We start from the raw sequence: 72,089 nt of genomic DNA on the forward strand, positions 1-72,089 counted from the left end.
AAATAACACAACGAAGTCCATGACTGCCAAAATAGTAAAAGTATAATTTGTAAAATTAAAAGTGAGGAGTAGTAATGTACCAGATTAATGCGCGTATGCTATTTTATAATGTTCCCATTTGCAGGGGATGCCTGAAACAAAAGTTCACCTGAACCAGTTAATTGTAGGGGTACATATTGTTAAAGTAGGAAGTAACCGTGGCTGTTATTGCGAATATCGCCCGTGTTTCAATTAATTGTATATTTTTAATTAATAGCATAAATATGTTATAACTTATAAGCAAATGAAGGACACTATATAATTAATTGGTTAGAGAGAGTGATGATGAACCTTTAAGTAGTAGGATGTAGGTTTGTGAATGTTTCCTTGTAGACGACATTTCGTGTATGGTTCTGTAACCCGTCGTATAGTTCATTGACCATCACTATATTCAGGCCATCGGGGTGAGTGACTCGTGACATTGCCATGTATAGCTGCCCATGGCTGAAGACCGGTTTTGGTAAGTATAGGCCCACTAATTCTAGGGATTGTCCCTGGCTCTTGTTAATCGTCATCGCATAGCATGGTTTAACTAGAAACTGGATGCGCTGCAGAACAAATGGCCATTTGGACTGTGTAGCGGTTAAGACTATTCTAGGTATTATGACCGTATTCCCTATATGCGAGCCAGTAATTATGCGGGCATGAATCACGAATTTCTGAAAGTCGGTAATTAAAAGCCGAGTTCCGTTACACATGCCTGCGCTGGGGTATAAATTCCGTAACAACATTATAGGTTGACCGATCTTCAGTTTTAGCTTGTGCGGTGGGACGCCGGGGAAATTCAGTTTATTTAAAAACTCGACCGGATATGCCTGGTGTTGCTCCAGTGCATCTGTTGATCCCTTGCATATTTCATCTGAGCTTTGGTATGTCATACTTTGAGATTGTAGTTTCTTGAACATGCTTTTATTAATCTGGTCTGCATCGTCATTTCGTGGAGTTAAAATTGCCCTTTCGCGTAAGTAGTCTTCATCTTGATGGTTTGCTATGAAATCTGGGAATATGGTGTCCACAATAGTGTCAATTGGGGAGGTATCTGATTCAACAATATATTCGTCGGGAATTTTTATCCATGTAGCCTCATCTTCCCCGTCTCGGGTAGACGCTGGGACGTTACCATCTCCAATATCGAGCACCCACTTATTGAATAACCTTTTTCTTGTATCAATGGCACCGTCGGGAGCGTATTCGTTGACCCGCATAATTCGTGTTAGTGTATGTAGCTGACAATGATTCCACAGGTTAGAACGGTTAATGCACGCATGCACCACCTATTGTCTTTTGCCCTTGGGGATGACCGGTAAGATCTGTCTAAAATCACCTCCCAATAGAATCGACATCCCGCCAAAGAGCCTGGTTCTGTTTGTTTCATCTTGAGCGCCTAAAATATCCCGCAAGGTTTTATCCAATGCTTCAAATGCATATTTTTGTGTCATGGGAGCTTCGTCCCAAATTATTAACCGTGCTTGCTGAATGAGATCAGCCAGGTGTGTTTTTTGTTTTATACCGCAAGTGCTATTCTCCATGAGTTCTAATGGGATGACAAATCTACTGTGAGCAGTCCTGCCTCCTGGTAAAAGCAACGATGCGATTCCTGCGAATGTAAATTGTTAAAGTATGTGTTTTCATATAAAAGGGTAAACATGTATTCGACAATACAATGGTAACTGCATGGTTTAACGTTATCTGTATAATTATACATGGCTAATATATTACATAAGGGGGTAACAAATGTCTAATGTGATAGTAAATAAACGGCTAAGTGTAAACACAAACAGGGAGAAAGATTAGTTATGGGTAAAACCTTATAATTATAAACCGGGGGTAAACAGTACCAAAATAGTAGGCGCTAGACATTTATGTATAATGAATGACTGTTTTTTAATTATTAATTGTAGTAAATATTGAGGTACATATCCTGCACAGCTGCTTTTTTTTTTAAAAAAATGGGCGTACCTGATGATGCTACCGCAAGGACGATCATCTTTTCTGATCTCAGCTTGGTCAATATGGTGTTGTACACAAACGTTTTTCCTGTACCACCAGGGCCATATAGGAAAAAAAGCCCGCCCTTCTTTTGTGTGACTGCTGCAATAACCTTCTCATAAATGGCTAGTTGTTCTGCGGTGAGAGACTTGTGAAGCGTGGTGTGTAGGGTTTTCATTTCCTGCAGGTTGTAGTTTAATTCCTCTCGAATTAGTCGATTGTCCATATGCGTTAGTAGAGATTGGTCAGGTTGGGGCAAATCCGGGTAATCCGCTAGACTTTTACCATTTTTATTCAAGATAGCTTCTATTTCGACCAAGCAATAGTTTTTAATCTGAGTCTCAGTCAGGATTAAGTCCGGGTAGTTGTACAGTTTTCGCCTCTTGCGAAGAATGTCATCAGATAAGGCCTCCCAATGTTGTTCCCAAAGTTTGAGAGGTTTACTGACGTTGCAAAAAAGCAAAATTGTGACGAACAAATCGCGAAGCTGTGAACCAGAAGCCCATAATGTTGCCTCGTCTATCTTCAAATGATTGGGGACCTTTCACTATATTTAACAACATACGGAGATAATAACGCTCGCCCGATGCCGGGTTTGAGTACACAATCCGTCCAATGCATCGCCGTTGTTTTTGAGGGGTCCACTCTTTTGTGTCCTGGTTCCATACATAGTGAATAGGGATTTTAGCGTATGTAAACTGTCGGGCATTCTCGTCTCGCTTGTTCAGTTCAAACCATTGAGTGAACATTGTCTCCTTTATGCTTTCTCTATGTAGAAGCGCGGGGAGGTTAGCTGAATCATGTACGGTAATAGCTTGTTGATTTGGTAAATGATATGACAGCTTTATCACGGATGGCTGAGAAAAGTGGATGTCGAATGAAAACATTCTCCAAACAGCCTCACATGGAGACAGGTAACGACAATCCAAATAATTTTTTATTTCGTCTACTTCAACAATCTTTTCTACTGAGGAGTTTTCTATCTGAGTTAAATTTTCCTGTATAACAATTGTTGCTCGGTCAGGGCCTTTGTTTAAGTATTTAAATAAATACTTGATAGCCCGAGATCTATTGCACCATTCTACATTTATGTGTGCGTTGTATTTTAGTAGGAGGTATCTGTTGTAAGGGACAATAAAGCTGTTGTCAAGTGTAGTTTTGGCTTTAGTAACCGTTTCGCCATTTTTCCTTCGGCGGTAGTTTGCGTATCCATCATCATCTATTGTTGTCTCTGCGTAATACGGTTTAGGGAAATGTTTTGAACATTTTCTTTCAATAATACAGGGTGCATCCATGTTGTTTCCACCACATGGTCCATGTAACATGTATTCACTAACGGCTTTGTACCCTTCTGGGTAGTCAGTCTTAGATGGGATCTCAGCGGATATGAGGTCATCGATGTCTGATGGACTCTTGCATTTGCAGTAGCGAGTTAACCAAATCAGCATATGTACATGAGGAAGCTCGCATTTTTGAAACTCAATTATATGTATACCTGAAGGAAACAATAGGTTTTTATCAGGAAACCGTGGTTAATTGCAAAATGAGCCCATATAGTGTTTGAGTGAAACATGTCATAGGGTCTGCAAGTAGTTTAATTATCTACAGGGTTATTGACTAAGAACTTAATACTTAAATTGGTCAACAGGGTAATACCTATAATTATTAGTAGGTTGCTGCTATGTATTTTAATATGGGTCTTTGTATTTACAGATATTTATTTAATTTATTTATGTTTTAACAGGTATTTAAATGATAACATAGAGGTAGGGTAACAGAAACAGTTATTTTGACGCCACTTTGACAATAGTGTCCACGATAAGAAGGAAATGGCCCTATAATGGGAAGTTTAAAAGTGTCTAAAAGATACCTGCTTCCGTTGTGCCAAAAATGTGTTTCTTCATTATGTCAGTCATTATGCAATCAAGCTTTTGTTTGAAGAAGCGTGCGCGTTGACCTTCTATATAGGATAGCATGGCGTCGATTTCTGGCCATTTAGGGTTGGAGGTGAAGGTAATGAATAAGTCGGGGTTATCAAATTCTCGACAAAGAGCCATCGCATCTTGGTAGTTCTGGACCATATACCGCGGGCTCCCTGTGTGTGAAGATGGGAGGATGATACGTTTTCCTATTGAGGTGGCTTTCGTGTCTCCTCGTGTCACAGCATCACAAATGTTATTGTATAGATCAAGGCGTAACTCGTTTTGATGATTCCTTAGCCATTTAAGCCATTGTTCTTCGATGGTTGTGAACGCGTCGACTAAATATTGCTGAAATAATCGTCCACCTCTTAGCAAGGTGGTGCCCTCATTTTCACGTTGTTGAATCATATAACAATAGAACTCACGCATGGTGACAAACCCTCTAATAGTTTTCCATCTTCCGTTATTATTACGGTACGGGATTTCTTCGTGATACCTTGTTTCCCCATAGGGAAATAATAAAGGGTATTGTAATGCCATATACAGTTGGTGTAGTTCTGATATCCTTTTCGGGGGTGAATTTTTTTTTTTGGACAATGATATCACGTGAGGTTGTACATTGCCCAAAATCGCTTGTTATCAATGCTGCTACTTCCGCTACAGTGGGAGTGTTATATTGTCGGGTATGTGTTACCCTAGCAAGCAACCTGAGTTCAAAATTTGACGATATGTTATTAGTTGCCCAATCTGGTGCCATCCGAAACGCTTGTGCAACGGAACTGTGGTCATTCAACATGTTGATCAGACTCGTGGTTAAGTATTCATCTAACGGTTGTCGTGTTTCGGAACTAACAAAGGCAGACATGCGGTTCCTTGTTTCATTTTCTGTGTCAAAAAAATACAGTTGTGCGTATCTGGGCTGGCTTCCCTCCTCTGGCAAAAGTGAACCAATTTTATGGTATGTTTGGCCGCTTATTCTAAATGTATAAGGGCCTCAGCCACGGTTGACTGAGTGATCAATTTTTACGCCAAATAATGTGAAGGAAAACATGCTGTTATACACCCGGATTTGCTCGCGAAATTTAGCCGTCGAAGTAGTTGTGTAGTCTAATAACGATTTCAGCAATGTTGGGGCTTCCTGTAGCTTTGGGAGGAGGAGTTTTCTGTTTTGACAGCATAGTGAGAACATTGGTGTCTTTGTGGTATTGGGTTTGTTACTACGCTCTTCATACCACATACTTGCATTGTAATACATACACTTAAAGGTTGGTGCGCCTTGGTTATGGTAAGACACCTGTGTACCTGCAAATAGAGCAATTAGTTGGCCATGATGGTTTAATGACAAATGCACTTTGACCTGTATGGGTGGTTACCATAAATAATTTAACCAATTTAGTTTATGTTTAAAATAATTGGTTATTGGTGGAGTTCCTGTTGGGCATAGAAGTTACCTGAAGACGTGTAGGCAATATGAGGGTTGCGCTTTTTATAACTTGTATGTTCTTTGCCGAGTTTGCCTGAGTAAAATAAAGTGTACGTGTTCGATGATAAATTTAGTGAAAGCAGTAAAACAACGTTTAACAACTCGAAACAATTTAAACGATCAGCTGGGAAAGCCTAAGCGGGTCGAATATCCAAAAACAAATCTTAGTTGTTCTGGTTCACCATGTATGAGAACGATGGATAAACAGTTAGTTAGGGAGCTACTTCAAATATGACAAATCTTGACCATCAACACCACTAGACAAAATAAAAATCATGACACTATGGGCATCCTAGGAAACATGGTTTAAAAAAAAATATAAAATCAGAATACTTTTCTTATCAATTCTTGCATGAGAACACAATATAAAAGTTATGTCCTTACACTTTCGCTTAGCAAACACCTTTAGGTGAGAGTTAATTGTAAGTTTACCAAGTTTCGGCAACACAGGGGGCGGCATAATTTTCAAACCCACAAACGTCTGCACCCGACCATGCATGTTTGTCTCCATCGATTCTATAATGAGTGAATGTTGTAGGATCCTGGAGAACGATAGGGTTGCGCTGTCGTCTGTTTGGTTCACTACATTGAAAATAAATGTATCAAAAGTAATGGGCCAGTGTGTCACAGCCATGATTGTCTGATGAGAGACTTTAATACCATGGACAAACAATGAGTGCATTGATGAAATGGACAAATACTTACCAGATTTGACATGGTTAGTCGGTTCAATGTACTTAAGGCCAACAAAAGTCTGACTTTGGCCATGTAGCTGGGTCTTGATGGTTTCGAAAACCAATGAATGGTGCAGAATAGTGGAGAAGGTCAGTGGTGCTTCGCCGACAGTGGCTTTACCTGGAAAAAGCAACAACTTATATATCTGGTAAAGTTTGTGTTAACGTAGTAACGTTAAATCATATTGTGTTAATTAAAGAATGTAAGCTAGGCAAACTCCTGGGCTTGGGTATACGTACCAGCCTGTGTCTATGTAAATACAACCTCAAATTTGTACTATGAATAATATAAAGCATATATTACCCGATATATTATACAAATGTTTATTAACATTACACGGATATACTCTTATTTCCTACAGGAAAATGCAGAGGCACGAACGCATAAAAATGTTTTTTTATGATTTAAAGTATGATCATAAGCAAATGTATCGTGAGGTTAATATGTGTAACAAAATTAGGTGCAAATCAGGGTTTTTTACAGGATTTAGTGAAAACCTGAATTGCTGCTACATCCTTGAGTTAACTTTAGAACACAATACGGCTATGGTTTTCCAACAGCTCCTGTCTTTGTTGATGTGTATATTGACAGCCCACACTTGGGAAATCCTGAATGTGTGAGATAAAGGATGGAATCTGGTGATCACAAAAAGGGAGGAGGATAAGCATTGATATGTATGGGATGTGCTAAAATTTGATATAACATGCTATGAATGTAAAACATACCTGGAGACATCTGTGCATAGGGGAGCCAAACCTAAGTGTAGGTCATTCGAGATATTGGGTTATAATGAGAGAAAGTAGTATTTATGTATAGCAACAAATAAATGTGAGTAGACAGTTTACAGGCTTTTCCTTTCCTTGTGGCTTTTCACTTATCCCTAAACATTTAATATGATGTGGCTAAGTAATGCAGGAGGTTTACAGAAAGCCAAGGGTTGGAGAAGGGGAACATGAGGGGATTATATTTATGTTATCTAATCCATAGATTCACCCTAAATGTAACTGTGGGTATGCGCTTAAATTTATCATGACTCCTGATGCAATACATCCTCTAACAGTCGATAATTTAATTACTATAATGGCCATGGATAGTTAAGTAGGAAAATAGGCATGATTACACTTCATATATGTATGGACTACAACACATACTTGACAATTCTAACTCCTTGGATGCCTAATTTAGGCAAAGGATTCCGATTTACTATTTTAATGATACTCATCCTGCCATTTATGAGTCACCCTTTCCATGTTTGTATTCCTGGCATTTATGAGGACCGGTCACCTGGGAAACATAAGGCAAAATACTATTTGGGCAGGTATTGTATGCTAGGAGCTCGAGTCGGCGTTGTACAAAAGTGAAGTAAACATGGTACACCTAAATACGATTGTATACAGTGTAAACGAATCATGCATAGTAAACATTCATGCAAGTACATAAATCAACTGCCTCTAATTCAAGCCTATTTTTGTTTATGTAAGTTACCAGTTACCATAACTTAAAAAATATTGCAGCAGGCCCTTATACCAAGCCCAGATTATAGTGGCATGCAATTTAAGAATAGTGCATACGGTGAATTCAATCGGGTCAGAATGCATACAAAGGTACTCACATCCTAAATTTGGAGGGTTGTATGGTAACTGCATTCTCCACTAAATGGGAATCGGGTAATAACAGCAACACAACCATATAATGCAAACCCATAAAAACCGACATGGTTACAATACCTTTAAAGCATGACGAATAACGAAAACATAGACTTTATTATAAATGCCCAAAAACATGGGGGACAAAGTTTATTCATGTTGGCTAAACACGCCAACAGCAGTAGGAGATCGAAAAATGTGCTTACAAAGATAAAAGACTGAAATTATAACTCATTAAGTTGAGCTCTTTATTTTAATTATGCGGCTCCTTTTTATGCATTCTTCTTCATTTCCTTCTCTTCAACATTTGTTGCTGCAGGGGGCTGGTCATCATCTGAATCAGACGTAGTAACTATGAACCTGTATTTCATGACAACGATGTGTTTAAGCGTGGGCTTCACAATTGATAATAATGGGAGCATTATACAACGGGTGTCTGCCCTTGTATATATGATTCCATATTTCTATATAAGTAGGCTGGGTAATAGGTTACCTCCGGCGGTTCAGACGTTCCAAGTCCTTTGCTGGTGTAGGGACATCAATCTCGCGTTTCAGCCCTTTTTAGGCGGACGATGGGGAAATATTAGTGTGAGTAACTGGTTCAGCAACTGTAGGTACGGTGACATCCTCGTCACATCCAGAGGGTGGGGTTTCGGGAACTGGGTCATCCAAGTACACCTTTATACAATTGAAGCTTTCAAACGTTCCGTGTTCATAGTAAGAGCTAGTCTTTATCAACACGACCTGTGTGGTTCCCAAGAGGTTTGCAAGCGCATTCGGCAAAACGGTTGTGCAGGTTTCCTAGATGGATATAAGCATGAACTGTTAGCATGCGCAAACAAACGTACGCGACAAAACTTGTTAAACATACCTCATCTTGTTTAGCCAACAGAACGGGCGCGGTTGTCTGAGTCAGCTATTCCGCGGTTTCATCAAAGAAAACAACCATGGTCTCAGCAGTCGCGTCTCGGACATCGCATTGTACTCGGAACCTGGGAATGTATAGCGGGTATGTATCAGACAGGCCTCAGTGAAAGGTCAAACAAATGAGATAGATGGTTGGAGTTTGGAACCCACATATAAGTATAGACAATAAATACCTGGTAATCGGCTCAGGCACAATTTTGGCGCAAGATTCACAATAGTAGCCACAAAACTTCCTCGTGATCCCTTTTTTCGCTTTGCAGATACTGCAGGTTGTGTAATGCCACCCCTTGTTCATGCGGATGTTAACCAGTTCAATTTTACACTTGAAAACGTCACCCTAAAATTTAACCGCAGCAGTTAGTGGTATTATGTGACGGGAAACCCCTGTTGGTGATAACATGAAAACACATTTTCTATTGGAGTGTACTTACCGCACTGTTTTTCCCTTTACGGACCAGCGCCAGGAGATCAGCGAGTGTCCCTTCTTTGGGTGGTGGAAAATGGCGCCCGGAATATAAATCTTCCTGAGTGTCCGAAAACCCAACGCCGCTGTCGAAATTTCCCTTGCTCTTTAATACCAGTTTTAGGTCAACTATGCACATTTTTTGGTAATAAATGAAACCACATATACCTAATTTTGTTGATGAAATCACTGAGATCGGGTATTTGCGTGCCATCCATAATCATGGTCGATGATGTGCTTGACAAAGCCTTTGTACCTGTAAAGGGAGGGTAATAGTAGTTGTTAATGAACATGATATTAGTCGGGGGGCCATTGACGGAAGTGATAAAGCATACCATAGTAGTTTTGTTTCACAGAGACTGAGCTTAAAATGATGCAGTAGCGTGTGTTTGTCACAGGTTTCCGGCCTAGGAAATAAGAGCCCAAGTTTCCCCACAATGTCACCCTGATCCGCTGATCCCTGTTAACAAAGAGGGAGGCTCAACATAAAAGTTTTTAGATGATACCTAAGAATTAAGTTCGTAGAAGCCAAATAGGCAGTCACATGGGCCGTGTACCGTTCGTTCGCTAGTTCAAATTCTAGAGTGGGCGTTCCCTTTTTTGGGTTCTGTGGCGTTCCCACATTCAACACGCATCCAACGACATCTAAAATTCAGAAGTTAGTAGGGGTATCTTGTATAAGCACTTTGACATAAACAGAAATGGAATGTAAATTTTTAAGAAACCCTACCAATCAAATATTTCCCGTCAGTTGCTTCCAAGGATTCAAATTGAATGCAGGCGAAAGGGTGTCGGATGTAGCCCGCTGTACCGGCCGACTGCTGCCTCCTCAAAAACGTAGACCCCTGCAACTAAATCAAGAACTTGTTGTCCCTCAATATACGGTAACTGTCTCTATTGGGAACGACCTCGAAATTCTTGAGCAAATACACTGAACCTTCCTTGAGCCTAGGTATAAAGCAATGTGCAACACTGCTTTTGGCGGTCAATTGAATCACGCCTCCCTGTACAACATCCAAGAAATTAAATCATTGGCAGGAAACTGGGGGTCAATATGTGAGCATTCTAATTACTAATATGCATCAACAACTACAAATGAAGAGCATGTATGTGTGGCCAGGAAGTCTAAATATTTATATGCATACATATAGAGAGGTGCAAGTCAACAAAGAATTGTAGAAAATATGCATGAACTATAGGAGGGTGTACTAAATTCAGAAGCCAAAAGGTGCATAAAGTATTATCATCTATGTCAAAAGAATGATGAATTCATTTAAATAAACCACACCAGCATAAAATATACGAAGGTGTATATATGATTATACGGTGACCAAAAAATCAACATCTACGAATGCAGAGGCTTCATTTGTGGGCATCAACTCTAAATATGTATATGCATACATATATAGAGGTGTAAGTGTACAAAGAATTGGATAAAATATACAAAGGAGCCAATTCACAAAACATGGGTCCAATTCCTAATATATAGATATGTTATACAGTGTTGACACACTTATCAACTACAAATAAAGATATTCATTGTGTATGCAAGCTCTATACAGGGGAGAATTAAATTTAGGAAGGAAAAGATGCTGAAAGTTTTGATATATATGTGTAAAGAAAGCTGAAGTCATACAAAGACTTGTATAAAATATACGGAGGACCAAATTTACAAAACATGGGTCCAATTCCTAATATCTATAGATGTCATACAGTTTTTACAAACTTATCGACTACAAATAAAGAGGTTCATTGTGTATGCATGTACTATGCAGGGGTGAATTAAATTTAGAAAGAAAAAGATGCAGCCACTTTTGATATATATGTGTAAAGGAGGTTGGATTCATTTAAAAAAACCACATCAGCATAAAATATACAAAGGGACAAATTTAGAAAACATGGGTCCAATTCATAATATGCATATATATTACACAGTTTTTTACAAACTTTTCAATTACAAACAAAGGGATTCATTGTGCTTGCATCTACTATATAGTGGTCAACTACATTCAGAAAGAGAAAGATGCACACACTATTGACCTTTATGTCTAAAGAAGGATGCATTCATTCAAAAAAACCCCACACACAAAAAGGTATCTCAATTATGATATATGTATCTATTTTAAAGGAGTAGAAGATTATGCAATACCAAATGCACTCAACCACAATGTATGTATGTACATCCCATACACAACTTCAGTATTAAACATCATATACATATACGTAACTTAAATTACACAGAAATTCAAAAACCAAATGTAAGGGGAATTTTGCACCTTCTCATCTGAAGCTATAAAATCTGTGCTGAGGTATTTGCCGTACGCCGAATGCGTATCCCATGTCCTACAGATCATGACCTTAACAACGGCATCTTCACCTAGCTACAATTCATGACGATAAACATACGTTCGTTGACCACCCTGTGCCATGTTGTTTTCAATAGGTAGTGCCATTGCAATGTCAGTTGTTTTTGTATAATGTATAATAATCCAAGATGGATTGTTCTTGCTTTCTGTAATCATACTACTGTAGAGGCTACCCATTTATACACATACATGAAACATGAAACCATGACCTAAACTGAAAATTGTTATTTAATTACGAAAACGAAAGGGCATTTTGAGCAAATTCCGAAATCAATTATAGCGAGTTACAGATCTGAGATTTAATTAAACATATAAAACCCAATTAATTAATGAATTAAATAATGTATGATCACATTTTTCATGAATCTGAACAGACACTAACCGATTTGGCCGGAAGCTACGGATTTGGCCGGAAGCTTACCTTCAATTGCATGCATGCCGGAAGAAAAGGATTCGCCGATACCGATGAAGGTATGGGGTAACCTTCCGGCGTCCGATCATGTCATTGTGGTTGAAGGTTGATTGTGACGGTTATACAGGAGCCTGGCAAATTTATGGGTGAGAGCCTGAACGACGTGCGTTTTCAAACTAGGGAAGGAAGCGGTTGCCTTTTCGGTTTTAAATATGTTAAATAAATTACCACAACACATTGACTTTAAACAGATATTGGGTGCTTTGACTACGTACATATGTGGCTGCTGACCCAAAAATTTGAAACCTAACAAATTTACCTTTTTTTTAATTAACTCTCATTTACCATGTGGTTAATTGCAGCAAATGGATAAAAAATTTGGGGTAACTATGTTGATTAAATACCCTAATTTATGACAATAGAAGTCAATTTTTAGATATATATATAGATGATAATAATGATATTAATACTAATAATACTTATATCTTAATAATAATAATGATATTAATGATAGTGATAATAATAATACTTAATGCTAATACTTATTATGAATGATAATATTATTAATCATATAACAACAATAATTAATAATAATAACAATAATAATAAATATAAACATAATAGTAATAATAATAATGACTACCTTAATAGGAAGAGCTAAAAAGAATAAATAAACTGTGTGCACCCAGGCTCGAACCCCCGACCTCTTGTTAAGCCACCAACGCCCTTAACCATCCAACCACTTCTGTTTTTCTGTATTTAATATCATTCCAAAACTATAAAACCCGTTTCTATTGTTTCAGCCCAACAATAACAAGTCCATGTAACAACCCTAGTAGGCCATCGTTATAACCAGGGATACGGCCTAAAAGCTAAATATCACGACCCAATCAATCAAAATCCGGCCCAACACCAAACTGGATCTTTAGCCCAACAATAAAATAAATTTACGGCCCATTAGAAGGTGGAATATATGGCAGCCCAACAAGAATCAAATCAGTCTAATGCACCGTTTTAATTCGAATATGTAATTTGTCTGTTGGTGGAAAAAGTAAATGGATAAAAAGTAAGAAAAAAATAATAATAATAAAGCCATCAACCTCTTCTTCAATTCATTTCACCATCAACGAATTATTCATCATCATATTCATTTGTTTTCTCCACCTTAATTTCTATAACGGAATCACAGAAAAAAAGACAGTAGTTAAATCCTACGGCTGTCAAAAATTATCCTGAGGTTTGGCCTGGCTGGTTTGACAGAAACAGAAACTAATTAGCAGGTTGTGGTGGCGACGGTTTGAGAGGGAAAGAGAGAAATAGTGGTTGTCAATGGTGGTGTTAAGGTGGTGTTGGAAGATAGTGATGGTGACGGGTTGCTCATGAATCAAGTGGTGATCGAAGGTTCCATGGTGTTGGATGGCGATGGGTTATGGTGGTTGATGGGTGATCTTGTTTGAAAAAAAAAAGAAGAAACAGAAACTCTAGTGTAGCAACAGCAGCGCATAACAGGAGGTACAAATGGTGGCGGTTGATAGTTCATGAAGGTGGTGATTCACGGTGGAGGATGGTGGCGGCTATAGGGTGTAGTGAAGTTGGTTATCGAGTTAGCGGTTTTTGGTTGATAAACAGAAACGAAAAATAGAAGTAATACTAATGGAGGTCGAATGGCAGCCACACCGAAGTTGCAGCAGCCCTTTTTATGAATCAAGGGTGATGATTGATGGTGGTACTTCGAGTTAATTAGAAACAGGAACAGAAAGAAAATAGCAACATGGTTTACATGTTTTTACATGTTTGTTAGTGGTCATGGGTGTATACAATAGTTTAAAATAGAAAGAAAACGGAAATATAGCAGGGGCATAACGGTGTTGGTCTTCGATAGAGATGGTGATTGATGAAGGTGTTTGATTTATTGATCGATTAAAATAGCAACCCACATTAATAATGAACTACATCGGCCTATGTTGATAAGGGTGTCGATGGGGTTTGATGGGTTACGTATTGAAGGTAGTGATGTGGTGATGGGTTTCTCGAATGGTTGTAGCAATCGGGTAAATAACAGAAAAAGAAGGTTGCAGACGATAATCTAATGATGAATGGGGTGGTGGTTTGATATCCATATATGTATTTCATATATGTACATATATATGATGATATAAGATAAAGCAATGAGATATATTTGAGTTTTGTTCGAATGGGGTTTGCTCGAAAAAATATAACAACAAGCAGAAGCCATTTCAATTTGTAGTAGGAGAGAAGTAATTTTAGTGATCACAGGTGGTATCTTAGTTTGGTGTTTGGTTATGGTTATTGAGTAGAAACACTAAATGATTGAACTAATAGTAGAGAAAGAAGAGAAAGGTGGTGTGGATGTTTGATCATATGTACGTGTATGTATATATAAAGAGATGGGTCAAGTGGGAGTAACAAAATATGCATGATTGTGATAAAGTCAAGATATATAATTCCCTTTATGTCATGTTGCAATGTTTATTAAGTCTGTGAATTGTAATTTGGATTTAACCTGCCGACAATTTAAATTAGGAATAGTCTTTAGTACTCCGTTGTTAAACAGTGGCGGATAAAAGTCTTCAGAAAAATCTCATATTTTTAAATTAACTATATTTATTTATTTTGGTCATTATGGTATAAAATTCGATCATTAACTATTAAATAAAAATTACATTAATTATTCACTCCCAACCCTAAGTAAAATATAAAAAAATTTAAAATTTATCAAATAACTTCTAAATATATTATTAATAAGCCTATAATTTATAAAACTCATTTTCGGATCACCGTTTATTTTAAAATCACATAAATTTGTACTTAACTTGCTTAATAGTGATCGACTGACAAACGAGTGTTGTTATTGTTTACTAAATTAATTCGAAACCATATAAATATACATTCAATATACCGTACATATATATATAGATTTATATTAATATCATATATTATTTTATTTACATTATTAATTAACTCATATAATATTTTAATTTATAATAATTAATATATATATATATATATATATATATACACACACACACATAATGATTCGTGAATCGTCGGGAATAGTCGAAGGGTAATTGATTACATGAACACTGCTCAAAGTTTTTGAAACTTCAAAATTACAGACTTTGCTTATCTTGTCGAAAACATTAAATCATATAAAGATTAAGTTTAAATTTGGTCGGAAATTTCCGGGTCATCACAATTAAGGCCATAATCAAATTAATGTTAGGGATTTGGCGTAATCCCGACCTAGTGTTAGAGTTAATGGTGCAAATGGGTCACATTTGCACTACAGGTCAAAATGACACTTGAGTGGTGAGTGAGTTGGTTCACCAACTTGAATGTATGATTAATATTGTGCATAATGTAATAGGTGCGTTACGTTGAAGGTTGCGAGCTCGATTTATCATTCACCAAAGGTGATAAGGTGAGTGGAATAATTATACATGTGTGTATGTAATATATTTACTTATGCAAAATGCGATGTGGATTTTAAGTTCGGGTAGGCAATACCAAATCGTGTTGGCATGGGATGAGGGTTTAAAGTTCGGGCGTTTGATACCTCATCTTCATGTGTGACATGTGATATGGGTTAAAGTTCGGGCGTTCGATACCATATCATATGTATGTGTGCGGGCGTGAAGTGTGGGTTTAAAGTTCGGGCGTTCGATACCACATTTCACGTGACGGGTGGGTTTAAGTTCGGGCGTCGATACCACCTAAGGGACTAGTGATGCATACTAGTGGCGTCTGCGTGGCTAACGGTTCATTCACGAGAATCATTTCCTTTGTGTTTTGGTTAACTGTTGTGTGAGCGGAGGGGTACGAAATACTATTATTGTTTACAACGAAATACGACGAAATATTACACAATATTTATTATTTATTTTCGGATGAAATATACCTAAACCTTGCTACAACACTATAGGCAGTGTACCTAATCGTAGAGTAGTGTAGTTTTTAATAAGTCCGGTTCATTCCACAGGGAGCTAGTGATTACGTACTATATTTTTATAGAACTATATTTTTACAAAATATATATAATTATATATAGGTAGTAATATTATAAAAGAGGGGGTTTTATAGTTTAATGACCGGTTTGTCAATTTTATATTTTAAGCGTAAAAATAAATGGCAATAATTAAAATGCGTAAAATAAATAACAATAATTAAATGACGAAATATAAAATTGCGAATAATAAAATGACAGTAAATGAAAGTACGATGAGAAATACAATAAAAGAATTATGCTTATTTAAACTTCCGTAATCATGATGTTTGACGTTTTGATTTTAATTTATTACTCTGGGTTAATTGTCCTTTGTCCTGGCTTATTTGATACCTATCTGGTTTTTTCCCATAATAGTCCATCAGTCATAATTATAATATGCTCGTCAAATTAACCTTATTCCCGAAGTCAAATATTCCAACTAATTAGGGATTCGAACTATAACAAGGTTTTAATACTTTGTTAATAATTACACCAGGTTATCGACTGCGTGTAATCCAAGGTTTTAATACTTTGTTAACAATTACACCAATTATCCTTGTATGTAATCCACCCCTGTTTTAATTAGTCCATGATACATTAATTTATTCACTTGGCCATAATGAATAATCAATTACCCAATCCAATTGATTAATTAAATGATTGTAAACGATGTCGTATAAATGTCACTAAATAGGACATTCGTAATCAATTTAATAATTATTAGATTAACTAATTTGAAGATAGGTTCGACAGGTTCCAATGAGTTGTCATTCAATTAGACAATACCCCCTACCTATTAATAGTCAATAGTCTAATGTTCACAAGTGTTAGTCTTTTTGAAATGTCCCGTTCTTATTGATTAAAAACGTTCCATATTAATTGATTTCGTTGCGAGGTTTTGACCTCTATATGAGACGTTTTTCAAAGACTGCATTCATTTTTAAAACAAACCATAACCTTTATTTCATAAATAAAGGTTTAAAAAGCTTTACGTAGATTATCAAATAATGATAATCTAAAATATCCTGTTTACACACGACCATTACATAATGGTTTACAATACAAATATGTTACATCGAAATCAGTTTCTTGAATGCAGTTTTTACACAATATCATACAAACATGGACTCCAAATCTTGTCCTTATTTTAGTATGCAACAGCGGAAGCTCTTAGTATTCACCTGAGAATAAACATGCTTTAAACGTCAACAAAAATGTTGGTGAGTTATAGGTTTAATCTATATGTATCAAATCGTAACAATAGACCACAAGATTTCATATTTCAATACACATCCCATACATAGAGATAAAAATCATTCATATGGTGAACACCTGGTAACCGACATTAACAAGATGCATATATATAAGAATATCCCCATCATTCCGGGACACCCTTCGGATATGATATAAATTTCGAAGTACTAAAGCATTCGGTACTTTGGATGAGGTTTGTTAGGCCCAATAGATCTATCTTTAGGATTCGCGTCAATTAGGGTGTCTGTTCCCTAATTCTTAGATTACCAGACTTAATAAAAAAGGGGCATATTCGATTTCGATAATTCAACCATAGAATGTAGCTTCACGTACTTGTGTCTATTTTGTAAATCATTTATAAAACCTGCATGTGTTCTCATCCCAAAAATATTAGATTTTAAAAGTGGGACTATAACTCACTTTCACAGATTTTTACTTCGTCGGGAAGTAAGACTTGGCCACTGGTTGATTCACGAACCTATAACTATATATACATATATATCAAAGTATGTTTAAAATATATTTACAACACTTTTAATATATTTTGATGTTTTAAGTTTATTAAGTCAGCTGTCCTCGTTAGTAACCTACAACTAGTTGTCCACAGTTAGATGTACAGAAATAAATCGATAAATATTATCTTGAATCAATCCACGACCCAGTGTATACGTATCTCAGTATTGATCACAACTCAAACTATATATATTTTGGAATCAACCTCAACCCTGTATAGCTAACTCCAACATTCACATATAGAGTGTCTATGGTTGTTCCGAAATATATATAGATGTGTCGACATGATAGGTCGAAACATTGTATACGTGTCTATGGTATCTCAAGATTACATAATTTACAATACAAGTTGATTAAGTCATGGTTGGAATAGATTTGTTACCAATTTTCACGTAGCTAAAATGAGAAAAATTATCCAATCTTGTTTTACCCATAACTTCTTCATTTTAAATCCGTTTTGAGTGAATCAAATTGCTATGGTTTCATATTGAACTCTATTTTATGAATCTAAACAGAAAAGTGTAGGTTTATAGTCGGAAAAATAAGTTACAAGTCATTTTTGTAAAGGTAGTCATTTCAGTCGAAAGAACGACGTCTAGATGACCATTTTAGAAAACATACTTCCACTTTGAGTTTAACCATAATTTTTGGATATAGTTTCATGTTCATAATAAAAATAATTTTCTCAGAATAACAACTTTTAAATCAAAGCTTATCATAGTTTTTAATTAACTAACCCAAAGCAGCCCGCGGTGTTACTACGACGGCGTAAATCCGGTTTTACGGTGTTTTTCGTGTTTCCAGGTTTTAAATCATTAAGTTAGCATATCATATAGATATAGAACATGTGTGTAGATAATTTTAAAAGTCAAGTTAGAAGGATTAACTTTTGTTTGCGAACAAGTTTAGAATTAACTAAACTATGTTCTAGTGATTACGAGTTTAAACCTTCGAATATGATAGTTTTATATATATGAATCGAATGATGTTATGAACATCATTACTACCTCAAGTTTAGTAGGTAAACCTACTGGAAGTGACAAGAAATGATCTAGCTTCAAAGGATCTTGGATGTCTTGAAAGTTCTTGAAGTAGGATCATGACACAAAAACAAGTTCAAGTAAGATTTTTACTCGAATTAAGATAGTTTATAGTTATAGAAATTGAATCAAAGTTTGAATATGAATATTACCTTGAATAAGAAAGATAACCTACTGTATATAACAAAGGTTTCTTGATCTTAGATGATTACTTGAAATGGATTAGAAAGCTTGGAAGTAAATTAGTAAACTTGAAGGGATTTTTGAAGTGTTCTTGAAGTGTTCTTCCTATGATGATTATAGCTTGATTCTTGAAGTGATTTTTGATGAAGATGATGATTAACTACTGGAAAAATACGTTCATAATAGTGTGTGTGTGTGTGTGTGTGTGTGTTGAGAGAGAATTAGAAAGAGAATTGGAAGTGAAATGGAGTGAATGATGAGTGGTAATTGGTGAGTGGTGAGTGGGGTTAAAAGGAGTTCTAGTTAGTTGACTAGCTCATGGTAGAAGTTAAAATTGATTAGTCATACATGACATAATCAAGAGTGGAATCCCATGCTAGTTCCTATTGGTATATACTCATAGTAAGTACGTTTTGAAGCTGTGTATAATACGTGTAAGAATACGACTAGAATTCTTGATGAAAGAAAAGAATGGAAAAGTAACTGTAACCATTTTCGTTAAGTATGAGTATTTTGATATATGTCTTGAAGTCTTCCAAAAGTATTTTAATACATCTAAATACACTACATGTATATACATTTTAACTGAGTCGTTAAGTCATCGTTAGTCGTTACATGTAAGTGTTGTTTTGAAACCTTTAAGTTAACGATCTCAATTAATGTTGTTAACCCATTGTTTATTATATCTAATGAGATGTTAAATTATTATATTATCATGATATTATGATATATTAATATATCTTAATATGATATATATACATTTAAATGTCGTTACAACGATAATCGTTACATATATGTCTCGTTTCGAAATCCTTAAGTTAGTAGTCGTATTTATATGTATATAACTCATTGTTAATATACTTATGGAGATAGTTACTTATCATAATCTCATGTTAACCATATGTATACCCATATATATATCGTCATGTCGTTTTTACAAGTTTTAAAGTTCGTGAATCGCCGGTCAACTTGGGTGGTCAATTGTCTATATGAAACATATTTCAATTAATCAAGTCTTAACAAGTTTGATTGCTTAACATGTTGGAAACATTTAATCATGTAAATATCAATCTCAATTAATATATATAAACATGGAAAAGTTCAGGTCACTACAGTACCTACCCGTTAAATAAATTTCGTCCCGAAATTTTAAGCTGTTGAAGGTGTTGACGAATCTTCTGGAAATAGATGCGGGTATTTCTTCTTCATCTAATCTTCACGCTCCCAGGTGAACTCGAGTCCTCTACGAGCATTCCATCGAACCTTAACAATTGGTATCTTGTTTTGCTTAAGTCTTTTAACCTCACGATCCATTATTTCGACGGGTTCTTCGATGAATTGGAGTTTTTCGTTGATTTGGATTTCATCTAACGGAATAGTGAGATCTTCTTTAGCAAAACATTTCTTCAAATTCGAGACGTGGAAAGTGTTATGTACAAACGCGAGTTGTTGAGGTAACTCAAGTCGGTAAGCTACTGGTCCGACACGATCAATAATCTTGAATGGTCCAATATACCTTGGATTTAATTTCCCTCGTTTACCAAATCGAACAACGCCTTTCCAAGGTGCAACTTTAAGCATGACCATCTCTCCAATTTCAAATTCTATATCTTTTCTTTTAATGTCAGCGTAGCTCTTTTGTCGACTTTGGGCAGTTTTCAACCGTTGTTGAATTTAAATGATCTTCTCGGTAGTTTCTTGTATAATCTCCGGGCCCGTAATCTGTTTATCCCCCACTTCACTCCAACAAATCGGAGACCTGCACTTTCTACCATAAAGTGCTTCAAACGGCGCCATCTCAATGCTTGAATGGTAGCTGTTGTTGTAGGAAAATTCTGCTAATGGTAGATGTCGATCCCAACTATTTCCGAAATCAATAACACATGCTCGTAGCATGTCTTCAAGCATTTGTATTGTCCTTTCGCTCTGCCCATCAGTTTGTGGATGATAGGCAGTACTCATGTCTAGACGAGTTCCTAATGCTTGCTGTAATGTTTGCCAGAATCTTGAAATAAATCTACCATCCCTATCAGAGATAATAGAGATTGGTATTCCATGTCTGGAGACGACTTCCTTCAAATACAGTCGTGCTAACTTCTCCATCTTGTCATCTTCTCTTATTGGCAGGAAATGTGCTGATTTGGTGAGACGATCAACTATTACCCAAATAGTATCAAAACCACTTGCAGTCCTTGGCAATTTAGTGATGAAATCCATGGTAATGTTTTCCCATTTCCATTCCGGGATTTCGGGTTGTTGAAGTAGACCTGATGGTTTCTGATGCTCAGCTTTGACCTTAGAACACGTCAAACATTCTCCTACGTATTTAGCAACATCGGCTTTCATACCCGACCACCAAAAATATTTCCTGAGATCCTTGTACATCTTCCCCGTTCCAGGATGTATTGAGTATCTGGTTTTATGAGCTTCTCTAAGTACCATTTCTCTCATATCTCCTAATTTTGGTACCCAAATCCTTTCAGCCCTATACCGGATTCCGTCTTCCCGAATATTAAGATGTTTCTCCGATCCTTTGGGTATTTCATCTTTTAAATTTCCCTCTTTTAAAACTCCTTGTTGCGCCTCCTTTATTTGAGTAGTAAGGTTATTATGAATCATTATATTCATAGATTTTACTCGAATGGGTTCTCTGTCCTTCCTGCTCAAGGCATCGGCTACCACATTTGCCTTCCCCGGGTGGTAACGAATCTCAAAGTCGTAATCATTCAATAATTCAATCCACCTACGCTGCCTCATATTCAGTTGTTTCTGATTAAATATGTGTTGAAGACTTTTGTGGTCGGTATATATAATACTTTTGACCCCATATAAGTAGTGCCTCCAAGTCTTTAATGCAAAAACAACCATGCCTAATTCCAAATCATGCGTTGTATAATTTTGTTCATGAATCTTCAATTGTCTAGACGCATAAGCAATCACCTTCGTTCGTTGCATTAATACACAACCGAGACCTTGCTTTGATGCGTCACAATAAATCACAAAATCATCATTCCCTTCAGGCAATGACAATATAGGTGCCGTAGTTAGCTTTTTCTTCAATAACTGAAACGCTTTCTCTTGTTCATCATTCCATTCAAATTTCTTCCCTTTATGCGTTAATGCAGTCAAGGGTTTTGCTATTCTGGAAAAGTCTTGGATGAACCTTCTGTAGTAACCAGCTAGTCCTAAAAACTGGCGTATGTGTTTCGGAGTTTTCAGGGTTTCCCACTTTTCAACAGTTTCTATCTTTGCCGGATCCACCTTAATACCTTCTTTGTTCACTATGTGACCGAGGAATTGAACTTCTTCCAACCAAAATGCACACTTTGAAAACTTAGCGTACAATTCTTCCTTCCTCAATACTTCTAACACCTTTCTTAAATGTTCACCGTGTTCTTGGTCATTCTTTGAGTAAATAAGTATGTCATCAATGAAAACAATGACAAACTTGTCAAGGTATGGTCCACACACTCTGTTCATAAGGTCCATGAACACAGCTGGTGCATTAGTTAAACCAAACGGCATGACCATAAACTCGTAATGACCGTAACGTGTTCTGAAAGCAGTCTTTGGAATATCATCTTCTTTCACCCGCATTTGATGATACCCGGAACGTAAGTCAATCTTTGAATAAACAGACGAGCCTTGTAGTTGATCAAATAAGTCGTCGATTCTCGGTAGTGGGTAGCGGTTCTTGATGGTAAGTTTGTTCAACTCTCGGTAGTCGATACACAACCTGAATGTACCATCTTTCTTCTTGGCAAACAAAACAGGAGCTCCCCACGGTGATGTGCTTGGTCGAATGAAACCACGCTCTAAAAGTTCTTGTAATTGGCTTTGCAGTTCTTTCATCTCGCTGGGTGCGAGTTTGTAAGGAGCACGAGCTATTGGTGCAGCTCCTGGTACAAGATCTATTTGAAATTCAACTGATCGCTGTGGGGGTAATCCCGGTAATTCTTTCGGAAATACATCGGGAAATTCTTTTACAATGGGAACATCATTGATGCTCTTTTCTTCAGTTTGTACTTTCTCGACGTGCGCTAGAACAGCATAGCAACCTTTTCTTATTAGTTTTTGTGCCTTCAAATTACTAATAATATGTAGCTTCGTGTTGCCCTTTTCTCCGTACACCATTAAGGGTTTTCCTTTTTCTCGTATAATGCGAATTGCATTTTTGTAACAAACGATCTCTGCTTTCACTTCTTTCAACCAGTCCATACCGATTATCACATCAAAACTCCCTAACTCTACTGGTATCAAATCAATCTTAAATGTTTCGCTAACCAGTTTAATTTCTCGATTCCGACATATATTATCTGCTGAAATTAATTTACCATTTGCTAATTCGAGTAAAAATTTACTATCCAAAGGCGTCAATGGACAACTTAATTTAGCACAAAAATCTCTACTCATATAGCTTCTATCCGCACCCGAATCAAATAAAACGTAAGCAGATTTATTGTCAATAAGAAACGTACCCGTAACAAGCTCCGGGTCTTTCTGTGCCTCTGCCGCATTAATATTGAAAACTCTTCCGCGGCCTTGTCCATTCGTGTTCTCCTGGTTCGGGCAATTTCTAATAATGTGGCCCGGTTTTCCACATTTATAACAAACTACATTGGCATAACTTGCTCCGACACTACTTGCTCCGCCATTACTCGTTCCGACACCATTTGTTCCTTTCGTTCTATTAACCCCTGGTCCGTAGACCTCACACTTCGCTGCGCTATGACCATTTCTTTTACACTTGTTGCAAAATTTGGTGCAGAACCCCGAGTGATACTTTTCACACCTTTGGCATAGCTGCTTCTGATTGTTGTTGTTGTTGCGGTTATTATTGTTGTTGGGATGATTGTTGTAGTTGCTGTTGTTGTTGTTGTTGTTGTTGTTGTTGTTGTTGTTGTTGTTGGGCCGTTTGTTGTAGTTGCGATTGATGTTGCGATTGTTGGGATAATTGTTGCGATTATTGTTGTAATTGCTGTTGTTGTTGTATTGGTGATTCTTATCACCGTTTTCCTCCCACTTTCTTTTGACTTGCTTCACATTGGCCTCTTCAGCAGTCTGTTATTTAATTCTTTCTTCAATCTGGTTCACTAGTTTGTGAGCCATTCTACATGCCTGTTGTATGGAGGCGGGCTCGTGTGAACTTATATCTTCTTGGATTCTTTCCGGTAATCCTTTTACAAACGCGTCGATCTTCTCTTCCTCATCTTCGAATGCTCCCGGACACAATAGGCACAATTCTGTGAATCGTCTTTCGTACGTGGTAATATCAAATCCTTGGGTTCGTAACCCTCTAAGTTCTGTCTTGAGCTTATTGACCTCGGTTCTAGGACGGTACTTCTCGTTCATCAAGTGCTTGAATGCTGACCACGGTAGTGCGTACGCATCATCTTGTCCCACTTGCTCTAGATAGGTATTCCACCATGTTAACGCAGAACCTGTGAAGGTATGCGTAGCGTACTTCACTTTTCCTCTTCAGTACACTTACTTATGGCAAACACCGATTCGACCTTCTCGGTCCACCGTTTCAATCCGATCGGTCCTTCGGTTCCATCAAATTCCAAAGGTTTGCAGGCAGTGAATTCTTTGTAGGTGCATCCTACACGATTTCCTGTACTGCCAGATCCAAGGTTATTGTTGGTATGTAGCGCAGCCTGTACTACGGCTATGTTTGAAGCTAGAAAAGTACGGAATTCCTCTTCATTCATATTCACGGTGTGTCGAGTAGTCGGTGCCATTTCCTTCAAAATAGTCAAATGGAACAAGTTAATCATACAGAATATTAAGAGTAGTTAATAGTATTTCGTAGCATAATATGAACTCATTTATAAAAGCTTTTTCTTCATATTAGCATTTTATAAGTTTAAATTCGGGTAGTACCTACCCGTTAAGTTCATACTTAGTAGCTAATATACAATTCAACTACTACAATTCTATATGAAAAACTGATTGTAATAATATTTCGCGTTCAAACTTTTATACAATATTTTACAAACTTACAATACCGCTTATTTTACATAAAGCATGAAATATAGCACCCAATAACTTTGATACAAGATAGTTGTGAAGATAATTCTAGCTAGTACACAAGTCGTTCAGCAAAGGCAATAAAGACACGCAATTCATATGTCCAGAAACAAGTCATGCATTCTGGTTTTACTAGGACTACTTCCCATCCTTGGTCTTGTGGAACATAACCGTTATGGCCGTTGATAAGACATCGTGTTGTAACGTCGTCAAAGGGACGAGGGTTACGTAATGACCAACAGTCTCGTAATAACCTAAAAACCTCATTTCTTACCCCAATTACCGACTCCGTCACTTGTGGGAACGTTTTGTTTAATAGTTGTAGCCCGATGTTCTTGTTCTCACTTTGGTGAGAAGCGAACATTACTAATCCGTAAGCATAACATGCTTCTTTATGTTGCATGTTAGCCGCTTTTTCTAAATCATGAAGTCCTATATTCGGATATACTGAGTCAAAATAATTTCTTAACCCGTTGCGTAAAATAGCATTTGGGTTCCCCGCAATATATGCGTCAAAGTAAACACATCGTAACTTATGGATTTCCCAATGTGATATCCCCCATCTTTCGAACGAAAGCCTTTTATAAACCAAGGCATTCTTGAAACGTTCTTCGAATGTCTTACAAACTGATCTCGCCTTAAATAGTTGTGCCGAGGAATTCTGACCGACTCTAGACAAGATTTCATCAATCATGTCTCCGGGTAGGTCTCTTAAAATATTGGGTTGTCTATCCATTTTGTGTTTTTATACTGTAAAATAGACAAGAGTTAGATTCATAAAAAAAAAATACTTTTTAATACAAGCAATTTTTACATATATCATAAAGCATAAGCACACTATATTACATATATTACACCACACGAATACAACTATCTTATTCCGACTCGCTCGTTTCTTCTTGTTCGGTTTTGGTTCGTTTTGCCAAGTTTCTAGGGATATATGATGTTCCCCTAATATGACCCGTCGTTGTCCACATTGGTTTAGAAAAACCTGGTGGTTTAGAGGTTCCCGGGTCATTGTTACAACTTAAGGACTTCAGGGGTTGACGATACATATAAAGTTCATCGGGGTTGGAATTAGATTTCTCTATTTTTATACCCTTTCCCTTATTATTTTCTTTTGCCTTTTTAAATTCAGTTGGGGTAATTTCTATAACATCATCGGAATTCTCGTCGGAATCCGATTCATCGGAGAATTGGTAATCCTCCCAATATTTTGCTTCCTTGGCGGAAACACCATTGACCATAATTAACCTTGGTCGGTTGGTTGAGGATTCTCTTTTACTTAACTGTTTTATTATTTCCCCCACCGGTTCTATTTCTTCTTCCGGTTCCGATTCTTCTTCCGGTTCCGATTCTTCTTCCGGTTCCGACTCTTCGGGAACTTGTGAATCAGTCCACGAATCATTCTAATTTACATTTGACTCTTCATTATTATTAGGTGAGTCAATGTGACTTGTTCTAGAGGTAGACATCTATCACATAATATCAAACACGTTAAGAGATTAATATATCACATAATATTCATATGTTAAAAATATATAGTTTCCAACAAAAATGTTAAGCAATCATTTTTAAAGAAAACACGGTCGAAGTCCAGACTCACTAATGCATCCTAACAAACTCGATAAGACACACTAATGCAAATTTTCTGGTTCTCAAAGACCAACGCTCTGATACCAACTGAAATGTCCCGTTCTTATTGATTAAAAACGTTCCATATTAATTGATTTCGTTGCGAGGTTTTGACCTCTATATGAGACGTTTTTCAAAGACTGCATTCATTTTTAAAACAAACCATAACCTTTATTTCATAAATAAAGGTTTAAAAAGCTGTACGTAGATTATCAAATAATGATAATCTAAAATATCCTGTTTACACACGACCATTACATAATGGTTTACAATACAAATATGTTACATCGAAATCAGTTTCTTGAATGCAGTTTTTACACAATATCATACAAACATGGACTCCAAATCTTGTCCTTATTTTAGTATGCAACAGCGGAAGCTCTTAGTATTCACCTGAGAATAAACATGCTTTAAACGTCAACAAAAATGTTGGTGAGTTATAGGTTTAATCTATATGTATCAAATCGTAACAATAGACCACAAGATTTCATATTTCAATACACATCCCATACATAGAGATAAAAATCATTCATATGGTGAACACCTGGTAACCGACATTAACAAGATGCATATATATAAGAATATCCCCATCATTCCGGGACACCCTTCGGATATGATATAAATTTCGAAGTACTAAAGTATCCGGTACTTTGGATGGGGTTTGTTAGGCCCAATAGATCTATCTTTAGGATTCGCGTCAATTAGGGTGTCTGTCCCCTAATTCTTAGATTACCAGACTTAATAAAAAGGGGCATATTCGATTTCGATAATTCAACCATAGAATTTAGTTTCACGTACTTGTGTCTATTTTGTAAATCATTTATAAAACCTGCATGTGTTCTCATCCCAAAAATATTAGATTTTAAAAGTGGGACTATAACTCACTTTCACAGATTTTTACTTCGTCGGGAAGTAAGACTTGGCCACTGGTTGATTCACGAACCTATAACAATATATACATATATATCAAAGAATGTTTAAAATATATTTACAACACTTTTAATATATTTTGATGTTTTAAGTTTATTAAGTCAGCTGTCCTCGTTAGTAACCTACAACTAGTTGTCCACAGTTAGATTTACAGAAATAAATCGATAAATATTATCTTGAATCAATCCACGACCCAGTGTATACGTATCTCAGTATTGATCACAACTCAAACTATATATATTTTGGAATCAACCTCAACCCTGTATAGCTAACTCCAACATTCGCATATAGAGTGTCTATGGTTGTTCCGAAATATATATAGATATGTCGACATGATAGGTCGAAACATTGTATACGTGTCTATGGTATCTCAAGATTACATAATATACAATACAAGTTGATTAAGTCATGGTTGGAATAGATTTGTTACCAATTTTCACGTAGCTAAAATGAGAAAAATTATCCAATCTTGTTTTACCCATAACTTCTTCATTTTAAATCCGTTTTGAGTGAATCAAATTGCTATGGTTTCATATTGAACTCTATTTTATGAATCTAAACATAAAAGTATAGGTTTATAGTTGTAAAAATAAGTTACAAGTCGTTTTTGTAAAGGTAGTCATTTCAGTCGAAAGAACGACGTCTAGATTACCATTTTAGAAAACATACTTTCACTTTGAGTTTAACCATAATTTTTGGATATAGTTTCATGTTCATAATAAAAATCATTTTCTCAGAATAACAACTTTTAAATCAAAGTTTATCATAGTTTTTAATTAACTAACCCAAAACAGCCCGCGGTGTTACTACGACGGCGTAAATCCGGTTTTACGGTGTTTTTCGTGTTTCCAGGTTTTAAATCATTAAGTTAGCATATAATATAGATATAGAACATGTGTGTAGTTAATTTTAAAAGTCAAGTTAGAAGGATTAACTTTTGTTTGCGAACAAGTTTAGAATTAACTAAACTATGTTCTAGTGATTACGAGTTTAAACCTTCGAATATGATAGTTTTATATATATGAATCGAATGATGTTATGAACATCATTACTACCTCAAGTTTAGTAGGTAAACCTACTGGAAGTGACAAGAAATGATCTAGCTTCAAAGGATCTTGGATGGCTTGAAAGTTCTTGAAGTAGGATCATGACACAAAAACAAGTTCAAGTAAGATTTTTACTCGAATTAAGATAGTTTATAGTTATAGAAATTGAATCAAAGTTTGAATATGAATATTACCTTGAATAAGAAAGATAACCTACTGTATATAACAAAGGTTTCTTGATCTTAGATGATTACTTGGAATGGATTAGAAAGCTTGGAAGTAAATTAGTAAACTTGAAGGGATTTTTGAAGTGTTCTTGAAGTGTTCTTCCTATGATGATTATAGCTTGATTCTTGAAGTGATTTTTGATGAAGATGATGATTAACTACTGGAAAAATACGTTCATAATAGTGTGTGTGTGTGTGTTGAGAGAGAATTAGAAAGAGAATTGGAAGTGAAATGGAGTGAATGATGAGTGGTAATTGGTGAGTGGTGAGTGGGGTTAAAAGGAGTTCTAGTTAGTTGACTAGCTCATGGTAGAAGTTAAAATTGATTAGTCATACATGACATAATCAAGAGTGGAATCCCATGCTAGTTCCTATTGGTATATACTCATAGTAAGTACGTTTTGAAGCTGTGTATAATACGGGTAAGAATACGACTAGAATTCTTGATGAAAGAAAAGAATGGAAAAGTAACTGTAACCATTTTCGTTAAGTATGAGTGTTTTGATATATGTCTTGAAGTCTTCCAAAAGTATTTTAATACATCTAAATACACTACATGTATATACATTTTAACTGAGTCGTTAAGTCGTCGTTAGTTGTTACATGTAAGTGTTGTTTTGAAACATTTAAGTTAACGATCTCAATTAATGTTGTTAACCCATTGTTTATTATATTTAATGAGATGTTAAATTATTATATTATCATGATATTATGATATATTAATATATCTTAATATGATATATATACATTTAAATGTCGTTACAACGATAATCGTTACATATATGTCTCGTTTCGAAATCCTTAAGTTAGTAGTCTTGTTTATATGTATATAACTCATTGTTAATATACTTATGGAGATACTTACTTATCATAATCTCATGTTAACCATATGTATACCCATATATATATCGTCATGTCGTTTTTACAAGTTTTAACGTTCATGAATCACCGGTCAACTTGGGTGGTCAATTGTCTATATGAAACATATTTCAATTAATCAAGTCTTAACAAGTTTGATTGCTTAACATGTTGGAAACATTTAATCATGTAAATATCAATCTCAATTAATATATATAAACATGGAAAAGTTCGGGTCACTACACTTTTGTCCAAACCCGAATTATGGTACAAAATCCAATAACCCCGTCTTTAATATTTAGTCTAACATCACGATTACTTCGGCTCAAATAAGCATAATAATAACTTAGTTACGATACATTAATTAAAAAAGGAAGAACATAGCTTACAGTGATTATTTATCGCGTAGCGTTACACGGACAGAGTTCCGACTTTAAAACCCATAAAACATTTCTTACAATAACCTTATTATTATTATTAATCTTAAAATAAACTTAATTACAATTATAAATATAAATATAAATACATATAGAGAGATTGAGGTTGGAAAAGGGGTAATGGATTTGGCAGAAGCTTGTGCCTTTTATAGGCAGATTTTGAATTTGGTTGCTCCGCGAGTGCGGTACTTTTGTGCCTTACAGCTCCGCGAGTGCGGAGCTTTGGATTTCAGCTCACCAAATTGATTTAAACGTGGGCTGCTGAATATTATAATATATAATATAATAATATATAATAATATATAATTATATATATATTATATTATATCCTTGTGCATAGTTGACTTATAATTTTAGCTCCGTTGAGTAGTACGTTGATGCTCGGTTTATGTCTCAGTTCTGAATTTTCGAACGCCTTTTCGTACGCTTAGATATCTTGTACTTTGCGTTCTGTGGCTTGTACTCTTGTCATTTTTAGACGTTTCTCATCAATAAATTGAACCACTTGGATTGTATCTTGTACATTTGAGCTTTTTGGTCATTTGCGTGTTCAAATCGTCATTTGCGTCTTCAATCTTCGTACTTATTTATTTAAACGAATATTACTTGGAAATAGAACAATTGCAACTAAAAACTTTATATATTGGAAGGATATTGCGCCTAAATATATGTTCATTTGGAACACTATCAAATATCCCCACAGTTGAACGTTGTTTGTCCTCAAGCAATATAGAACTTGAAATTAAATCACACTTCGCTCGAATCACTTTTTTATTTTTACACTTTATACATCAGTGATTTTGATACGGCGGTATAAACATTGATAGTAACATTATGGTTTACAGTCCCACATGACTATGAAAATTTAGATCCTTTAAGAAAATTGGATCTTTATGAAAACATTTGATCTTTTGAAAATTCATTCTAGCTTTTACCCTAGATAAGTTTTCCGGAATAACCCTTCACCGGTGTTTGCAAAATGTTTTTGTGGGTTGCGTGGGTTTCATATTTTAAAATTTTAGCTCAAAACTTGCGGTTTTGTGTCACCCACTTGCTAACCTTGTATTAGGAAAGCACACGTCCGGTTTACTTGTCCCGTATATTACCTTTCGGTAAACGACCGTCCGGTTGTAGAGGAAAGCGATGAACAAGAAACTGTTAAGGCAATGTCTAATGACATGCAGATAATTATGGTCAAAAACGTATCGGATGCAATTACTATCCTTTGTAAGAGAAATAGTAAAGATCACCCTATAATTTTTCAGTCTGGCACAAGGTCCTGTCTTCGACCATGCTATGCAACCACCATTCTTACGGTTGACACCCGATTTGGTTCAGGTGATCTAATGAATTCTGATGAATTCTCAGGGTTTTACGTTCAATGGTAATGAATGCATTGAAAATGAATTTTTCAGAAAACAAATCGGTTTTAATTTGATCAAAATATTTTCCCGTTCAAGCTCGAGTTTCGATATCATTGAATTCTATGAGTTTGTAATTGGATTAAAGTCAATCTCAAGGATTGAGTAATATCAGGCTTAAAAGCTGATTTTTAATCTTTAAGGAGATTATCCTTTCTGGGGGTCTGATTCATTAGTCTTATCAAGCTAATTTGCATGGCGCCCTCCCCATTTTACGAGATAGATCCTCTCATGGTTAGGATAAGTCTGACCACTTGGCGACCCTGTTTGATGCTGAGGTCCGTGGATTTCCTGCTGATTTTAGAGATGACTTTTCTAGATTTTTCGTCAACCTACAGCTGGTCTGGACGACAACTTCCTAACCTAAATCAAGAAGCGCGTGTGTTTTTCGGAAGACTTTACTTCCTTTTAATGATGGAATTGATTCATCGTGTAGATCCATCTTTCTTTCAAATATATTACAGTAAATCGGGTAAATTCTTGTACAAATATGTGATATATGTTTTGAAGAACTTGGTAAATTCTTCCCACACTTAGCTTTTATTTATTCTTTTCTTTGCCTTTTTATTCTCTTTTGTTCAATTTTAAATGAATTCAAGTGTTTTGGGCTGTTTCTCAATTTATGTTCTCTCTGAGGTAACAATAATTTTGGTATTATAACCTAGTTTTATCGTTCATAAATATGTATAAACATGATTTTGAATTCATTTAGTTAAAAAATTTTCAAATTTTCACAAAATTTGGAAATTAAACTAAGTGTAAACCCGAGAGAATTTATAACCCTTCCCCACACTTGAGATCTTGCAATGCCCTCATTTGCAAGAAATCAGTAAAAATTTAAATTCATGAGGGTGATTAGTGTAGAAAAATGATTAAAAATACCGAGTTTGCAAACATATTGTTTTATATCACATTTGATATTTTACGTCTTGTCATTAAAATTAGTAGCTTTTGCTGAACTTAATGTCAGTCTTTGAAAGTGCGCTGTTTTACCCTGTTTTGTACATAAGATAAACTACAAACATATATATATATAATATATTTTTTTTTATAAAACCTTTATTTATTAAAACAATTTAAATGAATAATTAAAATTTGTCGTTTTAAAGCGAGTTTTTTAAAAACAAAGATTTTTGGGTTTTTTTAAATTTTTTTTTTACATACTTTAGACCAGTAATATTAAAAATAATGATAACAAAATTTTTCGTCCCGTCTTTGGGTAAAGCAATTTCGATTCTGTGATCTAGTCTTTAACTCACGACAAATTTTAGAAATCAATCTTTAAACTTAATGAAATAAAGTAAATTTTATTCTTAAATTCACACAAAACTTAAATTTAAAAAGCATATTAATTTCATACAAAACCTATAAAACAAAAATTCAGAATGGAGGGAGAAAACTAGTTCTTTAGTGTCTGCTAGTGGAAAAGACCAATCGGATTCCATTCTTGAAACTACACGAGAACAGAACAACTAACTCTAGACAGCATTTTCTTTTAGAACATTTGAATCTCCCCACACTTAGGTGGCTGTGGTGTCGAAATTGTGATTAACTTCATCGTCAATTTCTCTTGAAGCGTAATCAACTTGCATATCTGTGACTTTTGCTTTAAGCCATTGGTCGGATTCTTGTGTAATATCTACAAATTCAACTAGATTCTCCATTTCTTTAGGCGATAGATTGGATACTAACCGGTTACATAACTTAGAGTTCCCCTTGGTTCTAACATCGCGAATCCGTTTAATAAGTTTCTTCATTGAACTATTAATAACGGGGTCATTTAATTTCGTATCAACAACGGGGTTCTTTGTTATCAAGTCATCATTAGGTGTTACTTCATCTTCCCCACACTTAGGCGTTTTATTATTTTTAAGCAATACCGTTGGAATTGGTAAAACAATATGGTTTTTACCAATCATTTTTGTTGGTTCAACGGTTTTGGTTGGTGAAGATTTAGTCTTTCGACAAACAAAGGTGACCGATTTTTCACCATCACTAAGTGTCATTCTACCCTCTCTTACATCAAATAACGCCCTGGTGGATGCTAAGAATGGTCGACCTAAAATTAGAGGAATGTTCGAGTCCTCTTCTATGTCAATAACAATAAATTCGACTAGAAAGGTTAAATTACCTACTTGAATGGGTAGGTTGTCAGCAATTCCAACTGGGTGCCTAATGGTTTGATCAAAGAGTCGAACACTCATCTCTGTTGGACTTAATTCACCTACTCCTAATCTCTTATATAATGAAAGAGGCATAACACTCACACTTGCACCTAAATCTGCTAGTGCATCATACATGACACAATCACTAAGTAGTCAAGGAACAATAAATTCACCCAGATCACCCAACCTGGGTGGAAGTTTTGGTGGAACTGTCTTCACCGGGTTAATTTTTACGATTTTTGTTTCTTGTACCTTCTTATTCTTCTTCTTTTTTTCCAAAGGTATCACAAACTTTATTACCTATCACTTGCTCATACTCAACTCCTTTTCTTGGAAACGGGATGGGTGGTCTGTATGGTGTCACCACTGGCTTTACATACTCGGGTGGTGGTGGTGGTGTGACTTCTTCATTGTTACTCACATCTAAAACCTTCCCATCTTCTAATGCTGGTTTTTCAGAATTCGTTGATACCATATTAACATTCTCATTTCGAGGATTTACTTCAGTATCACTCGGTAGCTTTCCTTGTTCCCTCTCACTCATCATGCTAGCAAGAGTACCTACGTGTTTTTCTAGATTCAAAATAGAAGCTTGTTGAGTTCTTAATGACTGAGCAAACCTCTCATTTGTTTGGGTTTGAGATGTAATAAATTGTGTTTGAGATTCCATTAGCTTTTGTACCATTTCTTCCAGATTTGGCTTTTTCTCTTCGGTTTGTTGTGGTGGTTTATACAAGCTAGGTTTTTGTTGATTGAAAGTGTTGTTTTGAGTTGGTTGGTTATTCAGACCTTGTTGGTTATACGAGTTATTGTTGGGTCCATTTGGATTGTAAAGAATGTTTTAATTTCGATTAAAGTTTGGCCTTGGCGGTTGATAATTATTTTGATAATTATTTCCCGGCCTTTGGTTCATGTAGGAAACATTCTCTCGTTGTTCCATCGTTTGTTCAATGTGACAATCTTTCGTTAAGTGTGATCCACCGCATTGCTCACAACTGATTCGTATTGCGTGAATATCTTTAGTCATCTTTTCCATTCGTCTTTCTAAAGCATCTATTTTTGCGAAAACAGAATCAAAGTCATGGCTAGAATCGGCTCTAGCCGCTTTAGATGAACGAAAGATATCTTTTTCTTGATGCCACTCATGCGAGTGGGATGCTGTGTTATCAATGATTTTGTGAGCTTCGGTTGCGGTTTTCTTCATAATGGAACCACCAGCTGCTGTGTCGATGTCTTTTCGTATAGTAACATCGCAACCTTGGTAGAATATTTGTACTATTTGATAAGTATCTAAACCATGCTGAGGACATCCTCTCAACAACTTTTCGAATCTTGTCCACGCCTCATATAGAGTTTCATTTGGCTTTTGCGTGAACGTAACAATTTCTCCTTGAAGTCTCACGGCTTTAGATGCCGGAAAGAATCTTTTAAGAAAATTTTCAACTAAAACATCCCATATATCAATCGCCCCTTCAGGTAACGATTCTAACCAATCTTTGGCTTCTCCTTTTAAAGTCCAGGGAAACAACATGAAATAGATCTGTTCATCCTCAACTTCTCTGATTTTGAATAGAGTACAGATCCTATTAAAGGTTCGAAGATGTTCGTTTGGATCTTCTTTTGGCGTACCAATATATTGGCATTGATTAGTTACCATGTGTAGGATTTGTCCTTTGATTTCATAATCTGGCGCATTAACATCTGGCTTAATAATGGTGTAACCTTGGCCAGTGCGTGTGGCTCTCATTCGGTCTTCCATACTTAGAGGTTTCTTATTTTCCATGATTGAATTTGTTGAATCTGAATCACTAGAGGATTCTGATTTAATGGTTTCTTCTTCTACAATCTCCGATTGAGTAATTTGTGGTTCAGGAGGAATGATTAGTGGTTCAGGATCTCCGAATTGTCCTTGAATATTCTTCGGTTTCTCAATTGTGAAGTCGGGTTCAAAAAATGGATTATCAAAAATTTGAATTGGAGTACTTGTTTGACTAGATGATGATTCTAAAGAAAAATCAACGGCGATTATATTGGCTAGATGTCTTGATCGAGTTACAGGTGGTGAACGTTTGAAAGGTGGTGAACGTTTTGCTCGGTGCATTCACTGAATATCCTATTAGAAATTATATAAGTTATCAAATTAATATACTTTTCTGCTTTTGCCCACATTTCGAATAGCCAAAAGATACAGCAGGGAGCCAGGATCCTTTAAATCGGAAAATCCACAACTCAGCCACTAACAAATCCAACTATTACTACGAAGTAGAAAATTTTGGATGTCTATCAATTTAACCGCTTAAAATAATTTTTCGTCGAAATTTAAAGAAAACTTTGAAAATTCTATGTCCTAAAAACTAGAGCGTAGAAATGAAAAAGATAAAGCGCGTCGAAAAACGTCGAAAAATAAAAAGTCGAAAAATAATAAAAAGAAAGTAAAGCGTCGAAACTTAAAAGTCTAAAAACTTAAAAGTCTAAAAACTTAAGACTAAAAAGTTGCGCCTAAAGGTATTAAAGTTTAAAGGAATTCTATATCCAAAACGACAATAACTTAATTAGGCACTTAAATCTTAAAACGACATCGCAAAATTCTAAGGCACCTAAATCTTAATCTAAAGAAAAAGCACTTAAAGGTTTTACGGCAAAGCCTAAAAATTTAGAAATATAAAATAACTACGGCAAAATACTATAACTTAAAACTAGTTACGAACGATAAATATACAAATTACGAACTAAACGAATAAAAAGATACAAAATATAAAAATAAAACTTAAAGTTATAAAAATATAATTTTTATAAAAATAATATTTTTATATTATTTATTAAAAAGGTACTAATTTATAAATTAAGAGAACTAATTAAAACTTAAAATACAAAATTAACTAAAACTAAAACTAATTATTAATTTAATTAAACCCTACTTAATAATAATAATAATAATTAAATAACCCTAATTTCGTAATAAATGCAGTCTGAGGTTTGACCTGTCAGACAGCTCCGCGACTGGGTATCTAGGCCCAGAAGTGCTCCGCGACTGCGGAGGTATGCAGTCTCCGATGATTGCAGGTTCAAACTGGTTCGGGCAGTTTCAGATTTTTTTTTATATTTTGATTTTTTATTTTCTTTTTATGATTTTAATTTTTATAAAATATAATTTAAGTATAACTTATATGTTAACAAAAAATTACTTATTAGTTTTTGTAACTAAAAAAAATAAAAACTTTTTAATTTAACACTTAAAAATATAGATATATATTTTTCTTTTTTTATGTTTTTATATTTTTTTTAAAACTTATATATTTTTACAAAAATAGCTTAAAAACTAATTTTTTTTTAAATTTAGAATATAGCATTTCGCTTTCGCTTCCCCGGCACGGCGCCAAAAACTTGATGTGTGAGCGGAGGGGTACGAAATACTATTATTGTTTACTGCAAAATACGACAAAATATTACACAAGTGATTATTTAGAATAAGCATAATAATAACTTAGTTACGATACATTAATTGAAAAAGAAAGAACATAGCTTACAGTGATTATTTATCGCGTAGCGTTACACGGACAGAGTTCTGACTTTAAAACCCATAAAACATTTCTTACAATAACCTTATTATTATTATTATTAATCTTAAATTAAACTTAATTATAATTATAAATATAAATACGTATAGAGAGATTGAGGTTGGAAAAGGGGTAATGGATTTGGCAGAAGCTTGTGCCTTTTATAAGCAGATTTTGAATTTGGCTGCTCCGCGAGTGCGGTACTTTTGTGCCTTACAGCTCCGCGAGTGCGGAGCTTCGGATTCCAGCTCACCAAATTGAGTTAAACGTGGGCTGCTGAATATTATAATATATAATATAATAATATATAATTTTATATAATTATATATATATATATATTATATTATATTCTTGTGCATAGTTGACTTGTAATTTTAGCTCCATTGAGTTGTACGTTGATGCTCGGTTTATGTCTCAGTTCTGAATTTTCGAACGCCTTTTCGTACGCTTAGATATCTTGTACTTTGCGTTCCGTGGCTTGTACTCTTGTCATTTTTAGACGTTTCTCATCCATAAATTGAACCACTTGGATTGTATCTTGTACATTTGAGCTTTTTGGTTATTTGCGTCTTCAAATCGTCATTTGTGTCTTCAGTCTTCGTACTTATTTATTTAAACGAATATTACTTGGAAATAGAACAATTGCAAGTAAAAACTTTACATATTGGAAGGATATTGCGCCTAAATATATGTTCATTTGAAACACTATCATTAACCATGGTTGTGTAGTTGTAGTGTTGCATATTATATTGTTCTTGTTATATGCTATTGTTGTGCTAGCTTGTGTTATCGGATTTAGCATTATACTTTACGATGGTATGCTAATTTAAATACTAGCATGTATGAGGTAATTGTGTAAGTGATTGCAAGTAAGTAGATCATATATATACGTGTATAATTATTGCATTCATTAAGCGTTTTGTTTACCCTCTAGTTGTTTACCTTTTTATAGGCTCCGGCGTGGACAAGGAAAAGGGTATTCGTTTGGACTAGTGATCCCGCTGCGTTATGTTAGGAGAAGCTTTTGGACGTTTAGCTTTTGAAGTTTGACCAAGAGTTGGGTAGTTTAACCCCCAAACATCATGCTCTAGTGTCGTTTGAAATTTAAACTAATTTGGTCGAAACTTATATTTTGTACGAAACTCGTAATTCGAGATGATGTGGGCCCGGTGTCGTAAAACTTATTTTATTATTGAAACGTGTTAGTTTTACTTATTATAATGTGTTGTGAAAAGCGCCACGCACATGAGGGGCTGCGCGTCGCGCACCTTTTTGTTATTAAAAAAAATATCTCGCGTATTCAATTGTATAACGGGTTGGGTCGTTACAGGTATCTGGTTAGACAATATTTTTTTTGATTCGGAGTAAGTGGTGTCAATAATTTGTAGTGGACCGGGTGTTTGATTCTCCAATTTAACGGATCCTGTGCTCCACTCCATCACATCTGTCGGCCAGTCGAAATGTGGGCAAAATCAGAGAAACTGTTGTTTATAGGATACAGATACGATGTCAAAGCTCAGTCCGATGAGGTCTGATGTAGAGAAATTTGATGGGTGGATCAATTTTGGCTTGTGGCAGGTCCAAATCAAGGATGTGTTGATTCAGTCCGGTTTACACAAGGCATTGAAAGGTAAACGTAAACCCACCTTTGTTTCCGACAGTGATTCTAGCTGTAAGTTCGATGAAGAAGAATAGGATGATATGGATTTGAGGGCGGCAAGTGCGATTCGTTTGTGTCTTGCAAAGAACATGCATGCAAATGTGCACGGGTTATCAACGGCTAAGGAACTTTGGGATAAGTTGGAGCAGTTGTACCAGGGCAAGGGCATCTCAAATCGGTTGTGTCTTAAAGAACAGTTTCATACTTTGTGTATGGATGTGGGTTCAAAGATTTCAGATCATCTGAGTATTCTTAAAGGTATTGTACTGGAGTTAAAGGTGAAGATGAAGATAAAGCTTTGAGGCTGATATTATCTTTGTCATCGTCCTATGAGCACATGAAACCTAATTTGATGTATGGGAAAGAAACACTAAAGTTTGAAGACGTTAGCAAGCTCCTATCCGAGGAGAAAAGACTGGAAGGTAACGGGGTCTAGTCATCAGAAAGTACGGTATTGTTGTGTTCGGATAGGCGGAAGAAAAAGTTCGAGAAGAATCTGGTATGCTGGAGGTGCGGAAAGACTGGGCATGTAAGGGTTAATTGTCCAGGTGGAGCTAATTCGGCAAATGACTCCAAAGGCGCTAATGATGTCTCAGTTGTTATGGAGAGTGATGATTTCATCTGAAGTCACGTCATCATCATGGTGTGTCCGCGTCACCATGAAAAGGGATGTTCGTTAGCGGTTCCACAAGTTGCACATGGGCATTGGTTTGGCATTGATATAGGTTGTGTGGTGAAAATGGATGTTGTAGCTGATGGAACTTCCAGGAAAAGCCAAATAGGAAGTTGCACCATTACTGTTCAGCTAGTTATACAACACGTGTCGAGGTGAAATGCTTGGAATATGATATTCTAAGTGTGATACTCTTTATGGTGGGGTATGATAATTCTATTAAGAGTTATGATTGTCTGTGAAGACAATGATTATCGGGTCTTGATAATGTTCGATGGGGATGCAAGTTTTGTCTCTTGGGAGATAATGTCAACGGCATGAAGATGAGGATCATGAAGTTGTCGTCAAGGAAGCATCTACGCCGGTTATCTTTGCAATGTGGAAGTATGGTTATCTTTTTCTATAAAAAAGGTGGAGATTTGTTGGTTTATTTTTAATAGAAAAATGATATGGTTACTTGTACCATATTGATGGATGGAAGAAAAGAGGAGTATCTTCTTTGAATATAAAATGAAGTTGTCCCACATCGGTGGGAGAAAGAAGTTGGAGGTGGGTGACTTGGTTATAAAAGGAGTTCATGGGATTCATTCCAACTTGCACCAACCAATACACTTTAAGTATTTGATTATATCTTTCTTTCTTACCCTTGTTTGAGAGTGGTATTAGTTAAATACTTTGGAGAGTGTAGTTGGCTTAAGAGAGTTGTCTATGTCATTGTAACAATTTGTGATATAATGTATTTCTCTCTTTGGAGGTCCGTGATTTTTTTCCTGTTTTGGAGTTTCCACCTTAAATTCTTGTGTTGTGGATTGTTCTTATTCCTTTACTGTTATTGTTGGACTAGGTGGTGGGAATTAGTGAGACCGTAATTTCTCAACAATCACATCATACCACATTCAGCAATAGCTATTTCATTTTTAGCAGAATTAACACTAAATTAAATCTAGGTTTAGATTATACTCTTAAAAAATTTGTTTATTGTCTTGACAAGGAAATATGGCTAAATTGACAGCTTCAAAAAGTCAGCAGTTAACTATGTAACATAAGATGTGATTAGAGCTCAAATGTAATTAAGGACCTATTACATGTGGACACATAGATTCTCCTGGTCTATCTTTCAGAAATCCTGTCAGCAAATTGATTGGTAGCAGTTCGAGTACTTCATTCTGGAACGACATCTGGGTGGGTAATATTCCTCTAATAGATAAATTCAAACGGTTGGCGAGACACGAGACAAATCTGAATGCAACGGTTGAAGACAGGCTGATCTGGAATGGTTCGATTTCAACAAGTGCTTGGTGTTGGTCGAGACAACCTTCGGGACGTGCAAGCGGGGAGTTAGAGTCGTTGAACGAGCTAACTTCAGAAACAGTAATAGATTCAATAAAGGCGGATTCGTGGCGTTGGCAACTGTTAAATTCAAGCGATTCACCACAAAAGTGCAGACGAATTTAATTGACTCTAAAATTCCAAATGCATGTACTAATATGTCAAAATCTCTAAGCAATAACTTTGTTCCTAAAAAAGTCGAAGTGTTTGTGTGGAAATCGAGGAAAAAAAGATTACCAGCGCTAATGAAACTTGATAAACGTGGTGTTGACTTACACTCCGTTCGTTGCCCGTTATGTGACGATGACGTGGAGTCGGTTGATCACTCTATCATTTTCTGTAAGTATGCTTTTGATGTTTGGTGCAAGATTTTTTATTGGTGGGGATTAGTTCACACATGAGTATAAACGAGATCTTTCTTGGGAACTCAAACATTGTGATGACCATGTTGAGTTCTAAAATTTGGCAAGCGGTTATTTGGGTTTGTGGCTATTTTTTTTGGAGAAACCGGCATCAAAAGGTTTTTAAAAATAAGAGTTGGAATCCTCCCGTGGCTATTTGTGACATTCAAGTTATGTCATACGAATGGATCGCGAAAAGATGCAAAATGAAGGCTATCGATTGGCATGATTGGCTTCACAATCCGATTATTTTTGCTACTTAATATTGTAGTGTGTTTAGTTACATTACTAGCTTAACCTCTTGTTTAGTTAGTAAATTATGTGAAACTTATGTAAACTGTGAGAACTGTATCATTTGGTGAGTTCTGCTGTATGAATGCAGGCTCACTCTATGGATCTTGTAATTGTTTTTGTTGAAATATATGATTGCCTTTCTAAAAAAAAAAGTTAATTACCTATTACCGTATGAAATTTTAATCACTTTTGAAAAATATGATGGTAGTATTTGTGTAATGCAATCAGTGGCGTAAGCAGACTTTTTTTCACCGGAACCGAAATTTTGTTTAAAAGCGTAACAACTTTTTTAAGGCAAAATTTGGAGGTTTTTTGGCAAAATATGAAGGTTTTTGGCCAAAATATGGAGGTTTTAGAACAAAAGAAAAAGTCACTGGGGCAAAATAAAATAAACTAAAATTTTTGCACAAAAAATTGCTAATCCACCCCACTCCTATATTATTTTCGCTCCTGAATGCAATTGATTCTTTTACATAAGAGGTGATGCTAGTTTACGGTAACCACCTCATTCTTGAGATGATAAGTGATTCAATAGCAGTGACTGGATTAAAATTTTGTTTTACGAGGACAAAATGTTAAAAATTTGAAAAAATTAATTTAATAGTTTAAGACGTCGAAGTTTAAAGGATAAATACACTAGGGACAGTCGACCCAAATTGCTTTATGCTGGATCCGCCTCATATCAATATTCGGAATTGTCTGAGTTAAAACATTGTTTACAATGGTTGAAACTATTATATATATATATATATATATATATATATATATATATATATATATATATATATATATATATATATATATATATATATATATATATATATATATATATAAAAGTTATGTCATAGTTCTTGTTGCGAGTAGTTTGGTTCTTATTGAAATGGCTAGTGAGTATTTAAATGAACACACTTCAAATGTTGTTAAAAGTGAAGTACATCTCCAAATTACACAATTAACGTGAGTTTTGGTATTCATTTTATACTTCGTGAAAACAATGATGTTATGTAGCAATGGGGATTAAATATATAAAGAATATGATACTTGGAAGTTGGACATAATTGCTTGGATATGCGAAGAATGTACCTTACAAGTGTCACTAATTTTTAATGAACTATGTTTTTCAAAAAATAAATATTTAATGAACTATTGGGTGAAATAACTTGGGTTGTTTATGGGTGGACCCTTTTAAACCTACAGGCATAATGATAGATTATTGAGATCCTAAGGTATGTTTGCAAGCATAAGTTTGATATCTAGTTATATATCTAAAGGACGGAAAATTAAAACATTCAATTTATTTAATGTTTTTATTTTTTTCTTCGAGTATTTTACCGTCAAAATAATAATATTTATCACAAAGTGTCTTTTTTAAATGTTCATATTTTCACCTAAACTTGATGCCTGAAATTTTTTTTTGAAAAAAACGAAAAAAATTTACTTCCCCCAAAAAAAAGTGCTTCCCTCTTATATATATATATATATATATATATATATATATATATATATATATATATATATATATATATATATATATAATTAAGATGGAAACACTTTTTTTTGGGGAAAGTGGGAGGAAATAATTTTTTTTTCATTTTTTTAAAATTTTTTTCATACATCAGGATCACATGAAAATATGAACATTTAAAAAAGATACTTTGTAATGAATGTTATTATTTTAGCAAAAAAATGCTCGAAGAAAAAAATGAAAATATGTATCATGAGTAATCTTTTTATGTAGGGTTTAAAAATTAGGGTTTAGTAATTAGGGTTTAAAAACTGTGGTTCAAAAATTACGATTTAGGTATTAAGGTTTAGAAATTATGGTTTAGGATTTGAAAATTAGGGTTTAGAGTTTAGATTGAATTTTTAACACGAATGGTTTAGAGTTTATGGTTTAGGGTTTAGTGTATCGAACTAAATTTTGAAAAAAAAAACTTCATATAAGATGAAAGAAACAACATTCCAAAAATATTATTAGGAATAACATTACTCATGATGAATGTTATCAACTATTTTTACGATCGTTTTCCCACCTAAATAATAACATTTATCAGAAAGTGTATTTTTTAAATGTTCATATTTTCACCTAAACTTGATGTCTGGAATTTTTTTGAAAATAACGTAAAAAATTTACTTCCTCCCACTTCTCCCCAAAAAAATGCTTCCCTCTTTATTATGACCATATATATATATTAAATGAGTAGTTTTAAAAGGTGAAAAGTTATGTTATTGATTTGTAATGAGTGGAAAGTTTTGTGGTTGAGTTGTAAAAAGTGAAGAGTTTTATGTTGATTTGTAAAAAATATAAAAAAATACTATCCTTAAATTTTGTAGTTATTAAAAGGTGAAAAGTTATGTGATTGATTTGTATCAAGTGATAAGTTTTGTGATTGATTTTGTAAAAAAATGAAAAGTTTTGTGTTGTTTTGTAAAAAATGAAAAGTGTGGTTGATTTGTAATAAGTGAAAAGTTTTGTGGTTGATTTGTAAAAAGAGAAAAAATTTGTGTTGATTTGTAAAAACTGAAAAGTATACTATTCTTAGCTTTTGTAGTTATTGAAAAGTAAAAAAGTTGTGTGGTTAATTTGTAATAAGTGAAAAGTTTTGTGGTTAATTTTCAAAAAGTGAAAATTTTCGTGTTGATTTGTAAAAAGTTTCGTGTTGCGTAGAAAACCCATCAATAGTACAACTTGATGAACAAGATATCAGAGACAAATTTCTTAAAGAACAACTTATTAGCTTACAATAAGCAGAAACCAGATCACAATTCACTGATAATCCTTGGTACACCACAATTCACCGATAATTTTACAGAGACGTCAAACAATTTTACTAGAAAGCTCGTACTTATTCAAATCTGTCAAGATTAAATCATCAAAATATGTGTCGACGGAAAACATGCAATGGGAATCCTCCACCAATGTAACCACAGACCAACATGAGATCATCACGGAGCCAACTTAACCGCAAGGTAAATCTATGATTTTGGCTTTTATTGGCTGATTATACTCAAGATCTCGTAAAACGCTTTGATTCTTTTCAAAGGCAAGGAATCATCTTTACAAGGAATGAGATGCAACGTACAAATATCCAGGCATGTGAGAGCTTTGGCATATGGGGATTAGATTTCATGGTACCATTCCCTAAGTTTATTGGGAAGGATTACGCCCTAGTAGAAGTTGATTACGTCTCCATATGGGAATAAGTTCAAGCATTTCAAACAAATGATGCCAAAGTTATCACGAATTTCCTTAAATGGCTATTTTTCCGATTCAGAACTCCTTAAGCAATCATAAGTAATAGAGGCTCACATGAAATGCCCTTGACCAAAACAAAAATTTCTTTTAAAGGAAGGCATTGTGCGCGACATGCATATGAGTGCGCGCACTCAAATGCATTCTGACCTGACCCACTTTCAAGATATAGTGCGCAGCGCACACTATTGTAGTGTGGCGCGCACTTGAGACGACCCGTCCTAATCCATAAGGACGAATACAATACATATAGTTACATTGCGAGGTTTTTGACCTCTATATGATACATTTTACAAATATTGCATTCGTTTTTAAAAGATAAACTTTCATTACATCGAAAGTTGACAGGCATGCATACCAATTCATAATATCCAAACTATAAATGACCTAATCTGTCATTTACTTAATAATAATCTTTATTGAACTCAGCGACTTGAATGCAACGTCTTTTGAAATATGCCATGAATGACTCCAAGTAATATCTTTAAAATGAGCAAATGCACAGCGAAAGATTTCTTTAATACCTGAGAATAAACATGCTTTCAAGTGTCAAGCAAAAGGTTGGTGAGTTCATTAGTTTGTCATAAACAATCATTTCTATTATTTTAATAGACCACAAGATTTTCATTTTCATTTCTCATAAACATCATGCATCTGCATAAAAATCATTCATATGGATTGAACACCTGGTAACCGACCTTAACAGGATGCATATAGAATATCCCCATCATTCCGGGACTCTCATCGGACATGATAAATCGAAGTACTAAAGCAGTTCAAATTCTCTGACTGTGGCTTGTTAGTGCCCATAGATCTATATTTAGGATTTGCTTCAATTGGTGGCAATTATAATAAACACCAATTCTTAGGCTACCAAGCTAAAAAGGGGCATATTCAGTTCGATATTCCAACCATAGAATGTAGTTTCGATTACTTGTGTCTATTTCGTAAAACATTTATAAAAGCAGCGCATGTATTCTCAGTCCCAAAAATATATATTTGAAAAGCATTTAAAAAGGGAGTAAATGAAACTCACGATACGATATTTTGTAGTAAAAATATGCATACGATGGAACTGAACAATGTAGGGTTGGCCTTGGATTCACGAACCTATTTCATTTGTATATATATTAACACACGTAATTGTAATCGGACAAATATACAAATTATTATTATTATTGATATGATTTTTATATCAATAACTTATATATTTTATTAGTTAATTAAATAACTCTAATTTATATATATAGATATTAATATAGTTAAGTTATATGTATTAAATATCTTTTTATATGAAGATCATTTGTTTGTGAAGTTAATAATTTTGATACTACTAATATTAGTAATAATAATGATACAATATAATATTAATGATAAAAGTAATAAGAATAATATTGTTAATAAGGATAATAGTATTAATAATGATAATGATACTTTGTTGTATTATAATAATTATGATAACAATAATTATAATAATTTTAATGATTCCTTTAACTTAAAATTTTAATCATTTTCATAATAATATCAAAATCTCTATATTTGTAATCTTAATTGTATTACTAAAAATCTGTATATTCATATTCATGGTAATCAAAATCTTCGTATTTAATTTCTAGACTTATTACTGCAGTTTCTAAAATTTTACCATAACAACTTTTATTGTTAACGTCATAATACAATTGTTATTAACACGTTTGTAATCATAGTATTAATAATAACAATAATAATACAATTATAATAATACTAAAAATAATAATATTAATAATGTTAATACTAATAATATTAATAATAATAATAATATAAACTATCTTAATGTTAATAACTTTAACAAACATTTTATTACTAATAATAGTGATAATAATTGGTAATGCAATAACATTAATAAGTAATAATAATAGCATATCAGTAATCAATAATAATAATAATAATAATAATAATAATAATAATAATAATAATAATAATAATAATAATAATAATAATAATAATAATAATAATAATAATAATAATAATAATAATAATAATAATAATAATAATAATAATAATAATAATAAGGGTAATGAATTCTACCTTCCAAAAAGCTTTTTAAAAAGATATGCCCCAGACCGGGCTCGAACCCGAGACCTCTCGCTTACCAACACAACACCTTAACCAACTAACCCGTTCCATTTTTCATGAAATTATATCCTTCTATTTATTTAAAACCCCTACAGTTTTATGTTCTTCATCTTCTTCTTCAATTCATTCCAAATTCGAATTAACCAAAACAATCAAACTTTGTTTCTATAATTGGAACAGAAAACGATTTAAAATCGTGACTTTAAATCAATAGACTCAACAAAACAAAAAAAAAATAATAAAAATGAAAAAAAACAGAAGCCATAGCTCCTGATGTTCGTTGGTTTGAAGAAAAACAATATATTGATTTCGCAAATGGTACGTTTTGAGACCTCAAATCCTTCATGATGTATCTTTTAAATCATTCCTATAATACACTGGGATTGTCAATTAAACCAGAAACAACGTATAAATTGTGAATTCGAAGGAAGAACAAACAGTTGACTTTTTCATTTGAAACCTTTGACTCAAAAATTCGTGTTCGATATTAGGAATTGGAATCTGAGCTTTGATAGGTTGTTTTAGTAAGAGAATTCTAACAAGACTGCATTACAGGATTTTGATATTTGATTCGATTTTTAATTTTGGCCAAAAAGTGACAATTATAGAGGAACCGTCGATTTCTTTAAAAAAAAATATCTGTTATTCGATTGGGATTTGCAGAAGGTGAGATTAAGTATGTGATTAGTTGACTTTGTGCAGTAACAGGAATTGATTAGCAATTGTTTGTATCTTGACTTTCAGGATTCCATGAGTAAACAGAAAAAAAGAAGAAGAATTTAAAGAAAACCTGTTTTTATTCCAAACAGATATATAGTGATATATTACGCGTTTATAATTATGTTTGTTGTTATCTGTATATCCAAATTATCTGTATCTAAATCTGTATACACTTGCATTTTGTATTTATATTTATATATTATACTTAATCTTATTAATTAATACATATAACCATAATAATAATATTCTTAATAATTGTAAATAATAATAATAATTATTTATAACAATATAATAGTAGTAATAATAATATTATTGCTAATAATAATAACTATAAGATTTATAACATTAATATTATTCAAAATAATATTATTAATAATAATATTTATAATAATACTAATATTATTAATGATAATAATAATATTAGTAGTTATAACACTTTATCTTTATCACACTTCATATCTTTATGTCATATATTGAAATTAATAATATTAATAATACTGATTTTTAATATTAATATTATTATTGATAATAATAATATTATTCATATAACACTTATATCTTTAACTTGCAATTACATTTAATATTTTAATATCACAATTTATCAGATATTTCATAATTACTAATTATATAATATATATTTGAATATTTATTCAATATACATATATATATTAATAATGTTTACACATAGAAATCATATTTATATATGGATTCCTTTTAGATTACAATATGATTATTTTGTAACCTATGTTACATCTCATAATTTCACCTTTTCATTAAATCATATGAAAGTTAAATAGTTTATCTTGTTAAAACCCACGAGTTAATTATTGTAAAGCATGTATTGAAAATCAAACAGGAATGTCCACCAATATTTGTCTAGTACTCGATATTTGGCATTTTGTTGTCACTTGTAAATCACCTTACTATTTATTCCGAATACCGTTAAAAAGGAAAGGTTTCCTAAATCAAAGTGGACCTCTCAACAGAGACTCGTAATCATATCACAATGTGTCAGATAACTCAATCATTTGATATTATCTTATAATTCCATCGATAAATATATTGAACAAATATATTCATGTAAAGTATTTTACATTTAAATACTTTGTTAACATTTCAGATTATAATATATACACATAAATATATAATCATATCCATTTAATTAATGGTTTGTGAATCTTCTGAATTTGGTCGAGGTTAAATGAATGTATGAACGCAGTTTAAAATTCTTGAGATTCAACTTAACAACTTTGCTTATCGTGTCAGAATAATATAAAGATAAAGTTTCAATTTGGTCGGAAATTTCCGGGTGTCACAGTACCTACCCGTTAAAAAAATTTCGTCCCGAAATTTGATTAGGATGGTCATGGTTGACAATAAATATGTTTTCATGACGTATACGAGCTGAAAATTAGAGTTTTATCATCAGCGAGTAATTTGGATAAAACAACTCGATTATGTAAAGAGTACGAGCGAAGCTATCACAAAAATATGAAATGAGAAAAGTAAGTTTCGTCATTTCTTTTGACGTAGATGGTTTGATTTCCGAAGTTCAAAAGATTTGGAGAAAATCTTCGCAATAAGATTTGATTGTTCGGCAATTAATGAAATTAGGATCTGCTTTAAATGTGGTCATCTATTTTGATTGCTCTATCGGATATTTTACTATAAATCCCCCCCCCCCCCCTTCGTTTCCTTACAACTCACACCTTCTATTCTTTCTCCTCAATTCATACTTTAAAGCATTCATCAATATGCTTCATCCAGTTCTGATTCTTGGTATACTCCTTACTTTCATATCTATTGTTCTTCTTTTTCATTTGCCACCGGAACTTCTACTATACTCTTGGTTTTATAGTGTTTTTAGTTCTCCCGTGTCTTTATGTTGCTATATGCATCGATATATACGGTTTGTAATTTCCAGGTTGTTATTGGGCTTTATATCTTCCCTTATATTTCAAAGCCCCTGTTTCTGTTTTCTATAATCATCATCATTCACAGTTAATGCTCTCTCCTATTTGCTGTGATTTATACTCCCATTCCTATTTCGGAGCTTCATGCTCTGTTTTCTCTTCTATCCATTAAGCACAGCAGGCAATGGCCCAGAATTTGTAGGTATGGATTTCGGAATGAACGGGGTTATTGTTCTAAGAAGGAAATTGTAATGGCACGATCTTGATTTGTCAAATTACCAGAATACCTCGAAAAAGACCGAATCATCAAGGAAATATTTTCTTGATATATTTAGAGTTTAAGTAGAATACAAGAGTCGTGTAACATGGCACATGATGACATTATGATATGTGAATCATCACGTTCCATTTAGAAACTCAGCATGACTTACTGTAATATAATCACATTGATCAAATGTCATTATATTATACTAACTCATGCTTCAATTCCCAACACTACTTCATAAACATTCATATTTTAAACTCGAAGGTTTTCAGAATTTAGAAACTAAAACAGTTCCTTTTATGATGTAACACAGATAATGCGAAGAGCTAAATGATTTCGGATAAGAATAGTTATGAAAATATCTTCAAAAATATCGAGGATATTTATAATGAAAGATACGGTGATATCTTAGAATTTCTAATATCAGAGGATGATTAAGAATATTGTCCGCAGGGGTTTAGAGTAACGAGCAAGGTATTTGCTAAGGATTTCAGCAGACACTGAATCATTTGAATTCTTTGAAGGAAGATTTCATCCTTGTGATTTGTCCACAGCCTCCATCATACTTTGCTCAATCCGTTTTTTAGTTCCGAACCTTTTCTTTTTCTGAGCTTTGCCAACACACTATTCTTTATCATCAATCTTTTGACTATTACAGTTGTCTACAGTTTCTGCTACTTCATTCAGCTTTTCCAAAACTTCAGAGAACTAAAATGTAGATTGGGGTGTTTTTCAGAAACTTCACATTCGAAGTATGGAGTTTTAGGAGATAGACGTTATATGTGTATATATATATATATATATATATATATATATATATATATATATATATATATATATATATAACTATTTAAGTAGAAACGCTGCGAGATTTCAAAATACTGATTGCTGATTCCCGGTAATTGGTATGGCAATTCTTGTTACAAGATACGGATGAGTATATGACAGGGTTTTAATGAATAAATATAATGACTTTTCGGAGAGGCTAAAGTCAAAAGGTAATGAAGTTGCTGGTACATCTGCTGATAATGTGGTGGAATATAAAAGGTTCTCCGGTAACAAAAGGGTAATTGTATATGTCAGGGTTATAATAAGACTACTCTGGATGAAAATCGAAGTTGACTTACTGGAGATGTGACAAAACTGACTCATTTGAAAAAGAATCGCAAAATTATTTTTGCTAATAAATACCAAAGGGTCTGACACGGATACGTGTTAAACTATGACTTTGATTTCGAGGGTTTTTTAGGTGCATGACTGTGGTTATCAGGTGGTTAGATCATCATCTCCATTGTTCATTGTTTGAAGTGTCTTCAGGAATTTCGAGGGGTTTAAACACAGATTGTAATCATTAATATACATATGATGTTCTAGGATTTTGAATGATACTAATATTTTTCCAGGTTCTATGAATAGAAATGATGTTCTAACACAGTTTTGAAGTCAAAATATAGCTTTAAAAGATGTACGAATTCTAAGAGTGATGTCTTCTATTAAGTCCTGAATTGGATTTTGATTTGTCAAAATCAGAATATGTAATCAAATTTGGATGAGAATGGTTGTTTTAATTTCTATGAAAGAATGTGAAAGTTGTGAGTATAGTTGATGATTGCGGAATTAGATTCGAAGGATGTAAAATATTAATTGTGAATTTATATATCTATCGGGTATTACCTACCCGTTAAAAAATTTCACAAGTAATGTTTTATACCAGAGAATTTTATTACAGTCTTTATGAAAATATATGTATATTTTCTTCAGACGTAATACAAATTTGATGAGTTAATACTAAATTAAGCTCATTCGATTTTAGGCTGGAATTAGAACTGAATAATCTCTAATATTAGAGATTACATAATCTTCACAGAGTATTTCACTACTGTGTTCAATACTTCATTATTTATTCTTATGGATATTTCCTCGGTGAATGATGTTTTCTAGAAAGTTTCGAGTATAACGAAAGTGTAAAATCAAACTTGTAATTGAATAATACACTTAGTTTATTATGAAACGGAGTTCATTGAGTTGAAACAGAGATTGTGGTTAACGATGGTTAAGTAGTTAATCGAAAGATTATAGCATATTAGTAATATGAATTTAACCGAGTAGTATCTACCCTTTTTCAATTCATACATAATAGCTCAGTACGAAAAGATTTATTTATGGTTTCAAAATTTATATATATAAGATATACATATAAATTCTTCAGTGAAAATGAGTTAATACTTCATAACTCGTTGATACAATACATGCGTTGTTGATTAGTGATGATGTTTGTGGTGATTATGGATCTAGTTGAACTTGTGATGTTGTAGATGCTGCTGATCCTGATGATGTTGACGGCACTGATAGTGCTGGTGATGTTGACGGTACTGTTAATGTTGCTGGTAAAACAAGTTTAGCTTGTAAATTGTGCACCATTCCAGTCAGGGTTTCATTTCATCATTTCGCTCACTCATCTGGTTTACAATTAGAACTAGAATAAATAATCTCTAAAAACTTTTAGAACTACATATTCTCTGCAGAGTATTTCCTCGATGAAGTTATGAATCAATACTTCATCGTTTGTTGTTGTTGATACTCCTTGGTACTTACGGTGCGTATGATGTTGATGCTCTAGGTACAGATTATGATGTTGAGGTGTGAGATGCGGATATTGTTGGTGGTGGTAATGATTCTATTGGTGTTGATGGTGGTACTGTTGATGCCGCTGCCGCTGCTGGTGTTTGTAACCTTTGCACCATATTCTCTAAAGCCAGTACCTGAGCGCGGAGCTCGTTGACTTCTTCTATTACACAGGGATGATCGGTTGTTCGAACGAGCGGATGAATAAGATCTAGAATGTGAGATAGTATATAATCGTGACGAGATACTCTGGAAATGGAAGAAAAAATGGTATCTCGGACAGGTTCGTCGGTAAGTGCTTCAGGTTCTTCGCCAAGAGGGCAATGTGGTGGATGGAAGGGATCGCCTTCTTCTTGTCTCCAATGATTAAGTAGACTACGAACCCATCCCCAATTTATCCAGAATAGATGATGGCTAATTGGTTGATTCATTCCGGTCACACTGCTTTCGGAGCTTGAGTGGAATTCCATATCGGAATTCGAGGGACTTGAACTAGTGGCGAGTTCCATTTCGTATGATTGAATAAAGGGTTTTTCGATATAAAATGATTTCCGGCTATCAGATGGTATTCTAATTATATAGAATATCTATATATATAGAACAAAAGATTTCGTAGATTACGGAGGAATTTACGGAATATGTCAGGCAAAGTTTACAGTAACAGATACACTAAGATATGAATTAGCAGATACGCTAAGATATGAATTTTGTCTATACACTATTTATGCAATCAATGCAGTAAGATGTGTCTAGACTAAGAATGATAAGCAAGTAATTTTTGACACGAAATGATAAGCCAAAATTTTGACATGCAGAAACGGTCGAAGTCCAGACTTACTAATGTATCCTAACAACTACTAGTTATACACACTAATGCAAGACCTGATTCGCTAAGACCACCGCTCTGATACCACATGAGATGACCCGTCCTAATCCATAAGGACGAATACAATACATATGGTTAAATTGCGAGGTTTTTGACCTCTATATGATACATTTTACAAACATTGCATTCGTTTTTAAAAGATAAACTTTCATTACATCGAATTCATAATATCCAAACTATAAATGACCTAATCTGTCATTTACTTAATAATAATCTTTATTGAACTCAACGACTTGAATGCAACGTCTTTTGAAATATGCCATGAATGACTCCAAGTAATATCTTTAAAATGAGCAAATGCACAGCGGAAGATTTCTTTAATACCTGAGAATAAAACATGCTTTCAAGTGTCAACCAAAAGGTTGGTGAGTTCATTAGTTTATCATAAACAATCATTTCTATTATTTTAATAGACCACAAGATTTTCATTTCCATTTCTCTTAAACATCATGCATCTGCATAAAAATCATTCATATGGATTGAACACCTGGTAACCGACCTTAACAGGATGCATATAGAATATCCGCATCATTCCAGGACTCTCATCGGACATGATAAATCGAAGTACTAAAGCAGTTCAAATTCTCTGACCGGGGCTTGTTAGTGCCCATAGATCTATCTTTAGGATTCGCGTCAATTGGTGGTAATTATAATAAACACCAATTCTTAGGCTACCAAGCTAAAAAGGGGCATATTCTGTTCGATAATCCAACCATAGAATGTAGTTTCGATTACTTATGTCTATTTCGTAAAACATTTATAAAAGCAGCGCATGTATTCTCAGTCCCAAAAATATATATTGCAAAAGTATTTAAAAAGGGAGCAAATGAAACTCACGATATGATATTTTGTAATAAAAATATGCATACGACGGAACTGAACAATGCAGGGTTGGCCTTGAATTCACGAACCAATATCATTTGTATATATATTAACACACGTAATTGTAATCGAACAAATATACATATTAGTATTATTGATATGATTTTTATATCAATAACTTATATATTTTATTATTTAATTAAATAACTCCAATTTATATATATAGATATTAATATAGTTAAGTTATATGTATTAAATATCTTTTTATATGAAGATCATTTGTTTGTGAAGTTAATAATTTTGATACTACTAATATTAGTAATAATAATGATACTATATAATATAAATGATAAAAGTAATAAGAATAATATTATTAATAAAGATAATGATATTAATAATGATAATGATACTTTGTTGTATTATAATAATTATGATAACAATAATTATAATAATTTTAATGATTCCTTTAACTTAAAATTTTAATCATTTTCATAATAATATCAAAATCTCTATATTTGTAATCTTAATTGTATTACTAAAAATCTTTATATTCATATTCATGGTAATCAAAATCTTCGTATTTAATTTCTAGACTTATTACTGCAGTTTCTAAAATTTTACCATAACAACTTTTATTGTTAACATCATAATACAATTGTTATTAACACGTTTGTAATCATAGTATTAATAATAACAATAATAATACAATTATAATAATACTAAAAATAATAATGTTAATAATGTTAATACTAATAATATTAATAATGATAATAATATAAACTATCTTAATGTTAATAACTTTAACAAACATTTTATTACTAATAATAGTGATAATAATTGGTAATACAATAACATTAATAAGTAATAATAATAGCATATCAATAATCAGTAATAATAATAATAATAATAATAATAATAATAATAATAATAATAATAATAATAATAATAATAATAATAATAATAATAATAATAATAATAATAATAATAATAATAATAATGGTAATGAAATCTACCTTTCAAAAAGCTTTTTAAAAAGGTATGCCCCAGACCGGGCTCGAACCCGAGACCTCTCGCTTACCAACACAACACCTTAACCAACTGATCCGTTCCATTTTTCCTGAAATTATATCCTTCTATTTATTTAAAAACCCTACAGTTTTATGTTCTTCATCTTCTTCTTCAATTCATTCCAAATTCGAATTAACCAAAACAATCAAACTTTGTTTCTATAATTGGAACAGAAAATGATTTAAAATCGTGACTTTAAATCAATAGACTCAACAAAACAAAACAAAAAATAATAAAAATGAAAAAAACAGAAGCCATAGCTCCTGCTGTTCGTCGGTTTGAAGAAAAAAAAATATACTGATTTCGCAAATGGTACATTTTGAGACCTCAAATCCTTCATGAAGTATCTTTTAAATCATTCCTATAATACACTGGAATTGTCAATTGAACCAGAAACAACGTATAAATTGTGAATTCGAAGGAAGAACAAATAGTTGACTTTTTCATTTGAAACCTTTGACTCAAAAATTCGTGTTCGATATTAGGAATTGGAATCTGAGCTTTGATAGGTAGTTTTAGTAAGAGAATTCTAACAAGACTGCATTACGGGATTTTGAAATTTGATTCGATTTTTAATTTTGGCCAAAAAGTGACAACTACAGAGGAACCGTCGGTTTCTTTAAAAAAAAATATATCTGTTATTCGATTGGGATTTGCAGAAGGCGAGATTAAGTAAGTGATTGGTTGACTTTGTGCAGTAACAGGAATTGATTGGCAATTGTTTGTATCTTGACTTTGATCGACAGGATTCCACGAGTAAACAGAAAAAAAGAAGAAGAATTTAAAGAAAACATGTTTTTATTCCAAACAGATATATAGTGATATATTAAGCGTTTATAATTATTTTTATTGTTATCTGTATATCCAAATTATCTGTATCTAAATTTGTATACACTTGCATTTTGTATTTATATTTGTATATTATACTTAATCTTATTAATTAATACATATAACCATAATAATAATATTCTTAATAATTGTAAATAATAATAATAATAATTATTTATAACAATATAATAGTAATAATAATAATATTATTGCTAATAATAATAACTATAAGATTTATAACATTAATATTATTAAAAATAATATTAATAATAATAATATTTATAATAATACTAATATTATTAATGATAATAATAATATTAGTAATTATAACACTTTATCTTTATCACACTTCATATCTTTATGTCATATATTGAAATTAATAATATTAATAATACTGATTTTTAATAATAATATTATTATTGATAATAATAATATTATTCATATAACACTTATATTTTTAACTTGCAATTACATTTAATATTTTAATATCACAATTTATCAGGTATTTCATAATTACTAATTATATAATATATATTTGAATATTTATTCAATATATATATATATATATATATATATATATATATATATATATATATATATATATATATTAATAATTTTTACACATAGAAATCATATTTATATATGGATTCCTTTTAGATTACAATATAATTATTTTGTAACCTATCTTACATTTCATAATTTCACCTTTTCCTTATATCATATGAAAGTTAAATAGTTACCTTTTAAAAGTCACGAGTTAATTATTGTAAAGCATGTATTGGAAATCAAACATGAATGTCCAGCAATATTTGTCTAGTACTCGATATTTGGCATTTTATTCTCACTTGTAAATCACCTTACCATTTATTCCGAATACCGTTAAAAAGGAAAGGTTTCCTAAATCAAAGTGGACCTCTCAACAAAGACTCATAATCATATCACAATGTGTCCGATAACTCAATCATTTGATATTATCTTATAATTCCATCGATAAATATATTGAACAAATATGTTCATGTAAAGTATTTTACATTTAAATACTTTGTTAACATTTCAGATTATAATATATATATATATATATATATATATATATATATATATATATATATATATATATATATATATATATATATATATATATATAAAATCATATCCATTTAATTAATGGTTTGTAAATCGTCTGAATTTGGTCGAGGTTAAATGAATGTATGAACACAGTTTAAAATTCTTGAGATTCAACTTAACAACTTTGCTTATCGTGTCGGATTAATATAAAGTTAAAGTTTAAATTTGGTCGGAAATTTCTGGGCTGTCACAGTGTGATGACCCGGAAATTTCTGACTAAATTTAAACTTAATCTTTAACGTTTCTGACACGATAAGCAAAGTCTATGAAGTTGAATCTCAAAATTTTGAACTATTCAATTACCCTTCGATTGTTCTCAACGATTCGCGAACAATTATATGTAAATAGATACATATGCTATAACTTGAAAACGTAACAAAGTGTTATAAAAATGATACTGTGCATTAACCTTATTGGTTTGATTATCTGTTTAATATTTAGATAAGTTAACTAAAATGTTTAAGATGAACCAGTAAAACACTAATTTGCTACAGTATTTTCGAATTGCTACAGTACCTGAAAAGCTACAGTGTTTTCAAAAATCACTATTTGCTACAGTAAAAAACTTTGCTACAGTACCTTTGCTACAGTAAAACACTATTTTAAAATGTATTTTAACAAATAGCGAGACGATGATTTATAGAAGTAAATGACCAAAACACTTAAATGTATAAGTTATATTTCGTGTGATATAAATTAGGGATAATTTAAGGCTATATTTTGACAAAGGTACGTGTCCCAAAATGTAAATTACAAGTTTTCTCAGCGTACGAAGGGACACTCGAAAAACTGGAACCGGGACATAAGTCGCGTAATGACGTACTACTTATCGGAACAAAAATTACAAATTAACTATGCACGAGAATATAATATAATATATAATTAATTAATTTAAATTATATATTATATATATTATATTATAATATGTCGACAAACTAGAAGTTAAAAGGTTTATGAGCTGGATCTTCAGGCCATGCGATCGCATGGCCATTCCTCTTCAGACCCATGTGATCGCATGGGATGGCTGGACAGGAATGCCTATAAAGCTCGATCAGTTTTTCGGACGATTTCAATCATAAATCTATCTCTCAATCTCTCTGTCTCTTTATATATATATATATATATATATATATATATATATATATATATATATATATATATATATATATATATATATTATTAAGATTAATATTATAAATCTTATTATTATTATTATTGTTATTATTATTATTATTATTATTATTATTATTATTATTATTATTATTATTATTATTATTATTATTATTATTATTATTATAATAATTACATAAAATACTACGACGAGTTTATGAGCGTGTCACTTTCAAAATGGGTTTTCGAGCGGGATAGAGCTAAGAAAATTATGGGTTATAGCTATGGAGGTTATGGGTAATGTACATAGGTATTATTGGCAAATCAAACCTAGTGTTTATCATCTCTGTTGCGTCTACATACTTCCCTGTAATATTGAATCACAATATTGATACGTGAGCATTCATATCTTATCTTTTATCATTATCTTTTATATATTAATTGTGTATCCATGTCTAGTGCTCGAGTATATATGTTTATGCATGCTTGTATGCCAAATTTCTTCGTTAAACAGTTTATGATGAATCACGAATTAAATACATATATTACTGGTAAAAGGTATATGATATGCATGTTTTTGGAAAGCTGGCGAAAAATCAATAACTTTTCATTTAGAAATCACGTAATTTCGATGAACGAATCAAAAGATATGGTCAACTGAATTATGATTGACGTTAATTGAAGTTGCTTTTGAATCTGCAATTAAAATTTAAACAACTTGTTTACGAGATTGATAAAATGAATTTTTGAATATTACCAACCGAGTAAATGACTCCTTATATAAGGTATATCTCGTTTTGTTGAACTATTGTCAAAATTGACTTTTTGAAACGACTTTGGATAACTTTTGTATGTCGATCTCGAGCATTAGGATTGTGATACACTATGACCAGACCTAGCTTGATAGACATTTATTGACCAACATATGTTCTCTAGGTTGAGATCTACGGTTATTTGGTAATCCGAGTTTCAGTCACATTTTGGTGAACGACTTTATATGCTGCTAAAGTGAGTTTCATTTGCTCCCGTTTTAATTGCTTTTGCAATCTATATTTTTGGGCTGAGAATACATGTACTTTATTTTAAACACAATGGATACAAGTACATACTAAATTCTACACCGAGTTTGAACCAAAAATCCCTTAGCTTTGGTAACTAGTAACTGCCGGTTATAAGAACTGGTGGGTGCGAGTAGTTATATATGGATCCATAGGGCTTGACATCCCCGTCTGTTCCAGGTATAGAAACCCTAGCCTGAACTATAAAACAGACGTATGCTATTTGAGTTTAGTACACGTTGGATTGCGTGTATTGTACATGTTGGTTGCATGTATGTTAAAACAGGGGTACTTATTATAACGTTAAAGTTTAGTTACCAGGGTGCTCAATCTTGTAGAATATTTTGATAAACGTTTCTGGATGAAACAACTGAAATCTTGTGATCCACCTTTACATACAGATTATGCGAAACACTAAAACTATGAACTCACCAACCTTTGTGTCGACACTTGTTAGCATGTTTATTCTCAGGTTTCCTAGAAGTCTTCCGTTGTTTGCTTATATGTTAGACACGCTATGTGCATGGAGTCGTACATGGCATATTTTTTCAAGGAAACGTTGCATTCACCAAATCATCACCATGTATCTTATTTTGACTGCATTGTCAACAGAAGTACTATTGTAAACTATTATTTATGGTGATTGTCTATATGTTGAAATCATCAGATGTCGAAAACCTTTGATTTAAATATTCATTTATGGTGTGCCTTTTCAAAAGAATGCAATGTTTACAAAACGTATCATATAGAGGTCAAATACCTCGCAATAAAATAAATGAATGACGTATTGTCCATATGGATTTGGAGCAATCGTCACAGTTGGTATCAGAGCATTGGTCTTAGTAAACCAGGTCTTGCATTAGTGTGTCTAACTGATAGTTGTTAGGATACATTCGTAAGTCTGGACTTCGACTGTGTCTGCATGTCAAAAGTTTTGCCTATCATTTCTTGTCAGAAATTACCTGTCTATCATCTTAAGTCTAAACGTGTCTTATTTCATTGATTGCATAGATAGAGTATAGACAAAATTCATATCTTGGCATATCTATTACAGTAAACTTTGCTGACATCTTCAGTAAAATCCTCCGTAACTTATGGGATTCTGGTATTATAAATACATATGTAAACTATGTATTGAGGAGTACCAAATTTGTCCTATAATCTATTTCAATCCAAAAATCTTTTCCTTGATTACACAAAATGGATCCTGTATCTAGTTCAAATTCCTTAGATTCCGACAGCTATTCCGATATGGATTTCCACTCAAGTTCCGAAAACAGCGTAACCGGAATGGATCAACCAATTAGCCATAATCTATTCTGGATGAATTGGGGATGGGTTCGTAATCTATTTAATCATTGGAGACAAGAAGAAGGTGATCCCTTCCATCCACCACATTCACCTCTTGGCGAAGAACCCGAAGCACTTACCGGCGAACCTGTTCGTAACACCATTTTCACCCTCATTTCCAGAACAGCTCGCAATGACTACGTAATATCCAATATTCTAAATCTTATTCATCCGCTTGTCCGAACCTCCAATCATCCCAGTATAATAGAAGAAGTCAACGAGCTTCGTTCTCGGTTTGTGGCTTTGGAGAATATGGTGCAAGGATTACAAACACCAGCAGCAGCACTAGCAGCATAACCAGTATCACCATCATCAACACCAACAGTACCATTACCACCACCAACAACAACATCCCCATCACACGCCTCAACATCACAATCTGTACCTCGGATATCAACATCATACGCACCATAGGTACCAAGGAGTACCAACAACAATAAACGATGATGTATTGATTCATAACTTCATCGGAAAAATATTCTACAGCGATTAGGTAATCTCTAAAATCTTAGAGATTATTTATCCCAGTTCTAACCGTAAATCAGATGAATAGAGATGATAGAAGGAAGAATAGAAACCCTGACAAGAATAGTGCGTAAGGTACAAGCTAGACTTGTTTTACCAACAACATCAATAGTACCCTTAGCCTCACCAGCACAGTCAGTGCTGTCAACATCGCCTCTAACATCACAAGCTCTGCCAGTTTAAGAAGGCACTGTGGATATTATTACGAGTCAACAATGAGTATATTGTATCAATGAGTTAGAAGTAATAACTCAATCCCTCTAAAGAATTTATATGTATATCTTATATATAAAAATTTTAAAACCATCATAAATCTTTTCGTACTAAGCTAATATGTAAGAATTGAAAAAGGGTAAATACTACTCGGTTAATTCATATTACTAATATGACTATAATGTACATCTTTCGTTAACAACTTAACCTTCGTTAACTACAATCTCTGTTTCAACTCAATGAATTCCATTTCCTAATAAACCAAGTGTATTATTCAATTACATAATTGATTTTATATTTTCATTTTCGATGTACTCGAAACTTTCCAGAAAACATCATCTGTGCCTTATAAGGTTCACAAAAATTCCACGAGTACCAACATCCTTCACCAAGGAATATCAATAAGAATAAATAATGAAGCATTGATTTTATTAGCGAAATACTCCGCAAAGATTATGTAATCTTTAATATTTTAAAGATTAATCATTTCTAAGTCAAGCCGAAAATCAAATGAGCTTAATATGATATTAACTCATTAAATCTGTATTACATCTGAAGAAAATATACATACATATATTTTCATAAAGACGGTAATAAAAATTCTTTTGTACAAAATATTAATTGTGAAAACTTTAACGGGTAGGTAATACTCAGGAAATATATAAGTTCATAATTAATTTGTTATACTGTACATTCTTCAACTTTGATTCAAAAAAAAAAAAAAATAATTATTAACAATACTCACAATGATATACAATCGTTTTCATACAAATTCAATTATATATTCTGATATTGACGGATCAGAATCCAAGTCATAACTCTGAACCGGTGACATCATTCTTAGATCTCTATATCTTTCAAAGCTATACTTTGACTTCAAAACTGTGCAAGATCCTTTAGCATTGTTTTTACCGAAAATAATCTTGCAATCCCTTTTCAAAGTATCCAGTATTATCAATCATTCAACCAGTCAACCTCGACTTTTCAGATTAACCTTATTATAATCTTGACATATACATTCTTGTTACCGGGGAACCTTTCATGTTCCACCACATTAGCAGTAAATTAACAACAACCTCATTGATCCTTGATTTTTCGAAAAATTCTTATACTCATTGAAACCCTATCATGTACTCATCTACATCTTGTAACGGAAATTGCCATACCAACTACCGGGAATTAGCAATTAGTATTTCGGATTTCACAGCAATTCTACGCCAACAGTTATATATATACATATAATGTCTATCTTCTAGACTTACATACTTCGAATATGAAATTTCTGAAAAACATCCCAAACTATGAACTAGTTCTCTGAAATTGGAACAATGCTGATGAAGCAGCAAAAACTGTAAACGACCTTAACAGTCAAAAGTTTGATAATAAAGAATAGTATGGTGGTAAAGCTGAGAAAAAGAGAAGGTTTGGAACTGGAAAACGGATTGAGCGAAGTATGAAGGAGGCTGTGGATAAATCACAAAGACTGAACCTGCCTTCAAAGAATCCAAATGATTCAGTGTCTACTGAAGTCATTAGCAAATACCTTACTCCTTACTCTAAAACCTTTGTGGATAATATTCTTCATCGTCATCTTATCTTAAATATTCTAAGATATCATCGTATCTTCCATTATAAATATCCTCCATATTTCTGAAGATATTTTTTTTCATACCCATTCTTATCTGAAATCTTTCATCTCTTCGTGCTATCTGTGTTACATCATAAAAGAAACTATTTTAGTTTCTAAAATCTAAAAAATTCAAAAAAATGGATGTTTTGAAATAATGTTGGGAACTGAAGCATGAGTTAGTATAATATAATGACACTTGATCAACGTGATTATATTACAGTAAGTCATGCTGAGTTTCTAATGGAACGTGATAAAGGTTCACAGATCCCACCCTCATCATGAACCATGTTACATAACTCTTTCATTCTATATAATCTCTAAATATATCAAGAAAATATATTTCTTGATGATTTGGTCTTTTCCGGATATTCTGGTAATTTGACAAATCAAGATCGTGCCATTACAATTCCCTTCTTAGAACATTAACTATGTTCATTTCAAAATCCATACCTATGAATTCTGAACCATTATTCGCTTGACTTGAAGGCGGGAAGAGAGAACGAAAGCATGAAGCTTCGAAATATAACGGAGAATATAAAGCCCGATAAAAATACATAAATTACAAACCATGAATATCAATAAGTATTGCAATGTAAAGACACTGGAGAACTAAAAAAACTATAAAGCCAAGAGTATAGTAAAAGTGAATAGATTCCTCTGGCGGCAGATGAAAAATAAGAATGATAGATATGAAAGTGAGGAGTATATCAAGAATCAGAACTGGATGAAGCATTTTCACAATCTATTAAGAAATATTAAATAAGGAAGAAGATTATAGGAGTGGTGAAAATAAATGAAACGGAAGAGGTCAATTTATAGCGAAATATCAGACATAGCAATCGAGGCAGATTACACATTTAATCAAAGAAAATCCCAATTTCCGAAAATTCCAAAAAATCAAATCTTATTTGGATAATGAAGATTTTCTATTCCTTAAATTCCGGAAATCAATCGTTACTACGTCAAGAGTTAAAAACGAATCTCTATTCTCCATTTCACTCTATTACGATAACTTCCCTCATACGCTTCGAGTAATTGGATTGTTTTATCCATATTATTCAACGGTGATAAAAATTCTATTTATCAACTCATATTCGTCATGAAAACATTTTTATTGTTAGCCATGAAGACCTCACTCAAATTTCGGGACGAAATTTCTTTAACGGGGAGGTACTGTGATGACCCGGAAATTTCTGACCAAATTTAAACTTAATCTTTAACGTTTCCGACACGATAAGCAAAGTCTATGAAGTTGAATCTCAAAATTTTGAACTATTCAATTACCCTTCGATTGTTCTCAACGATTCGCGAACAATTATATGTAAATAGATACATATGCTATAACTTGAAAATGTAACAAAGTGTTATGAAAATGATACTGTGCATTAACCTTATTGGTTTGATTATCTGTTTGATATTTAGATAAGTTAACTAAAACGTTTAAGATGAACCAGTAAAACACTAATTTGCTACAGTATTTTCGAATTGCTACAGTACCCGAAAAGCTACAGTGTTTTCAAAAATCACTATTTGCTACAAGGTTTTCGAAAAATGTAACAAAGTGTTATGAATATATTATTATTATTATTATTATTATTATTATTATTATTATTATTATTATTATTATTATTATTATTATTATTATTATTATTATATTATTATTATTATTATTATTATTATTAAGATTAATATTATTAATCTTATTATTATTATTATCATTAGTAATATTACATAAAATACTACGACGAGGATATGAGCGTGTCACTTTCAAAATGGGTTTTCGAGCGGGATAGAGCTAAGGAAATTATGGGTTATAGCTATGAAGGTTATGGGTAATGTACGTAGGTATTATTGGCAAATCAAACCTAGTGTTTATCATCTCTGTTGCGTCTACGTACTTCCCTGCAATATGGAATCACAATATTGATACATGAGCATTCATATCTTATCTTTTATATATTAATTGTTTATCCATGTCTAGTGCTCGAGTATATATGTTTATGCATGCTTGTATGCCAAATTTTGTCATTAAACAGTTTATGATTAATCACGAATTAAATTCATATATTACTGGTAAAAGGTATATGATATGCATGTTTTTGGAAAGCTGGCGAAAAATCAATAACTTTTCATTTAGAAATCACGTAATTTCGATGAACGAATCAAAAGATATGGTCAACTGAATTATGATTGACGTTAATTGAAATTGCTTTTGAATATGCAATTAAGATTTAAACAACTTGTTTACGAGATTGATAAAATGAATTTTTGAATATTGCCAACCGAGTAAATGACTCCTTATATAAGGTATGTCTCGTTTTGTTGAACTATTGTTAAAATTGACTTTTTGAAACGACTTTGGATAACTTTTGTATGTCGATCTCGAGCATTAGGATTGTTATACACTATGACCAGACCTAGCTTGATAGACATTTATTGACCAACATATGATTTCTAAGTTGAGATCGACGGTTATTTGGTAATCCGAGTTTCAGTCACGTTTTGGTGAATGACTTTATATGCTGCTAAAATGAGTTTCATTTGCTCCCTTTTTAATTGCTTTTGCAATCTAATTTTTTGGGCTGAGAATACATGCACTTTATTTTAAACGCAATGGATACAAGTACATACTAAATTCTACACCGAGTTTAAACCAAAAATCCCTTAGCTTTGGTAACTAGTAACTTCCGGTTATAAGAACTGGTGGGCACGAGTAGTTGTATATGGATCCATAGGGCTTGACATCCCTGTCTGTTCCAGGTATAGAAACCCTAGCCTGAACTATAAAACAGACGTATGCTATTTGAGTTTAGTACATGTTGGATTGCGTGTATTGTACATGTTGATTGCATGTATGTTAAAACAGGGGTACTTATTATAACGTTAAAGTTTAGTTACCAGGGTGCTCAATCTTGTAGAATATTTTGATAAACGTTTCTGGATGAAACAACTAAAATCTTGTGATCCACCTTTATATACAGATTATGTGAAATACTAAAACTATTAACTCACCAACCTTTGTGTTGACACTTGTTAGCATGTTTATTCTCAGATTTCCTAGAAGTCTTCCGCTGTTTGCTTATATGTTAGACAAGCTATGTGCATGGAGTCGTACATGGCATATTTTTTCAAGGAAACGTTGCATTCACCAAATCATCACCATGTATCTTATTTTGACTGCATTGTCAACGGAAGTACTATTGTAAACTATTATTTATGGTGATTGTCTATATGTAGAAATCATCAGATGTCGAAAACCTTTGATTTAAATATTCATTTATGGTGTGCCTTTTCAAAAGAATGCAATGTTTACAAAACGTATCATATAGAGGTTAAATACCTCGCAATGAAATCAATGAATGACGTATTGTCCATATGGATTTGGAGCGATCGTCACAGTTGATATCAGAGCGTTGGTCTTAGTGAACCAGGTCTTGCATTAGTGTGTCTAACTGATAGTTGTTAGGATACATTCGTAAGTCTGGACTTCGACTGTGTCTGCATGTCAAAAGTTTTGCCTATCATTTCTTGTCGGAAATTACCTGTCTATCATCTTAAGTCTAAACGCGTCTTATTGCATTGATTGCATAGATAGAGTATAGACAAAATTCATATCTTGGCATATCTATTACAGTAAACTTTGCCTGACATCTTCCGTAAAGTCCTCCGTAACTTATGGGATTCTGGTATTATAAATACATATGTAAACTATGTATTGAGGAGTACCAAATTAGTCCTATAATCTATTTCATTCCAAAAATCTTTTCCTTGATTACACAAAATGGATCCTGTATCTAGTTCAAATTCCTTAGCTCCTGACAGCTATTCCGATATGGATGTCCACTCAAGTTCCGAAAACAGTGTAACCGGAATGGATCAACCAATTAGCCATCATCTATTCTGGATGAATTGGGGATGGGTTCGTAATCTACTTAATCATTGGAGACAAGAAGAAGGCAATCCCTTCCATCCACCACATTCACCTCATGGCGAAGAACCCGAAGCACTTACCAGCGAACCTGTTCGTAACATCATTTTCACCCTCATTTTCAGAACAGCTCACAACGACTACGTAATATCCAATATTCTAAATCTTATTCATCCGCTTGTCCGAACCGCCAATCATCCCAGTATAATAGAAGAAGTGAACGAGCTTCGCGCTCAGGTAGTGGCTTTGGAGAATATGGTGCAAGGATTACAAACACCAGCAGCATAACCAGCATCCCCATCATCAACAAGAACAGTACCATTACCACCACCAACAACAACATCCCCATCACACGCCGCAACATCACAATCTGTACCTCGGATATCAACATCATATGCACCATAGGTACCAAGGAGTACCAACAACAATAAACGATGAAGTATTGATTCATAACTTCATCGAAAAAATATTTGATGGAATTTAACAAGTTTCATAAACAACATGTTAATATAATTAACTTGATCATTAAATCAATTTAATGAAGCATTAAGTAAAGTTTATGTTAACATGTTAAGCTATAAGGTTAAATTCCATATTAATATCAAGTCATGGATATATACTTACATGTATATATATATTAAGGAGGAAGAAGTATTACCTCCTCAAGTTAATTGAGGGTGTGTTTGAAGAACAAAGTGATGAACAATTTGTGTAAAAGCCCAAGCTTTTGATGCACCAACACTACCCTTAATGTAGTTAGGCTTTAGAACCTTAATGAGCTAGTAAACCTAGCTTGAAACCCACTTGTTTCTTCTACTAAAATCCGGACAGCAGCTGCCCAAATGATGATGACGAATGAAGTCTCAAAATGATGAAACCTCAAGGAGAAATACCCCAAACTTATCACCAACACCTTGAAGTTTAGTTAGGATTTTATTACACTAGGAAATGAGCTTTTATTCAACTCAAAACTCCCTCTCTTTCCCTTAAAAAACTCGGCCAGCTCCATCAGAAAAAGGGAGGAGAGTTTTCTTATTACTTGATATTTTTAATGCATGTAGAAGTCTAGCTTTGGTTCAAGATACAAGCATGCTCTTAAGGACCTGTGCCATCTTAAAATTAACAAAACAAAGCATGGGTGTAGTGTCTTGGGACACTAAAACCGTCCACCCCATGGGTGGTCAAAAGGGTTTTAATTTTTTTATAAAACATGTTATTTATATACATGTAATAAAAACCCATATTATTTGTTGAGTTACTTTCCTTTTATAAACCATTTTATAAAATATAACACGACTTAATTATTTAAAACCTATAAATAATTAAATCCTCATCATATAAATTATCCAAATAATTTATCTCAAGTAATAATATTTTAGAAAACCGATTTTCTAAAATCCAAGTGTCGCGTATTCATTTAATGATCCATTCATTAAGATTAAATACGATTAAGGTGTCGGTAAGCTTATTATTGGGTATGACCCGACTTGGATCATAACATATTAGCCACAATAAATAAATATGTCTCTCGGGCATACGAAAAACCTTCAATCTCCCACTTGCACGAGAAACATAAGAAATTAACGCAAGTGATGGATGCCACCTAACGACCATCCATCACCCCCAATATGTTATGACTTTATGCCATTCAATAACATCATCCCTTTCGAGTTCCCATCTCGAATATGAATAGGTGAATCTTTTCATTATATCCTTTCGTCCTAGATGTCATGTTAAATCCAAGAGATACAGAGTGATCACTCTCTTTTAGATTTAACTTTATCAGGCCTTAGACATCTAACTCTCAACGAATAAGAGGGACAAATTCCATCTTGATTACATACGTCCTAGATATATACTTTGTATTACACCTAAGCTCTTCCTTATGAACTACCATATTTTAGAATAGCGAAGGAAAGAATCAAGGCATAATACTTAGTGAATATCTGAACCAAGTATGTATCTCAGGTCAGAGGATACAATGATATTCGCATTTACTCAAGATTACATGTGATCAATCACAAAGGCTCCATTTAGTAAATCTTGAGGGCGGGTCTTCCAATATTTGTATCCCACAAATATCTATGAACCTTGGTTGCAACCTTGCCCCACATTCATCCCGTGAATGTATACCAATCCAAGTTCATAATACTCTAAACCTCACACTTGTTCCCACAAATGCGATCGACTACGAAATTTAGAATAATTATTTATTCATGGATAAAATATTCAAAATAGGAACATGACTCAAAATAAATTAATACCATAATTATATTAATGAGTTTAAACAATTTTGTTCAGATACAATACTTAAAACAGATCATGACTAATCACTAGAATATCGAAGCCCTAATGCACAAACATGTCCAGTATGTTTCGCTCCATGTAAGAGCTTCGTGAGAGGATCCGCTATATTAAGATCTGTGTGAACTTTGTGAATACATATCTTTCCATTTTCAACTTCATCCCTTATGTAGTTGAATCTTCGCTCAATGTGACGGGTCTTTTGATGAGCACGAGGTTCTTTGATTTGAGCAATCGCACCCTCGTTGTCACAAAAGATCTCAAGAGGGTCCTGAATGGAAGGGACTACTCCTAAGTCGTCGATGAATTTCTTCATGGATGCAGCTTCCTGAGCTGCCAATGAGGCGGCGATGTACTCCGACTCTGTAGTGGATAAAGCAACAACATCCTGTTTTGAACTCTTCCAAGAGACCGCACCTCCATTTAACGTGAAGACATAACCGGACTGTGATCGAGAATCATCTCGATCAGTTTGGAAACTCGTGTCCACGTAACCTTTTACAGCGAGTTCCTCCTCACCAAACCCATATATTAGAAACATATCCTTAGTCCTCCTAAGATATTTTAATATACTTTTGACAGCAATCCAATGACTGTTTCCTGGGTTATTCTGGTATCTACTTGTCAAGCTAAGAGCGCATGACACATCCGGTCTAGTGCATATCATTGCATACATGATTGACCCAATGGCAGACGCATATGGGACTTTCTTCATTCTCTCCTGTTCATCTTTTGTGGTGGGGCACTGAGATGAACTGAGAAGTGTTCCCTTTTGAATAGGCACCAAACCTTTCTTAGAGTTCTCCATCTTGAACCTTTTCAAGATCTTTTCAATGTATGCACTTTGATTCAAACCTATCAGTTTTTTGGATCTATCCCTGCAGATCCCAATCCCCAAAACGTATTGTGCTTCTCCAAGATCCTTGATGGAGAAGCATTTACTTAACCAAGTTTTAACACCTTCCATTGCTGGAATATCGTTCCCAAATAATAATATATCATCTACATATCGTACAAGGAACATGATAGTGCTCCCACTAGCTTTCTTGTATACACAAGCTTCATCAACATTTTTAATGAAGCCAAATTTCTTGGCCTCCTCATTAAAATGATGATTCCACATTCTAGATGCTTGTTTCAATCCGTAGATTGACTTCTTTAACTTGCATACCTTTTTAGGATATTTAGGATCAATAAAACCTTCAGGCTAAACCATATAGACATCTTTCTCAAGATGTCCATTTAGGAAAGCGGTATTGACATCCATTTGCCATATTTTATAATCATAATGAGCAGCAATGGCAAGTAATATCCTAATAGACTTTAGCATTGCCACAGGCAAAAAAGTTTCATCATAGTCAACCCCTTGAGTTTGAGTGAAACCTTTTGCTACAAGTCTAGCTTTATATGTATCCAAGTTTCTATGTATGTCGGTTTTCATTTTGAAAAGCCATTTACAATCAACTAGCCTTGAGCCAAATGGTTGTTCAATAAGTTCCCAAAATTGGTTGTCATACATGGATTGCATCTCAGCGTTCATGGCTTCCTGTCATTTATCCTTATCAATCCTTGATAAAGCATCTTGGTAGTTTGTTGGTTCATCCAAATCAACTACATAGCAACCATCCATGAGAAACCCATATCTCTCAGGAGGATTACTAATCCTACCAGATCTGCGAACGTCTTGTGTATTTTGATCATCCATTTGATCACTCTCAACATTTTCATGTTGAGTGCTAGTGTCAACCAATTGTGCATCATCTACTTGATCTTGAACCTCTTCAAGATCTATCTTCCTTTCACTATTTCCTTCCATTAGGAACTTAGTTTCAAGGAATTCCGCCTTCCGAGCAATAAATACATTCTGCTCGGATGGATCATAGAAATAATATCCCATATCATCCTTGGGATATCCTATGAAGATACACTTCGTGGATCGAGCATTCAACTTATTAGGGACGTAATGCTTAGGGTAAGCTTCACATCTCCATACCTTTAAATATGATAGAGATCGAGGTTTTCCAAATCACATCTCATGAGGAGTTCGTTCCACTTTCTTGGTTGGGGCCATATTTAAAATACGAGCCGCGGAGCATAGACAATAACCCCAAAATGATAGAGGTAACAAGCTTCTAGCCATCATAGATTGAACCATATCCATTAGGGTTCGGTTCCTCCTTTCGGAAACTCCATTTAGTTAGGGTGTTCCAGGAGGAGTGAGTTGCGAGATAATCCCACAACTTCTAAGATGATCTTGGAAAGTATCGCTTAAGTATTCACCTCCTCTATCGGTACGAAGTACCTTGATTGTCTTATTGAGTTGATTTTGTACTTCGTTTTGATACTCTTTGAATGCCTCAAAAGTTTCGTCCTTATGTCTTAACAAGTAGACATATCTGAAACGACTGAAGTCATCAATGAAAGTGATGAAGTATCTTTCACCTTTCCTAGTCATGAGCTTAAAGGGTCCACATACATCCGAATGTATTAATCCCAATAAGTCTTTAGCCCTTTCATAGGTCCCTTTGAAAGGTGCTTTAGTCATTTTGCCTTGTAAACAAGATTCATATACATCAAACGAGTCTAGTTCATTTGATTTCAAAAGGCCATTCTTTTGAAGTGTATGCATTCGATTCTTGTTTATGTGACCAAGGCGACAATGCCATAAGTAGGAATCACTCAAATCCCTTTTGAGTTTCTTGGTGTTTGC

At 33.6% G+C, this 72,089-nt stretch overlaps 2 protein-coding genes and 1 non-coding gene across 3 annotated transcripts; 1 reads left to right on the plus strand and 2 right to left on the minus strand.

Annotated features, from left to right (window-relative positions):
• Positions 1-332: 332 nt before the first annotated feature.
• LOC139889311 (uncharacterized) lies at positions 333-1,244 on the minus strand. Its single transcript, XM_071872271.1, has one exon. It carries the CDS (start codon positions 1,242-1,244, stop codon positions 333-335), a length of 912 nt encoding a protein of 303 aa, XP_071728372.1.
• A 69-nt stretch (positions 1,245-1,313) lies between these two features.
• LOC139889312 (uncharacterized) lies at positions 1,314-4,490 on the minus strand. Its single transcript, XM_071872272.1, has 4 exons — positions 3,899-4,490; positions 2,524-3,523; positions 1,999-2,471; positions 1,314-1,636 (listed from the first exon to the last, which is right to left on the minus strand). Exons 1-4 carry the CDS (start codon positions 4,488-4,490, stop codon positions 1,314-1,316), a joined length of 2,388 nt encoding a protein of 795 aa, XP_071728373.1.
• Positions 4,491-35,019: 30,529 nt separating this feature from the next.
• Positions 35,020-35,126, plus strand: LOC139895345 (small nucleolar RNA R71). Its single transcript, XR_011775801.1, has one exon. It is a non-coding gene; the product is annotated as a small nucleolar RNA R71 (small nucleolar RNA).
• Positions 35,127-72,089: the final 36,963 nt, after the last annotated feature.

The sequence above is a fragment of the Rutidosis leptorrhynchoides genome, chromosome 2 (assembly GCF_046630445.1).
Source record: "Rutidosis leptorrhynchoides isolate AG116_Rl617_1_P2 chromosome 2, CSIRO_AGI_Rlap_v1, whole genome shotgun sequence".
In the NCBI taxonomy this organism is placed as follows: domain Eukaryota; kingdom Viridiplantae; phylum Streptophyta; class Magnoliopsida; order Asterales; family Asteraceae; genus Rutidosis; species Rutidosis leptorrhynchoides.

Bases quoted from the DNA above. Each gene is read 5' to 3' on its own strand.
- LOC139889311 (XM_071872271.1), bottom strand. From the start codon at position 1,244: ATGCGGGTCAACGAATACGCTCCCGACGGTGCCATTGATACAAGAAAA.
- LOC139889312 (XM_071872272.1), bottom strand. From the start codon at position 4,490: ATGGCATTACAATACCCTTTATTATTTCCCTATGGGGAAACAAGGTAT. The intron at 3,524-3,898 runs GTATCTTTTAGA...TGTTTCCTTCAG, and splicing joins TTTTGGCACAACGGAAGCAG to GTATACATATAATTGAGTTT. The intron at 1,637-1,998 runs GTACGCCCATTT...TTACATTCGCAG, and splicing joins CCTTGCGGTAGCATCATCAG to GAATCGCATCGTTGCTTTTA.